General features: G+C 38.2%; 5 protein-coding genes and 1 non-coding gene across 6 annotated transcripts in view; 3 read left to right on the top strand and 3 right to left on the bottom strand.

The window, feature by feature from the left end:
- Positions 1 to 775, bottom strand: part of LOC138910085 (uncharacterized) — a 1,461-nt gene extending 686 nt beyond the window's left edge. Inside the window, exons 1-2 of the mRNA XM_070201307.1 lie at positions 438 to 775; positions 44 to 320 (exon numbers count right to left, since the gene is read on the bottom strand). Of these exons, the coding sequence (XP_070057408.1) occupies positions 44 to 320; positions 438 to 775 (615 nt within the window). The remainder of the gene's footprint in view (positions 1 to 43; positions 321 to 437) is intronic.
- A 348-nt stretch (positions 776 to 1,123) lies between these two features.
- LOC117281505 (small nucleolar RNA R71) lies at positions 1,124 to 1,228 on the top strand. The gene has a single exon (XR_004512135.1). It is a non-coding gene; the product is annotated as a small nucleolar RNA R71 (small nucleolar RNA).
- Positions 1,229 to 6,386: 5,158 nt separating this feature from the next.
- On the top strand, positions 6,387 to 7,340 carry LOC138910084 (uncharacterized). Its single transcript, XM_070201306.1, has 2 exons — positions 6,387 to 6,598; positions 6,743 to 7,340. The coding sequence occupies exons 1-2, from the start codon at positions 6,387 to 6,389 to the stop codon at positions 7,338 to 7,340; spliced, it is 810 nt and encodes a 269-aa protein (XP_070057407.1).
- A 2,746-nt stretch (positions 7,341 to 10,086) lies between these two features.
- LOC104116351 (uncharacterized) lies at positions 10,087 to 15,989 on the top strand. Its single transcript, XM_009627188.4, has 6 exons — positions 10,087 to 10,321; positions 10,432 to 10,561; positions 11,226 to 11,426; positions 11,520 to 11,687; positions 14,461 to 14,947; positions 15,700 to 15,989. Exons 1-5 carry the CDS (start codon positions 10,188 to 10,190, stop codon positions 14,944 to 14,946), a joined length of 1,119 nt encoding a protein of 372 aa, XP_009625483.1. The 5' UTR covers positions 10,087 to 10,187; the 3' UTR covers position 14,947; positions 15,700 to 15,989.
- On the bottom strand, positions 15,698 to 19,797 carry LOC104116350 (mitogen-activated protein kinase kinase kinase 3-like). Its single transcript, XM_009627187.3, has 10 exons — positions 19,383 to 19,797; positions 18,990 to 19,250; positions 18,121 to 18,199; positions 17,954 to 18,016; positions 17,685 to 17,845; positions 17,521 to 17,596; positions 17,350 to 17,409; positions 17,148 to 17,252; positions 16,610 to 16,835; positions 15,698 to 16,527 (listed from the first exon to the last, which is right to left on the bottom strand). Exons 1-9 carry the CDS (start codon positions 19,736 to 19,738, stop codon positions 16,674 to 16,676), a joined length of 1,323 nt encoding a protein of 440 aa, XP_009625482.1. The 5' UTR covers positions 19,739 to 19,797; the 3' UTR covers positions 15,698 to 16,527; positions 16,610 to 16,673.
- A 41,450-nt stretch (positions 19,798 to 61,247) lies between these two features.
- LOC138910083 (uncharacterized) lies at positions 61,248 to 62,217 on the bottom strand. The gene is made up of 5 exons (XM_070201305.1): positions 62,185 to 62,217; positions 62,075 to 62,092; positions 61,769 to 62,026; positions 61,550 to 61,700; positions 61,248 to 61,456 (listed from the first exon to the last, which is right to left on the bottom strand). Exons 1-5 carry the CDS (start codon positions 62,215 to 62,217, stop codon positions 61,248 to 61,250), a joined length of 669 nt encoding a protein of 222 aa, XP_070057406.1.
- Between the last annotated feature and the right edge of the window lie 4,674 nt (positions 62,218 to 66,891).

The raw sequence follows: 66,891 nt of genomic DNA, 5'->3' as shown, positions 1-66,891 counted from the left end.
TAAGTGCAACTATTTCAAACTCTGTATGTCTTCGCTTGTTTGCCACAATATCTCTAAGATACCTTGCATAATTAGGCAGTTCCTGCAAAATTTCCACCAAAGGTAAATTCACACGCATTTGGCACAAAATATCTAAGAATTTCTTGTACTTGACATCATCTTTTTGCTTCTGCAATTGTGGAAACAGAGGCGGTGGCCTTGTCACAATTATTGGTTCTAATCCTTTATTCTCTTTCTTATTCTCCTCAATTGTCTTGGGAACTAATTCTCCTTCAAGACTAGCCGTATACTTTTTTTTCTTTGGAACTTCTTCTAACACTCTTCCATTTCATAAGGTAACCGCATTGACTTGAGCTTTAGGATTAGGCTCGGTATCACTAGGAAGAGCCCCAACTAGTAGAGTATTTTGGGCACTAGCAAGTTGTCCCATTTGTCACTCCAAATTTCTCATCGTTACTGCTTGGGCCTGCTGGTCAGCCATCACTTTATTCATTATTTTGGCTGTTTGGGCCTGCTGGTCAGCCATCAATTTCTTCATCATTTCCCCAAGGTGACTTGTCGAGTTTGCATGTTGTTCAGCTTGAGGTGGTCTATATTGTTGTTGAGGTGCTTGTGGCCTGTACTGATTCTGAGCACCTTGGTTTTCACCCCAAGAGAAGTTTGGGTGGTTCCTCCAGTTAGGATTGTAAGTGTCCCCGTACTGATTTGCCTTGCCTCGATTTGCATTACGCATAAAATATACAGACTCCTGATTTGCTGGGCATAGATTGCTCATGTGACATTCTCCACAGACTTCACAAAATATATGGACCTATTGCACTGGCTGAGCTTGTTGCTTGTTAATAACCAAGGTCATCTGATTGACTTGGTTGGTCAATGTGAAAATCTGCGCTGATAATGCAGAGACCACAACTAACTCAAGAACCCTTGCAGATTTTTGCACTGTGTGTCTGCCTATCTCTTATTGCCAATCAGGATTGCTTTTGGAGAATTTGTTCAATAACACATATATCTCATCAAAGCTTTTCTCCAACACTTGACCTCCAACTGCAGCATCTACCATAATCTTTGTCTCAGGATGTAGCCCTTCTATGAAAGTGTGAGCTAACACTTGGCTTGTCTGATTGTGATGAGGATAGTCTCTGAGAAGCCCCTTGAACCTCTCCCAAGCTGAGTATAAAGACTCCCCAACTTTCTGTTTGAAGGCGACTATCTCACTTCTCATCTTTCTAGTTTTGCCTAAAGGGAAGAACCTTGCCAAAACTTTCCTTGCCAGATCATTCCATGATGTAATAGAATAAGCTGGTTCTGCCTTCAACCATCGCTTTGCTTCGCCCAACAAAGAGAACGGGAAAAATGTGAGCCTCACATAGTCTGGAGTGACCCAGTTAGTGATATAAGTATCACTAATCTCCAAAAAATTCAGGATATGCTGTTGTGGATCCTCGTGTGGAAGACCCATAAACTGCCCATTCGCATGAAGTAGCTGGATCATGCTCTGTTTCAGCTCAAAGTGCCCAGTGATTCTGGGCTTCACAATGCTGGAGGGGACATTAGCAATGCTGGGCATCACCACCTCCAGAACAACCATATGTTGCTCATCTGCCATGTTCACAGGAAATTGAACAAGTGTCTGAAGATTATTTCTGTCCTTTACTTCCCTCAACCTCCTATGAAATGTTCTCTCAGGTTCGGGGTCAAAGCCTTGAAGTCTGTCCTGGCTTCTGACCCTTCACATTCAATCAAGTTTCCTAAGAGCAGAGCAACAATCAAGTAATGTTAGACTTGGCAAAATAAACAATTAAAGCAAAAACTAGAGAGTAATCAATATTTAAGTCCCCGACAACGGCGCCAAAAACTTGTTGCTCCCAAACGCACACGCAAGTATACATGGCCGTACAAGTAATAAAATGATAAGTCGAGTGTCGAACCCACAAAGACTTGTATCAACTACCTACTATATTCACCAAGATTGTATTCAGTCGAGCCAATTCGAGTTCAAGAGTTTAATTATACTAAATTATAATTCTAAGTAGTAACTAAATTATCAAGCAACAAAATGATTGTTGTGTATTCAGTAGAGACAAATATTTCAGAGTTGTGATCGGTTCACCAATCCTATTATATTCTATTTAACTCTTTATTTCATACCATACACTCATGGTTGCTAATTAATCGAACAATTACTCTCGCAGCCTTCTCCCGAAGTACTACTTGCCTATTCAAAATAGATTAACGCCTATATTCCTATGAAATCAATATATTAAGAACATATTAAGATTACGATATTTAATTAAGCATGGTGACTAGGTATATTCCTATCCTAGCCACAAATCCCCCCCCCCCCTCTCAGAGTTAAGATCGTGCTTTTATACGCGTTGGTTAGGTCTAGGGCCGAAATAACCTTGTCTCGGGCAAACTTGGATAAAATCACGTCGCCAACGTCCAACCCAGTTCCCTACGTTGGCCCTGGTGCTGGCTTATGAAACTTTCTGCCAAGGGCACCACTGGTGGCATAGAGCGCTGCCTGTGGCGTCGAAAACCCAACTTTTCCCTTTTTCATCCGTTTTGGCTCTAATGTCGCCACCAATTGCTTTCGGATGATTCCTATATATAAAAACACCCCGAATTAATATAAATCAACATATTTTACATCCTAAATCCACGAAACACGAGTGAAACATGAGGCGGTATACATATAAATATATATACTTTAAGCTAAATATCACTTGACCTCTCCGGATCTAAGAAATCTATTGTGAAGGAAGATGATGATATTTCAAGCGATGGATCCTCCCCATCGCCCGCAACAATCATGCAAGCCATGGTGACAAACACTTTATTTGTAGAGGAGCAATTGGAAAACTTGAAGGAAGCGATCGCTAGCTTGACCAAGTGCATACAAAATCAAGATACTAGAATTGACAAGCTAACAGACAGGGTAGGAATATTGATGGAAGAAGAATCCACCCATGCACCTGTCAAGCTCCCAAAGTCCTAGAGAGTGATTCTCCCCCAAGACAAGTAGCATCCGCTAAGCCTATCCCTGTCTCATCTGAAGGGATAATTTCAATCGATCAACTGAAAGAGTTTATTGAAGGAACTATTAAAAATAAGTATGAAGTTGCGGCCAAGTCCTCTCTTACATTCGCAAAGCCGTATACTGCAGAGATCAATATGTTGAAGATGCCTGCTAGCTATCAACCTATAAAGTTTCAACAGTTTGATGGCAAAGGCAATCCAAAGCAACACGTGGCACACTTAGTTGAGACATGCAAAAATCATAGGACATAAGGAGATTACCTTGTCAAGAAGTTTGTACGCTTGCTAAAAGAAAATACTTTTGATTGGTATACAAACCTCGAGGTGGGATCTATTGATAGCTGGGATCAACTAGAGCAAGAGTTCCTTAATCGCCTTTATAGCACAAGGCACACTGTGAGTATGGTGGAACTTATGAATACTCGGCAACAGAAGGGTGAACCAGTTATCGACTTTATCAATCACTGGAGGAATGCAATCCTCAATTTCAAAGACAAGCTTAGTGAAGCTTCTGGCATAAATATGTGCATTCAATGCATGCATTGGGGACTGCGCTACATCTTGCAAGGTATAAAGCCTAGCACATTTGAAGAACTTGCGACTCGTGCCCATGACATGGAGTTAAGCATGGCCTCCGCTGAAAAAGAAAGGTTGCCCATCTATGAGCCTTGCAAAGGGAACGACAAGCAAGAAGTCAGGAAATGGACCAAGTTTGTACCCAAGTCTGAAAGCAAAGAAGTTGTGAATGTCAACACATCACTTGTGAAGTTCACAACGAAGGTGAGCAAGAAGAAAAATATGAAATCCACTTCTTATCAAGATAAGCCAAGTAGAAAGTTGACTCTAAAAGAAAATCAAGAGAAAGAGTACCCATTTCTGGATTCTGATGTGCTAGCAATTTTTGAAGAACTCCTCGAGTTAAAGCTCATTGAGCTCCCGGAGATGAAGCGGCCAAATGAAGCTGGGAAAACTGATGACCCAAATTATTGTCGGTATCATCGACTTGTGAGTCATCACCTTGAGAAATTATTTTTCTTTAAGGACAAAGTTATGGACTTGGCCCATGAAAAGAAGATCGTGCTTGAAGAGGAGAAGGCAGGTGCGAACCTAGTCTCTATCACCTTTGGCTCATTCAATCTAGATGAGCTATACAGTTTAAAAGAAATCAAAGATAAAGAATTACTGGAGAATAACAAAGTCGAAGTATATCAACATGATGATGATTGAGGTTGGACATTGGTGACTCGTCGTAGGCGCCACAAAAGGAGCCCACGAAAAGAATCAATAGAACAACCAGCAAGGAAAATAATGGTAAAAAGACCAAAGAGACGGACTCCAGTTAAGCATTTGAATAAAGCAAAAGTGGAGGTGTACCACCCTCAAAAGCCACGGCATCCAGTGACCTTGGAGGAGTTCTTACCAAGTTGGTTCCGCACGAAGATTTCCCATGATGGTATCGATGCCTCTTGTTGTCATGCTGACAAAGGGAAAGAAAAAAGTGATGACATATCATTGGCACCATCTATGGAAAATCTCATAGAGTCCATTCCTCAAGAAGTTAATGCTTGTGAGGAAAAAGTTACGTTCACGAATGAAGATCTTCTACTCGGTGACACTCCTCAAATCGTCCACTCCTCAAGAAAGTGTGGGTTCTTCGTATCATGTTACTGCACAAGGCAAGTATGGTGCTTCATCTCTAATGAAGGATGTTGATAAATTGGAGGATGTTTCACTGCGTTATCACATATCCTTCAACGAAGGGGACCCTAAAGAAGATGAAGATGCAAAAGACGCTCCGCCTGAACTTAAAGAAGGAGTGAAGACAACAATTGATGCCTTAAAAAAAGTTAACCTTGGCACTAATGAAGAACCAAGGCCCACTTACCTAAGTGCTTTACTAGCAGTCTATGAAGAAAGCACTTATATCAAGTTACTCAAGGAGTTCAAGGATGTCTTTTATTGGAGTTACAAAGAGATGCCTGTCTTGAACCCTAAAGTAGTAGTCTATCACCTTGCAGTCAAGAATGACGCTCATCCTGTTAAGCAAGCCCAAAGGCGCTTTAGGCCGGATTTGGTTCCCTTGATTGAAAGTGAAGTTAACAAACTCATTGAAGTTGGCTTCATTCGTGAAGTTAAATACCCAACATTGGTTTCAAGTATTGTTCACGTGAGAAAGAAGAATGGCCAAATTTAAGTGTATGTTGACTTTAGGGATCTCAACAATATATGCCTTAAGGATGAATTTTCGCTTCCTATTCCAGAGCTTATGATTGATTCCACCACTGGGTACGAGGCAATGTCATTCATGGATGATTCTTCGGGATATAACCAAATTCGCATGGCGCCAAAAGATGAAAAGCTTACTACATTCCATACCCCAAAGGGTATTTATTGGTACAAGGTAATGCCTTTTGTCTTGACGAACGCTGGTGCTACTTATCAAAGAGTTATGCGGAATATTTTTGATAACCTTCTCCACAAAGAATGTTGAATGATATGTTAAAGACTTGGTGGTAAAATTAAGAAAGATGAGTGACCACTTGAAAGACTTGAGAATGGTGTATGAGTTGCTTCAGAAGTACCAACTTAGGATGAATCCATTGAAATATGCCTTTGAAGTTACTTCTGAAAAGTTCCTGGGTTTCATTGTCCGACATCGAAGGATCGAAATTGATCAAGCCAAAATGGATGTCATTTTGAAAATGCCTGAGCCTCGGGATATTCATGAATTAAAAAGTCTGCAATGAAGGCTAGCATACCTTAGGAGATTCATCTCAAGACTAGTTGGGAGGTGCCAATTATTCAGTCGCCTCATGAACAAAGGCATTCCTTTCAAGTGGGACCAAGCTTGTAGCAATGTCTTTGAAAGTATTAAAACTTACTTGATGAAGCCTCTATTTTTGACAGCCCATATACCTGGAAAGCCGTTGATACTATATATTTCATCACAAGAAAGGTATGTTTGAGCGTTGTTGACCCAAGATAATAGTGAAGGGAAAGAAGACTCCTTTTACTACTTGAGCAGGATGATGACACCAAATGAGCTGAATTATTCGCCAATCGAAAAGTTATGTTTGGCGCTAGTCTTCTCAATCCAAAAGTTAAAACACTACTTTCAAGCTCATGTCGTTCGTCTCATTTCTAAAGCAAATCCCATCAAGTTCGTGATGTCAAAACCTGTACTTAGTGATCGACTAGCAAGGTGGTACCTCCAGTTTCAACAATTTGAGATTGTGTGCATCCCTAAAAAGGTTATAAAAGGACAAGCGTTAGCGGACTTCTTGGCAGATCACCCTATGCCTGATGATTGAGAGCTAACTAACGAACTACCTGATGAAGAAGCAATGGTCATTGGAGTTCACCCTCCATGGAAGATGTACTTTAATGGTGTTGTACATCGCGGGGGAGCTGGTGCTGGCGTAATATTTGTCACTTCTCAATGTGAGGTTCTGCCCTATTCTTTTACGTTGACACAACTGTGCTCCAACAATGTTGTTGAGTATCTAGCATTAATTTTTGGACTTGAAATGGCTGTCGAAATAAAGCAGTTGCAATTGTAAGTATTTGGCAACTCTCAATTAGTGATCAACCAGCTTTTGGATAGCTACGAGGTCAAGAAACCTGAAATACACCTATATCATGATTATGCTAAAAATTAAATGGGGTGGGTCGGTGATGTGACTATTCAACATGTGCCTAGGAAAGAAAACAAGAAGGCTGATGTTTTAGCTGCCCTAGCTTCATCGTTAACCCTGCCTGATCAAGCGCAAGTTTCTTTATTACAAAAATGGGTAGTGTCGCTGCCAAATGAGGGTGAAAGTGAAGAAAATGAACTCGAGCATCTTGTCGCTGTTTCCGAAGCTGAAAAGGAAGAATTACGACAACCCATTATCGATTACTTGAGCTACAGGATACTTTCAGAAAATATGAGGAGAAGGACTGAAATTCGCCATCGTGCACCTCGCTTCCTTTACTACAAAGATACTCTATACAGAAGATCTTTTGAGAGAGTACTTTTGCGATGCTTAGGGGAAGATGAAGCACTCCAAGCTTTGCAAGAAGCACATTTTCGGGTATGTGGATCACAACAGTCTGGACCAAAGCTCCATTTCCATATAAAAAGGATGGGATACTATTGGTCGACAATGGTAAAAGATATATTTGACAATGCTCAAAGATGCAAGGCTTGCCAATTCCATGCAAAATTTATTCATCAGCCTCTCGAAGTGTTGCACCCGACTGTTGCATCCTGGCCATTTGCGTACGAAGACCCATTATTACTTCTCATAAACCTGTAGGGAAGTTCACCTCAAAATGGGATGGGCCATATATCGTACAAGAAACTTACTCAAGTGGGGATTACAAGCTCGTTGATACAGATGGCATAAGAATTGGCCCTATCAATGGCAAGTTTTTGAAGAAGTATTATCCTTGAAGTTGCAACGCTCCTTGACGCACGAGCCTAAACTGCATGCTCATACACTCCTTGCCCGCATGAGTCTAAACTGTGTACGGCCCACCACCCAAAAAATAAGAGTCTGCTAGGTTGAAAACCTCGAAAGAGGCGGCCTAGGCAAAAGTTAGGACACAAAAAAAAAAACTCACCCATTCTGAACTACGGTATGACTTGATCCTCTTCACCGAGGTACGTAGGCAGCTTGGAGTTTCATTCTAAGTTCAGTCGCATAAGTTCAAAAGATACATAGTGTCCCAATCGTTGTTCGATTGAACTATGATGGAATGTAATCCATTCAATCAACACTTGAAAATCAGGCTAAGATACCATTCTTGTATTGAACTTTGGATCCCATTTGATTTAAAGGGGGCAAATCTCTATGGTAAATTAGTATCTTAATTGGAATGATTATAGTCTTTTAGGAGGCTACTAAGTATTTGCATTGAAGCCCAAAGATTCGTTATGTCTTCATGTTTGCCAAACCTTCAAGGTTGTTTGTCTAAAAATCTGCCGTCTCCCCTAAGAAAAAAAGGGGAAGGAAAGAGAGGCATCAGAAGGGAATACAAGTATAAGAAGGAGGATTACCTGGCACGCAGTTTCAAATTCAGTGAGACTTGACCCCAAGATATTTGGTGAGAATGAAGCTCTTGAATTTCAATTTCTGGCAACTAAAACGTCTTGCGATCTCGAGGCTTCCATACCAAGACATAAAAGTTTTGGCAAAGTCGCGCTAATTTGGAATTGTTGGCATATCAGAAACTAAAGTTAAATTCAAAATATTATCTGAAACTATCCTTAAGGCATTAAATTTTATATTTTGGATATGTTTTATATTTTTAAGTTTAGTTTCCAAGAAATTAAATAGTTCTTGATTTCAACGTTCCTACATTAAGAGACAAAAGTTTTGGTAAAGTCGCGCAAATCTGAAATCGTCAATATGTCAGAATTTAATGTTGATTTCAAAGTATTATCTAAACTATCCTTAAGGAATTAAAATTTATATTTTGGATATGTTTTAGATTTTGAAGTTTAGTTTCCAAGAAATCAAATGGTTCGTGATTTCGACGTTCCTACATCAAGATACAAAAGTTTTGGTGAAGTCACGCTAATATGAAATCGTCGGCGTGTCAGAATTTAATATTGATTTTGAAATATTATTTGAGAGCTCGTGGATCAAACGCCTCAAATTTCTCTACAAGTTTCAAGTTTCAAGTTTCAAGCTTCAAGCAATCAAGCTCAAGTTCAAGAAATCAAGTTCAAGCTCAAGAACGAAGAACAATTCAAAGTTCAAGGAGTACAAGTTCAAATCAAAGTTCGTACTAGTTGAATTCAAAATCATCGTTCGTGACAACAAATATAGATTCAAGATCAAGCTCAAAGGCCCTTGAATTTATTTACTATTGGAAAGAAGAACGAGAGGAATCATATAGATTGTAATGCTCAAATTATTTGAAATAAAATACTATAATTGTTGCAATAGTTTTTGGTCTCGATTATTTTTTTGACGCAAATTTATTGTCTACACTAATAATGACCGAATAGCTGAGAATATATTTTTTGGCAAGAATGCAATAACACATTATGCAAGAAAAATGATTTTGGGTAAAATTTAAACTTGTACATTGACTAATTTGTCTATAACAAGAAAATTTTAAATTTAATAATTGGGCCCGGATGCACCACATGCCAAACGTAACTAGTACATGAATAGTAGAAATGGCGTGGGATAGCCATTTTTTAACATGATATTTAGTTTTTATCCAATATTTTTAATGTTGAGCAAAAATAGCCACTACTCTATTAAAATTAATACGAAAAGACGTTGTTACCCTTTATTCATGAGTGCTGTGTAAATATTAAGGACATGACATCCTTAACATTTACACTGCACACATGAAGTTAATGACGCCATGTCCTTAACATTTACACTGCACATATGAAGTTAAGGACATGATGTCCTAAAGTTTAACAACGGAAGGTGCAAATACATGACACTTTGTCCTTAATATTTACACAACATTCATGAGTTAAGGACACCATGTCCTTAATATTTACATAACACTCATAAAGTTAAGGACACTATGTCCTTAATATTTACACTGCACACATGAAATTAAGGACACCATATTCTTAACATTTACACTGCACATATGAAGTTAATGATACGAGGTCCTAAAGTTTAACAAGAGAAGGTGCAAATACAAGTTAAAGACATTATGTCCTTAACATTTTCACTGCACACATGAAGTTAAGGACACCATGTACTTAACATTACATTACACATATGAAGTTAAGGATATGATATCCTAAAGTTTAACAACTGAAGGTACAAATACAGGACACCTTGTCCTTAATATTTATACAACATTCATGAAGTTAAAGGACACCCCATGCCCTTAATATTTTACACAACACCTATGTATAGCATAAGAGTGTTTTCGTCCAGACGGATAAAGATTTATTAAGTATTGACTAAAGAGTAAATATATTTTAAGTAGTGACTAAAGAGGGAAGACATCTCTAATTAGTTACTAATTGTGCAATGACACCTACATGAATATGTGCAAATTGGGGGATTAACTTGAAAGAAAACTCTTCTCCTTTCCGCGGCCGTTTTTGCCCTTTTCCGAAACAAAGCCTCGACGAACTTACCAGAAGCACAGACGAAATAGAAGCAAATACGATAGAGATGTCGAAAACACTGGTACAGCCGATAGGCCAAAAGCGACTTACGAATGTCGCCGTTGTGCGTCTCAAGAAGCACGGTAACCGGTTCGAAATCGCCTGTTATAAGAATAAAGTCCTCTCGTGGCGTTCTGGCGTGTAAGTTTTCTTTTTTCCTCTTTCTTTTTATGACCTTGTAATTAAAGTTTGTATGTTTAGAAACAAAATAGAATTATTAGTTTGAAATTGGAAGTTTATTTGTGGTGTAGAGAGAAAGACTTGGATGAAGTGTTGCAGTCACAAACTGTATACTCAAATGTGTCAAAGGGTGTACTTGCTAAGTCTAAAGATTTGATTGCTGCTTTTGGAACTGATGATCAGTCCAAAATCTGCCTGGAGGTTTGTATTTTTCCATCTTTTGTTTCCTAACATATAATGAAGGTAGTGGGTTTAATCATGCCTAACATGTAAATTGCTTAAATAACTTGCACTAAATAGCATGCTTATTTTCCCTAGAACACTGAAAGTATTTATTCATGTAAACTGATTGGTATGTCACAAACTTCAGAACTTGCGACCAGTGGCGGAGCCAGAACTTTCACTAAGGAGAGTCAAAATATAAAGAAGTAACTTTCACTAAGGAGAGTCAAAATATAAAGAAGTAAATAAGCCAAGGGGATTCAACATATAGCATGTATCAATAAAAAATCTTTGGACCTATCTAGGCTGTAATTTCCAGCAAAGGGGTCAATTGACTCCCCTTGGACAAGGGTAGCTCCGCCGCTCCTTGTGATTTGTCGGATATAGAAAGGGCCCTTCCTATGGTTTAATCATTTAAACTGTTCTTACACATTACATTAGATACATCACTCAAGCAGTTATGGATTATCCATTAAGTTGTTTGAGCATATCTAGTAACGTGAGCTGCTTAAATAAGTGCCACTAAATAGCATTTCATATTTCACCCTACTCTCCACCCCTCTTGAACTCTTTGTTTTTCGCTTGGGGATAGCTGAGAAAGATTCGATGGTTATATATGTAGAAAATGTTTCCTATGTTGTAGATTTTGGACAAAGGAGAGCTGCAAGTTGCAGGAAAGGAGAGGGAATCACAGTTTTCAAGTCAGTTCAGGGATATTGCTACTATAGTTATGCAGAAGACAATCAATCCTGAAACTCAGCGTCCATATACAATTAGCATGATTGAGCGGCTGATGCATGAAATCCATTTTGCTGTTGATCCAAATAGCAGCTCAAAGAAACAGGTAACAGCTATACTTATTCTTGCTAGGATTTCAAACTCGTTATTTTAGTTGTTTAGGTTTAATATCCTGCAAATTGTTTATTAACTTCTGCAGGCACTAGAGGTCATCCGGGAGCTTCAAAAGCACTACCCCATTAAACGGGCTCCCATGAGGCTGAGGATACATGTACCGGAACAGAGGAGCCCTTCCGTGTTGGACAAGCTGAAGGAATGGAATGCCTCCATTGTGTCAAGAGAAGAATTTGGAAGTCAGCACTCCATAGTAAGTGACATCTACATTTGACGCCTCATACTGTACTAATTATTCTTGGATGTTATCTTTATCCAAATGCTCTCCTACCTTCAGAATATTAAAGAAATTGAACAATAAATAATACTTGCACCGAAATATTTCATTCTAAATATATCTGTCCTGGAGCTAAGACTAGTGATTTCTATAGAATTTGAGATCCCATCTCTTTCTGTTGGAAATACAGGCATCTGATATCCCAAGTGCACATTCTTTTAATCCTATGAGCTTGACAGGAATCTGATATACCTCAGAAGTAAATGCATCTACTTCCCTTATGCTTTGTGTGATTTTAAATAATTTATAATCAATCAACTGTGGTAGCATTGATGAGTCATCTCCATCCACTTAATTCAAATTCACCTTTGAAAGTGAGATCAATTAGAAGGAACAGCTGAGCACAAAAAATACATTAGGGATTCGAAGAGAGAGAGATCTGAAAGCTCGAGGTAAGAAAAAAAACACGTATCAGATTTAATCCATTTCTCATGCCCTTTTGTGTCTCATTCTCTTGACTTCCGGTTATATGTATTTGTGGGTGTCAACGATGTTGTATGAGATCTTTTAGGTTGTTCATGTTATCAGTTATCATCCTGTTTCTTCTTACCATTCTCAAAAAAAGGTTATCATCCTGTTTCATTACTTCAGATTCTCGGTCCTTGAATGATGTGGTCAACTTCACATTTTGAATAGATTCATGTTTGGGGGGGGGGGGGGGGACTTCTATTGGCAGAAAAGGATGGATTTTCTATCTCTAGTTTATATGGTTTGATAACTTATGGTTTATTAACTGTCAGCTGTTAAATCATTTAATAATTGCTTTTGTTGCAGCATAATACTCATGTGGTTGATTCTTTTTAACATGTGTTAGTGATACTTGGTAGACATAAATATTAGGTTCTGTTCTTTCTTATAGATCAAAGATGAATGTTGAATGTCTTTCATTAACAGTTGGTTTACAAAGGCTAAAGCTTATTGAAACTTGTCAACGGCTTAGAATATCTTAGGAATTGTTCAGTCAGGTCTGTGCATAGTCGTTTGTGGTAATAATTAGTTGCAATATCGTTAATCTATTCAGGACCTTGGTTGTTAGAGTTACATTTCCGGATGAACATTTTGTTATTCTTTTATGGTGAAGCCGTGAAGGCCATTGATCCAAGTTGACTTTAAAAGCCAGTTTCATTAAATATGACCTAAACAGTGAGTATGAGGGTGTTTGAATTGGCTTAAAAGCTGGTCAAACCAGCTTAAAAGCACTTTTTGGCTTATTTTTGTGTTTGGCAGACACCACAAGTGCTTTTAAGCCAAGACCATCCAAAATAAACCAAAAGGCGTGAGTAGGATATTCCCAACTTATGGCTTTGTAGCTTTAAAGCTATTTTGGTTTGACCAAGTAGATCACCTTATTATCCCTTACATGTTATTGTATTCTCCTAAGTATTCTTCTCTCACTAAAAGCCCTAACCTCATTTTCTTTCTTTTCCTTCTGCCATTTCTGGTTGTTACATCCTACGAGCCACAGCAGGTAACTTTTCTGGTTTACAGTTGTGTCTTTGCCTGCGCAAGCATCCTGTGAAAAAAATGTGTTGCTACCAATGTAATATAACCGAGTTAGCCGAATAGTAGGTTAAAGATCAGCTCTTGAATGCAATCAGAAATGCTTGTTATAGTGGGGTCAAAGTTATCACATTGCATTGAATTTTTACACTCACTATGAATAGGCATTTTGATGTGTTATAGCACTATCACCTTTGATGGCGAACCCAAACTAGTGTAAGGCCATACCATCCATATTTTTGTTTCTCATGATTGCCAATGAAAATTACGATATTGAATGATTGTATTTTTTAAATATATTCTACTAGTTGTTTCTTTGCTCCTTTTAATATTTCTTTCTTCTTTCTCTTCTTCAAACACTAATGTTTCTTTTCTTTTTCTTCTGCTTAGTATGCAAGTTCTTTTCATCTGCTACTTTTGTTAGTCTTCTCTTTTTCTACTTTGTTACTCTTTTTGGAAAGGATTTTCTACTTTGTTATTATGGTTCTAAACCAATTAAATACAAATTTGAATGTTGCAAATGATTTTTTTATGTTGATTAATCGAAAATAAAAATGTTTTTTGCATTGAAGTTACCTCTTTGGGGCCTTGTTGCGATTACATTCTATTAATGTGTAATTGAGTTCTTGAGTTAGTATTAGAGTTATTGTAGTTTTAATAGATTGTGTGCTCAGCTTTTCGCTTTTCAGTTGAAGCCCCATGTGCCTCGTCGTTTCATTAGGCTTTTCTCTTGGAAAAAACACTGCTCCCTGTATTCTTGCTTATCAATAGAAGCAGGAGGCGTCAAGAGTAGTTGTTAGGTCTCACTTTTTCTTCCTTTATTATTCCTCTCCTTTGAACCCAACTTGAGCTTCATTCATGAAAATACCATTTCATTTATTCTAAAGCTTAATGAACTTGAGCAAGCACAGTTTCTGCCATCTGTACAAGTCGAATGGTGTCATCCATTAATAAGAAGTGGAGGAACCTTTTGAATCCTGGTTTCACCAAACTAATGAGTGATGAGAATATGAATGCTTTGAGGTGGGCAAACTAATTTTGCATGGTATGCTTAGGTCAAAACTGCAGTTTAATATCTTTGACTGAGTGGACAAGCTTGCTCTCATGCGCTCTTAACTAGCACAGTTGCATTTGTTTGTTTCGTGGTAATTAACTACCATTAACTACCCGTCTACTTGTTGTGTTTCAGATTTGTGAGATTGAGCCTAGTCTTTTCCGGGACTGTGATGCCTTGATCAGGAATTTACAGGGGAGGTTGGAAATTCTTGCAGTCAATGTACATGTGGAAGGAGATACCTTTGTTGATCAGTACGATGATCACGAGGACGAGCCATCGAGTTTACGGAAGGATTCTACAGGTTCAGTCCTTCAGCTGAGTGAGAAAATGCAAAAGCAGACCATTTCTTCAGAAAGTGGCAATTCTAGGGGAGAAGAAAAACTGAACAAACCTGCCAAAACTGGGAGTTCCGAGGGCGAAGTAAAACTGAACAAGTGCACTACTTGCAACACTGTTGTAGGAGATTCAAAAGAATACAGAGAGCATTTTAAGAGTGACTGGCATAAGCATAATCTTAGGCGAAAAACTAGGCAACTCCCTCCACTTACAGTGGAAGAATGTATGGCAGACCTGGAACTTGGAGACTCGAAGGCTGATCTTAAAGAATATTCTTTTTAAGGTTGGTACAATTTTCCTTAGCGACAACCTGCATTTGATATGATTGAAGACATATATTCTACCTAGAAACTTGGAAGGAAAAATAATTTAGAGAAATGCTGGTAAAGAAAATTTACCAATGAGTCTGATTGTTTTGAATTTTATTATATTTAACAATTGATAAAAGGTGAAAAAAGACTATCTATATCTCTCTCTTGTCTCTGCTCCTCTTTGTGTGCACAAAATGCCTTTATGTTGATGCCTCCCAGTAATCTTGAGTAATGTGTTTTTGAATCTGGTGTCTATACTGGTACTGAAAATATCTAATGATATATCTGATGTTGCGGAGAAGGCATAGGCATCATTCCATGATCTCCAATCATAACAGAGGGCTGTTTTATTCAGACTAGCCATTAATCTATCTTCTACATTGATGTGCTACATGTAGGCTGCTGCAGTGGACAGAATACTACAATGTTAGAGCTGAGGCTTAATGACCAGATTATGGTCTAAATCATATTGATAATGGTTCCTCAAGCTAGAATTTATCTTTCTGCTAAGAGGATTCCTTATGCAGAATGACTCTTGGTTGTTGTAATGTAACACGGTAGATAATAGTGCATAAATGGTCCCCATTATCTGCATTAAGTTGAGCCATAGTAAATTGTAAGCTTATATTTCAGTACATATTTTGATCTTCTTGTCCCCCTTCCCCCCTTTTTTCATTTTTCCAACAATATAATTACTAAAAGTTACACTGTTGATTTTCCGCAGGTTTTGATGCAACTGTTGCTAATGGTCAGGACTGATACTGCACAAGTGAGGCATGTTGTGTTATGCATTGATAGTGGCCGAATTTTTGTTAAGAAATCTGTGAGGTATTTTGTTTGGCTAACAGGTATATTGTGGTGCTTTATTGTACATGAACTGGTTTTCGTTTTGACCAGTAATTGTTGGATTGAACTAAGCTTGTACAATGATTATTGTTAATACCATCTGGTATATCCTAGCTAGTGAACTAAGCTTGTACAATTCTTGATAATGATCGAGTTTAGATTGCTATACGTCTAAAATGAGAATTTTATTGTCATCCATGATTGAATTGAGTGGAACTGAGCAAGTGATGCCACCACGAGGGTGAATTTATCTCAACTGATGCTCTGGCGGGGATATACATCTTTCACCCACTTCTCCAAACCGAACCAAAGGGTTGCCGTTTTGACCAAAGATCCATGGTGGTTGGAGCGAATTGGATGATCCGACCGAGGGGTGCACCTGGCGCTTTTCTTTTGTTGATATGAATATCAAGGTTTTTTGACTTGGCCTGTTCCTGTCACTTACGCGACTGGCGCTTCAAAAGGCACTCTCTTTTCCGCTTTTTGGGTCGTATGTGGTGGGAAGATATCTCCTGTTTAAATTTGACACCAGCGACTAGCTCATATTGTTATGTCTTGGCTTAGTTCTTGAGGCTCATTTCTCCAATCGATTTCCTTCCCATCTTGCTATAGTTTGAATAGCAACTCTTGTTCATTATCGTCTTGCTCAACCTGTCTTCAAGATCCAAGCGAGCAACTTGTTCAGTCGTGTAATGGTGTCTGTAACCTGCAACACGTTCGCAAACATTACCAATCCTGTCCTACTTTCTTACGTTCAAAAATACAGAACCAAGAAGTTCCAGTCATACCGTTAAATTGGCTGATTAGTGATGGATTCTCATTAAGATGGGGTGTGACCTACTATTCTCACCACTACTGCTGAACAAATGGATGATGTAGCAGCTGAGCAGCTGTCAGCCGGCGACTTGGGTTCTTCTGCAGGCAAAGTTTCAGAAAATTCTTTGCATTATCTGAGAGGTTTCTGGGAATTTCAGGACTGTCTTTACCATGTGCCAGTTTGAATAATGCAGCTGCCTGTTAATCCCACATAAGACATATCAGTCTCAACTGATACAGTAAAAGATTTGCACAATCCAGTTATATCATGATCCATAATATTATCCTTTCAGACAACCCCGATATTTGAGCAGAAATTCTCTAAAAGAGAAACGGAACTGTTAAAAATGAAAGTTGAGATACAATTCTCATTGTTTTGGTTGCGAAACAACTAGAAATGACGTGTGTATTCCCCTTATCCAACTAGCCAAAAAATTAAGTTCAGATTTTTGTCAGTCTTTGCATTCTCTTTGGGTAGTTTCATTTTAGGAGTAAGGGAATATGTCATACTTCATATTGGCCCCATGGAGGTTTAGCTGTTGCCATTTCAAGAACAGTACAACCTAGGCTCCAAATATCTACAGCAACACTGGAACATCCTGCATCCTGTACTACCTGATATAATATTTGGAAACAAGAAAGGTTTCAGGAAATAAGAAACAGAGAAAAAGATGTTGGAATAAACCATTTAACAAATTCTTGAGAAAATTACCTCTGGAGCCATCCAATTTGAATTTCCTTTGAAAGAAGTCATCAAAGAACATGTGTTTATCTGAGATTGGAAAACCAAATATAAACATGAATTAATATATCCTTTTTATAGAATGGAAATCAACTAAAAATCGTTACGCTTTTGGTTCATATATTGCTGCTGGATACATACATGTTTAGCCATTCCAAAGTCTGCAAGCTTGATTTCACCTTTAGCATTTACTAGTATGTTTGCTCCTTTAATATCTCTGCCAAGTAACAAAAACGGAGAATATATTGATCTTGACAGAACAAAAATTCTTCTGATAATATCAACTAGCTATATATAACTTTTACCTGTGTGCGATGTTTCTCTCGTGTAAGAAGATTAATCCAGAGAGAATTTTTCGAGTGTAGCTGCTGATAATTTGTTCTTCAAAAGGACCATATTCTTGAAGTAGTTTGAGAATTGATCCTCCAGGAACATACTCCAAGTAGAGAGACAATTTGTCTCCTCTCTGTAACAAGATTGTCAATTATCACTTGGTTTATTTTTACTTCATTATAATATGAAAAAAACCATTTGCTTTTGCTTCTTCAAAGAAAAAACACAAAAGGGGTCATACCAATTCACTTCCATAGTATTGTACAATGTTTGGATGGGAGAATTGACTGAGCAATGTGATCTCCTGTTTAACCAAGAAATTACTAGCTTATTATCAGTCATTCAGATTTGATAAAAAAACATGAAAGACCACCTAAAATTGCTTGTGTGAGTATAAAATATACAGACCTGAGTCAGCCGTTCTTTTGATGTTATGTCATTGGAGACGGTTCTTACTTCCTTTATAGCACACATTTGTCCATTATCACTGTTGCAGAAACAAAGTTACAGCTATTAGTGAGGTCTCACTTTCTTTGATATTTCTTTTGTTTCTTTCTTTTCTTAGCTCTTGTTATTTATTAATCCCTCCATTTCAATTTACGTGAACCTATTTTCTTTTTAGTCCGCGCAAAAAAGAATGACCTCTTTCCCTATTTGGAAACAATTTACCTTTATGCAATGATTTATAGCCACACAAAATATATGTGCCTCATTTTACACCACAAATTCAAAAGTCTTCTATCTTTTCTTAAACTCCGTGCCCAATCAAATGGGTTCACATAAATTGAAACAGAGGGAATACTTATTATCTTTGAGAAATGGACCACTTTCGGACAGACCTCTGAATTATGGTTTATGACAACAACCGGCATAAGTTACGGAAGGAAAATGACCAATAGAACAATTGTGGACAGTAAAGGGCAGCCCGGTACAGACGAGGCAGTAACATTATCTTTGATGAGTCCGGGCCGATGAGACAAGAGCTATTCTACTAAATTGGTACTACCAATAAAGAACATAAACATGAAAATATTTAAATCATATACCTTGGCATCGTATAGATTTTTACACGATTAACATAATTTAACTTATTATAACAATTTAATTAATTTTATTAGGGTACAATTAAAAATTATCATAAAGATATATTGTTTAGTTACCTTATTAGCGACCATATTGAATAAATATTATTGGCTATTATTTACACTATCAAGGATAGAACTTCAATTCAGAAAGATCAAAGATGTAAAATAGGATGAGTGGAAGTCATGAGATACCTATTAAATCCAGCATAGACATGCCCAAATATTCCTCTTCCTAACAACCTTCCTTTCTTCCATTTGGACTCGAGAGCTTGCCCTACTGATTTAGCAGAAGAATTTGGTGGAGGAGGAAGAGGAAGAGGATGGCGCGGATGATTACAACTTTCTTGTTTTCCATTTGGAGAATCCAAAATCTTTCCCCATAACAATGGATATGTTGGCGAGGTAGACTTTGAACTCTCATTTGAAGTTCTTGTCCAATCATTGTACTTATTCCTGTGCAGTGTTTTATAACATGTTAAAACATCCTGTTCCCTAAACCATGAAATGAAAGAAGGAAAAAGAAGAAGAAAGATAATTTACCCTTTTACAGAAAAAGGCAATAATAAGAGGAAAGATTCAACAAACCTGAATGGACTAAATGACAAGTGATCTTGAGCTTGTTCTTCTTCATCATCATTGAACTGATCAGATGAAGTAGAGGAAGATCCACTACTTGATCTTGTAGAGAAATGAGGTGAATCCAATGGCAAAGGCAAAGGAAGAGGATGAGGTTTCTTTTCATTTGTGTATGTGTAGGAATGGGAAACAGAAGATAAGGAAGAGTAACCATTAATAGCTGCAAAAGTTGTTGGAGATTTTTGGGGTATCAAGATGGATTCATCAAAGCTTTTTGGCTTCTTTTCTCTATTCTTGTAATTTCTTGGAGGAGTTTCTACTTCTTTGGGTTTCTGCAGTTTGTGTCTTTCAAACCAAGAAGCCATTCGTTTTTCTGTTGGAATAAACAGTGTCAAGTGTGTATCAAAACTTGTGACACTTGGAATTTTTTGCTCAAGTTTTGAAATGTTTGGGTATATAAGAGCATGCTAAGACGTGTACTATACAAGCGTGTGTTCGTTTACTAGTAGGGAGCCTATCCCATGAGGGGCCCACACCCCCTTCCAGAACAAGAGAAAGAAGGGGAAGGGGGTAAGATATCATAGCTTAATTTGTAGGTTGCATGAATAGTTGGAGACGGCTGCACCCAAGGATGTACTATATCCGATAAAAATTATGAGAGATCAAGGTTCAATTTTTGTAGAGGTAAAATAATGTAGGATAATTTTTTCTCATCTACTTAAGTCTAGGTAGCTAGAGTTACCTAATCTCTATACTGATAAAAAGTACTCCGTCCGTTCCAATTTATGTGAACCTGTTTGATTGGGTACGGAGTTTAAGAAAAAAATGAAAAACTTTTAGAATTTATGGTCCTAAACAAGTCAAAAAGAGGCTAGAGTATTTGTGTGGTTATAAAAGTTCTCATTAAGGGTAGAATTGTAAGTTTAAGCTAAATTGTTTTCAAATTCAGAAAGGGGTTATATTCTTTTTGAAACGGACCAAAAATAAAATAGGTTCACATAAACTGAAACGAAGAAAATAATAAGTATCCAGTAGAATAGTTAAGATGTGTACAAACAAATCCAGACATTTAATTATAGGAAAACAATAAATAGTTGGGGCCGGCTGCAATGTTAGTAAAGATAGTTGAAGTTGACGCCAATTGTGGATTGGGAGAGGGATTGAGGGGTTGGGGCATAGAGAAAGGACAAATACTTGCCCCACAAGTTTGGTTGGAATGGAGGTGAATATTTTTGTGTCTACTCTTTGAATATCTCACCAACTTAACAGAGAAAAAAGAAGATAGTTCACTGATTATTACAAATATTTTTCTCGGGGTGAAATAAGGTGAAAGGAATAGGAAGGGAAGCTTCACTCGAGTCCATATCGTCATTAAATACGTCCTGTCCCTAGTATAATCTCCCATATTTCATATCTTAGTATTAGAAATTTTCTGTGCTTGACTAACGAGGTTACAGCCCGAGATATCACCTGAATTTTATATTTTATACCGGAAATATGATTCAGTTGTGGTTTACGCATATTATGTTTAGTTTTCTTATTCTGATTACTTTATAATAATTTTGTTAACTCATTATCATTAATGTAAAAAATATAATTGGACTATTTTGCCTTATTAATTTATACTCATTTGTTTACTATAATTTGTATACCTTTTTAAATTTTATAGTAGAAGAGTCACTGTTAGAGCATCAAATAACTTAATGACAATGTTAGGATCGGTTACCCGGGTAGTGCGGAATTTAGCCAAACAACGGTATAATGACAATAACAAAGACAATGAAAGTTGATAATAACGGCAATTAAAGAATATAAAGAAAACACAAATTTAACGTGGTTCGGTCAAGGTGACCTACGTCCACAAGCGGAGAGGAGCAATTTTACTATACCAATAAGAATACAAAAGAGAGTACAAAATTAGAGTAAATACTCTAATTAATCCCAAATTCCCCAAGAGAATAACCTCACAAGATCACTCCAAAGAAAGGGTTCACACAAGTGTTTCCCAATACTCACTCTCTTACAAAATACTCTATAATGAAATAAAGGAGGAGAAGGAAAGACAAGAGTGAAAAGCTCTTGAATTGGTGTGTTTTCAAATGAGGAGAAACTCCTCTATTTATAGCAAGAAATCCTTGGCCTAATAATGGATATTATGTCATGGCAAATGTCATGATCCATAAATTTGTTATAATGGATATTATGTCATGGCAAATGTCATGAACCACAAATTTGTTATAATGGATATTATGTCATGGCAAATGTCATAAAAAATTTGGCCATATTACAAATCTCCACCTTGGCCTAATTTCGGCTTATATATAGTAAATTTGCTCCACCTTCTCCGCAAAAACCCCAATGGGCAAAATCATTCTTCATAAATGTCAATCAAGTTCAGGCAAAGCTTGAACTTGGACACTGGAAGAGGTTTTGTGAACATGTCAGCAGGATTGTCTCTAGTGTTGATCTTCTGAACAGAGACTTTTCTTTCAGCAATGGTTTCTCGGATGAAATGATACTTTATATCAATGTGCTTCGTCCTCTCATGATACATTTGATCTTTAGTCAAGTGAATGGCACTTTGACTATCACAGAAAATGGTAATACCACTTTGGTGTAAACTGAGTTCCGCAAATAAACCCTTCAACCATAAAGCTTCTTTGATCGCCTCAGTCACTGCCATATATTCTGCTTCGGTAGTAGATAAAGCTACTACATGTTGTAATGTAGCTTTCCAACTAATAGCGCAACCACTGATGCAAAATATATAGCCTCTTAGTGATCTTCTTTTATCAAGATCACCTGCATAATCTGAGTCTACAAAACCAACCAAAGTGTTAGTATTTCTCCCAAACTCCAAACATGTGTTTGAAGTATCTCGCAAGTATCTGAGAATTCATTTCACAGCATGCCAATGTGCTTTACCAGAGCAAGCCATATACCGGCTTACCACGCTCATTGCTTGTGAAATGTCTGGACGTGTACAAACCATTGCATACATAATACTGCCGACTGCACTGGAATAAGGAACCTGTGCCATGTACCTCTCTTCTTCCTCTGACTGCGGGAACTGAGCAGCTGATAACTTAAAATGAGCAGCAAGAGGGGTACTAACTGGTTTAGCATCTTTCATGCCAAACCTCTCCAAAACTTTCTCCAAGTACTTCTTCTGAGTCAGAAATAGCCTGTTGGCTTTTCGATCTCTTTTGATCTCCATGCCAAAGATTTTCTTAGCTGCTCCCAAATCTTTCATCTCAAATTCACTTTTCAGCTGACTTTTCAAATTGTGAATTTCTGTTAAATCCTTAGCAGCAATGAGCATGCCATCAACATATAATAATAGGTACACAAATGAACCATCATTTAACTTCCGGAAGTAAACACAACTATCATACATGCTCCTCGAATAACCATGACCCAACATAAAAGAATCAAACCTTTTATACCATTGCCTTGGAGACTGCTTTAATCCGTACAAGGATTTCTTCAACAAGCAAACATGATCTTCTTTTCCTTGAATTTCAAATCCTTCGGGTTGATGCATGTATATTTGTTCCTCAAGTTCGCCATGTAAGAAAGCTGTCTTAACATCAAGTTGTTCTAATTCCAAATTATACATGGCAACGAAGGCAAGCAAGACACGAATAGAGCTATGTTTAACAACAGGTGAGAAAGTATCATTAAAATCAACTCCTTGTATCTGACTATAGCCCTTTGCAACTAATCGTGCCTTATACCTCTCATCTTCAACCCCTGGAATGCCATCCTTTTTCTTGAAGACCCATTTGCAACCAACAATTCTTTTTCCTGATGGCAGCTTCACAAGAGACCAAGTACCATTTTTGTGGAGAGACTCAATTTCTTCATTCATTGCAATCAACCACTTGGCTGAGTCAGCACCAGAAACTGCTTCTGAATATTTTGATGGTTCTCCAATTTCTTCAGTTTCCTGTGCAACTGAAAAAGCAAATGCAACATAATTTCCAAACCTTAATGGTTGTTTACATTCTCTTCTTGGTCTATGTTTGGCTATAGAATACTCCTCTTCTTCTGGTTCAACTTCAGGAGTCTCAACTTCAAGAATTTCCGCTTCTGTCTCAACTTCAGGAGTTTCAACTGTATTTTGCTCCAAAGTTGATGAGCTTGGCTCAGAAGGAATGCCAACCTCAATCTCCACCGGGTTCTGTGTACACTTTCCTTTATCTGTATCACAAGAACTAGAAGATTTTTTTCTAGAATATAACATAGAGGATTCATCAAAGGTTATATCTCTGCTAATTATAAATTTTGGTGCCATGGGATCAGGATACCATAGTCGGTATCCTTTCACCCCAGATGCATACCCAAGGAAAATGCACTTTTTAGCCCTTGGCTCTAATTTTCCATCATTTACATGCATGTATGCAGGGCAACCAAATATCTTTAAATTAGAATAATTAGCAGGAGTACCTGACCACACTTCCTCTGGAGTCTTAAAGTTCAAAGGTGCAGAAGGAGCTTGGTTGACAATATAACAAGCTGTAGAGATAGCTTCTGCCCAAAAGGCGTTTGTCAACCCAGCATTTGAAATCATGCAACGAGCCCTTCCAAAAGAGTTCTATTCATCCTTTCTGCCACACCATTTTGCTGAGGTGTCATTCTCACAGTACGATGTCGAGCAATTCCTTCATTCTTGCAAAATTCGTTGAATTCATCATTACAAAATTCCAAGCCATTATCTGTTCTAAGCCGCTTAACCTATTTTCCTGTTTGCTTCTCAATCAAAATTTTTCATTGTTTGAAATTTAAGAAAATATCACTTTTATTTTTTAGGAAATAAACCCAAACTTTCCTTGAATAATCATCAATGAAAGTTAACATATACCTGGCACCACCTTTTGATTGGGTACGTGAAGGACCCCAAAGATCTGAATGAATGTAATCCAAAGTACCTTTTGTTCTATGAATCGATGGAGATTTGAAGCTAACTCTTTTCTGTTTCCCGAACACACAATGTTAAGAGAACTCCATATTTCTGGTACTTTGGCTACATAAGAGACCTCTTTTGCTGAGGATGGAAAGACCTTTTTCACTCATATGCCCCAATCGCATATGCCATAATTCGGTGATGTCAGAATCTGATTTATCTGATATTGAAACTGCAGCAGCACCTGTAACAGTATATCCCAAAAGAGTATACAACGTACCAGATCTGCGTGCTTTCATGATCACAAGAGCACCATGAGAAATTTTCAGAACTCCACCTTCACCTGTGTACTTGCACCCAAGAGATTCTAGAGTGCCCAAAGAGATGAGATTTTTCTTCAAGTCAGGAATATGTCTAACATCGGTGAGAGTTCTCACCACACCATCGTGCATTTTGATTCGGATTGTACCTTTTCCAATAACTTTGCAGGCAACATTGTTGCCCATCAAGACAACTCTACCTCCAATAGATTTATATGTGGTAAATAAATCCCGAATGGGACACATATGGTAAGAATAACTCGAATCTAAAATCTACTCATTGTTAGATTTGAAACTATTTTTAGTTGCTAAAAAAATAGTTCCCTCAGCCTCATCAGCAGCTACACTTGCTTCGGCAGTGTCAGTATTTTTGTGCTCATTTTTCTTTTCTGTATGCTTTTCTTTGTTTTTCAATTTAAAGCATTCAGAAATAATGTGACCTTTCTTATGACAATATTTGCACATGACATTTCTGTATCTGGATTTTGACCTTGATTTAGGTTTCTCACTACTTGAATCTTTCTTATTGGATCTACCTCTTATGAATAAGCCTTCCCCTTGGTTCCCACTAGTTTTTCCAGTAATATCTCTATCTATTTGTTCTTTTGATTTCAAAATAGATTTGATATCTTTATAAGAGATATTATCCTTTCCATAAAGCATAGTATCTCTTATATGTTTAAACGACTGGGGTAAGAAAACAAGCAATAACACAGCTTGATCCTCATCTTTGATTTCAGCATCTATGTTACTTAAATCCATAAAAAGAGAATCAAAAGTATCAAGATGAGTAAGTATAGAGGTACCTTCAGCCATACGAAAAGTGTAGAGTTTTTGCTTTAGGTAAAGCCTGTTTTCTACTGTTCTTTTCATATATAAGGTTTTAAGCTTTTCCTATATGCCTTTGGCTGAGCTTTCTGCTGCAACTTCACGCAAAATCTCATTTGAAAGATTTAAAATAATACTTGCTTTTGTCTTTTTGTCTATGACGGCAAACTCCTCGTCCGTCATTTTATCCGGCATCTTCTCCTTTTCTTGCAGTGCCAAATCTAAGCCATCCTGAATTAGGATAGCTTCCATCTTTAATTGCCACATTTCGAAGTTTGCACTTCGGTCAAATTTCTCAACATAAGACTTTGTTAGAGTCATTTTGGCTATTTAAACTAACCCGGTTAGATCTGGCTTTGATACCAATTTGTTAGGATCGGTTACCCGGGTAGTGCGGAATTTAGCCAAATAACGGTATAATGACAATAATAAAGACAATGAAAGTTGATAATAACGGTAATTAAAGAATATAAAGAAGATATAAATTTAACGTGGTTCGGTCAAGGTGACCTACGTCCACAAGCGGAGAGGAGCAATTTTACTATACCAATAAGAGTACAAAAGAGAGTACAAAATTAGAGTAAATACTCTAATTAATCCCAAATTTCCCAAGAGAATAACCTCACAAGATCACTCCAAAGAAAGGGTTCACACAAGTGTTTCCCAACACTCACTCTCTTACAAAATACTCTATAATGAAATAAAGGAGGAGAAAGAAAGACAAGAGTGAAAAGCTCTTGAATTGGTGTGTTTTCAAATGAGGAGAAACTCCTCTATTTATAGCAAGAAATCCTTGGCCTAATAATGTATATTATGTCATGGCAAATGTCATGAACCACAAATTTGTTATAATGGATATTATGTCATGGCAAATGTCATGAAGAATTTGGCCATATTATAGACAAACACAAAAATCTACGAGCTCGATATATTTCCCATGGCTTCGAGTTGTTACAAAGAAATTAAAATATGTAGATAAACGTAATTTCATATACCACAAGGAAGAGTAATGTTACAAAGAGAAACATGGGGGAGGTCTTTAAATTAATATATATTTAATACGTTTTATTAAGTTAAATAGCTATTTTGGTGTGTCATGTCATATTCCAGATGCAAAATATAAAAATTCAGGTGATATTTACTTTTTAGTTAGGTTGGCCAAAGTTGGATGGTTTTTATGTGACAAAAAATAGAAAATTAATTTTTTGTGTTATAAACTCAAAGTTGAATGACTTTTGCGTGACAAAAAATAAAAAAGTTATATTACAAACTCAAAGTTGAATGACCACCGATGAAATTTATTCCTTTTTTTTTTGGTAATTATAAATTTTATTACTAGGAAAAATATTTACAATGTGTACAGAAACAGCTGGACATTAGCCCCAACTTTAGTACACTTCATCTATAGCCAGTTACAAAGAGATAGAACAAAGTTGCGTGCTAGGCTGTGTCTTCCTACAACTTAGCTAGGGTAGTAATCAAGCATCTTCAACTGTCTTGCCAATCTCATCCTCTTTCCACCTCTGCAATGTATGTCTTGAATGATCCGTCTCACCACAGTTGCTGCTGGTTTGCTTCTTTATTGGAAGATTTTGATATTCTTTTCTAGACAAATATAATAAACATTTCCTGCAAGAGCCATTCTGTATATATCCACTTGTACATTGTTGCCATAGGCATGTATTTGCACCCACTCAATTTCTTCCTGCCATCCCATAGCATGTCTTTTAATTCCCTGCCACTGGAGAATCTGTTGCCAATTCTGAGAGGGCATTTGACATTTAAAGAACAGGTGTTTCACATCCTCATTAGCATTAATCACACAAAGGACAGGTCGTGCCATAGTCCATGCCCCATTTTTACAATCTAGTCCTTGTGTATAGTCTATTATGTATTACAAGGTAGAGGATACACAACCATTTGGGGATGTCCTGATTGTTGCACATTCTGGATGGTTAATCTTGTACTCTCCAGATATTATTTAGCCATTATGATCTTCTGAATAAGCCATGATAGTAATTTTCCAGATTTCGTTACCCTTGCTATAGTAGATATGCACCCATTGAATCCAAAACTTATAATTCTTCTTGCATAAGTTCCAATAATGCTTGAGTATGACAACTATATTCCATGTGTAGATATTTGTTATGTTGAGACCACCAACTGAATTTGTCGAGCAATGTTTGTCCCAAGCTATTAGTACCTTCTTTGAGCATTCATTATTTCCATTCCATAGAAATCTCCTACATACTTGTTCAATCCTTTGAATCACCTTCTTGGGTAGAATGAATATTTGGGACCAAAATTATTGGATGGCTGTGAGTATACTTTTGATCAACTGCAACATACCTACATAAGAAAGGAATTTGGCAGTCCAAGAGTTTACTTTCCCTATCATCTTTTCTATCAGTGGTTGACATTGCTTTATTGACAGCCTTTTTAGCTCAGTGGGACTCCCAGTTACCTAAAGGGGAGAGAGCCAACAGAGAAGCCTAGCTCCTAAATTATTTCCTGCTGTACCTCATCTAGCACACCCCCAAAATAAATAACACTTTTTACTTGATTGGACACCAAGCCAGATGCCAAGAAAAATTGTTGAAAGCAATCATATAATAGCCTAGAAGAGACTATATCTCCTCTACAGAACAACAATAAGTTGTCTGCAAATCTCAACTGTATTATATTCAACTTGACACATCTAGGGTGAAAGTTAAAGTATGAATTATTTTTCAAAGTTTTCAGAGTCTACTAAGGTACTCCATGGCTATAACTGTAACACCCCGAAAAATTTCGAAGTGTTTCAAGTCTATTAAGAAGATTAACGTGTGCTAATTATATTAATTTGGATATGAACGAGGACTAATGATATAAACTATATCAATTGATTATGGTAATATGTGTACAAGGTGTATTAATAATGGTTTATGGTCTAAGAAGAGCCCTAAGGCTAAGTCAAGTTGGAAACTATATGATGGGCTAAAGTTTCAAATGAGTTTGCACAAGACCTGAATTCAAACAAGAAAAAATCCCAATATATGATTATTTATATAGTTCATGACCTATCAAATTAAAGATATATGAGTCTAATTTTCAATTCTTCAAACCATTCGTCATTTGGACATTTCTACAAGAAGTTATGATCCTTTTACTGAAGGGTAGCACATCAGCCACGCAGCTGTGCGTAACTGATTCTAGGAAGTTTGTCAAAGGAAGGGGAGGAAGTGAGCGTAGTTATGCTGGAGGTGTGGGTAGCTACGTATGTCATCAAAATTATAAAAGTGGCTATTTCTCGGAGAGAGAAAAAGATAAAATTTTGGACAAGGGTTTGGGGTTCTAGAGAGAAGAAGGAACTCTCCCATCATGAATACACTTCAAGGTAAGTTTGTTTGGTATAAGAATGATTACATAACATAATTTAATATAAAACTAACATTATTATTGTTGAAAATCCATTGGAAATGGGTTGAATTTTCAAGAACCAAAAAAAGAAAAGTGAGATTCTTCCATCAAGAGGTAATTCCTTTACTTGAGCTTCACATATATGATATATTGGAGTATGGATAGCATGTTTATGAAGTTTATTTGAAGTTATAATGAAGTATTATATAAACCCTAAGGGTAGGTCTTGAAAATAATATTTTGAATGAAGAAGAAGATGGATAGTGGTGGGTTACTATAAATGAAATTGTTTTGAGTTTTTTAATGATGCCGGTAGACTTGATAACCTAATTGAAGGAAAAATCTCCATTTGGCTAAGAAATAACACTAGTTCATGAATTGAATGTTCTTGAACCTAGAGTTTTATTGGAGAAGATAATGAGTAATGACTTGGTAATGTTGAGTAGATAATATTGTATAATTAATGACTCCGAATGAGTATTTAATGATAAGAATGAAACTGAATAGGTTAATTGATGGAGCTATTGGATAATTTGGAATGGTTGAAGGCTTGTTAGTGAATTGTGAAGCCTAAATAGATATTTATGAATATTTTCGTGTTTGTTTTGATGTAGTTGGGATATCTAATGGTAGATATTGAATTGTTGGCGTTATTTGGTCATTTTAATCAATTGAAGCGGCGTTGTATTATTTGGAGCTTGAAGGTTGAGGTAAGTTGATTATGAGTTACTGACCACGCCCAACTATGCCTTATAAAAAGGACTAAGCGGTCATTGTAAATATAATCCGGTTTACAAGTCTGGAGTCGAATCCCACAGGGACTTAACGTACTAATCACACCTTTTAGTCAATAAGAATCCAAATAATCAACTTACAACAAGATTGAATAATGACTTGAGTGTTTACTAACAATTAACAAGGTAATTAAAAACTATAATTTTATCACTAACAAAGCAACTGCTGTAGACAAGATTAGGAAGATCTAGAGTTAAGATTTTTCCTCTTATCGGAATCCTCCCTGCTACGTCTGCTACAAATTCGCCTAGATACTTTCTACCGATCGTGAGCACTTTAGGTGTCGTAGTTCTCTTCCGAGCAAATACAACAATTTACTAACTTATTCTTCCGAACTATGCTAGCTAGCACTCGTTTACCGCTGACTACAATCGCGCCAAGATTTCATTATTCCTAAACCCACCTTTAAACCCTCCGTATTGATCTCTCATACACTTTAGGAGTGATGTTGTTCAACAACTACCTAAATGTGTACCCTTTTTCGAGTAATACAAACTAAATAGGCATAGCCGATTGAGGGCCGTTCAATCCACCACAATAATCCCATAGTTGAACAAGTAGAGAAAATTTCAATGGCAAATTTATATTAAACACAACAAAGATTCATCCTCCAAGAGGTTCCATCAAATCCTAGAATAAAGAGTTTAGCTACTCATAATTGTTTCCACAATCACAACATAAGAATTCATCATCAATGATAAAAATAGGGAGAAAGAAAGATAAAAACTCGTTTTCGAATCTTCCGTCTTGCTCCTTGCCTGTTCTTGCCTTCAAAGTTCTTCAAAAAAACCAAGGTACCCTCTTTTTGGGCGAGCTAGGTTTCATATAGGTCAAGGACAGTCGCCTCTGAAATTATAATTTTAGCCCTGGACTAATTTTTCTCGGAAAGGCATGCGCGACTGCGCACTTTGGCCAGTTTCTGTCTGACTTGCGCAGCCCAGTGCGCGGCCGCGCACTTGGGCAATTTTCTGCACTCTTCTTCGTTCTTCTTTTTAAGTGTGCTAACCTCCTTCGATCCTCAAACGGATTCCCAAATTATTCCATAAGCCTTTAGTTGGCCTTCAATGCTCCATATTAGCTCCAAAATGCTCTTCAACCTCATCATAGCCCGGAATTGCTCCTGCAAGGCATAACATTCTCAATCAGAGCAATTTATTATCATTTAACGCTCAAATATTAATAAAGTGCAACCTATTTAGAATGCAAATAGTGGCCAAACTAAATAGTTATAGCCTACTATCAATACCCCACACTTAAACCATTGCTCGTCCCCGAGCAATCAAACTACACTCTACATAGATACAACTTCACTAAGCGACTTTCCTAACTCATCACACCAAGAATATTTCACATAGATTAAGCACAATAGTGTATCATCTTCACCTCAAGAATTGACTCACAAGCACCACGCATTATTCCCAACTTACTCACTTATTCTAACACAGAGTTCAAGAATTACCTTTCCTTCATGAATCAAGTGCCCCCTCACAACAACAGAGAATCGTTCCACAATTAATAAAATTCACGAACAATGAGGAACTTCAAGATAGACAGAATTCACTCACTCTCAGAAACGATATTCATGTGCCACAAAAGATGCTCCATAGGCTTGACCGTAGTGTACTACTCTACTAATTGAGTTCATTCAGTCAAGGATAAAGTAGGACTTTTAACTCGTTGTAATGTAGCTGCGGGACGGGTAGGATACATTTGTATAAAGGAGTGACTATACCTCCCTAAGTACTTTAATACATACACTTTAGCAGTCAGAACCCCACACTTATGTCAAACCATACTCCACCTTCAAATCAATATACATTAACTCACAATTATTTAAGCACACTTACATCAAGAGCCACCACTTATCAGGGAATATATATATATATATATATATATATATATATATATATATATATATTCTTTTTCAATTCAAGTGACTCTTACTTTTTCAAAACAATGCACCTTTTTCTTTATTTCATTAGTTCCACTCAAGAGCTAACCCAACCACCCCACACTTTAACTTTTACCAAATTCATAACTATTCAAGTGCTCATGTGAGGTTTAAAGGTTCAAATAGATGACTAATTCAAACAAAGTGGTAAGGCTTGTAATGTGGTTGCAAAAAAAATAGGATTGCGGATCAAAGGGGTTAACTACGATACATAACAATTATGTGGATAAAATATACATATCTAGCTCAACAAAGAAACGCCTATATCACTTCCAAGACTGAACAAAACTACTATTTCGCTTTTCCAACACAAAAGGCAAGTTCTAGGCATCACATGCAATGCACAGAATACAACAAACCTCACACACACATGGCACATGACTCACTCAAGATTAAATCATCAAAACACTCTAGTCAAAGTACTTAAGCCAAGTTAAGAACATACAATTTAAGACACTTCTACAAGAGTCAACAACTGAGCATAAGCGTCACATTAAAGCACTCGCTATCTTCAAGGCATAACGAAGTTAAGAGACCCTGTTTCCATTTCAGCCCATAGCCCACGGGTTCCTACTTCTAAAAAAAAATAAATTAAAACTAACTACACCCGGTTCAAACGAAACCCTTGAAAAGAACCACGGCCCAAAGAAAAATCAAGGGGGAATTGATACACTACCAACAAAAGAAAATCTTTTTATCCTTTTTTTTAATAAATTTTTTCTTGACTTTAATCCCTCAAGAAACCCGTCGAATGATATCCATCGTCGGAAAAATCGAAACTTTTGAGTTTAACTAACCAAAGAAACTAACACTAATCTATATTACTATATATATACAACATAAATACAAGATATCCCCCACCCACACTTTAAATGGCGGCATGTCCCCATGTCACACAAAGAAAAAACAATATAAGGTAAAGGAAACTTCCCTGATAGAGTCAATCCTGGTCGGAGACAGTGCCAGGATTGAGATGGCAAGCCCTGCCAAGTGCACGTAGACATGCCATGACCCTCATCTCATATTTTGCATTTTGGGTTGCAAGAGAATCCACTCTATCTCTCACGTCCGTAACAGACGAACGCAACCCTGCCATTTCCTACTCTAAGGCCGTCATTATCATGTCCCATATGACAACCGATGTTCTCTCAACAACCTTCTCGTGCGGGGGAGAAGCAACCACAACCTCATCTTGCCCTTCATTACCCTCATTTGGAGCATTAGACTCATCGCTATTTGCCTCAACGGGTGTAGCATGATCCTTCCCAATTACCACTTTATCAGCCCAGAACTTCTGTTCTTTTTTTACTTTCCTATCCAAGTTCTTGTTTTCCGATACACGTGCTGCACGACATAATCTAGTGATTAAGGAAGGAAATAAGAACCCATACCTCTTCACTGGACAACGAATGAACATTTCATCGTGAATAACCTTAGCCATATCAAAATCGTGGCCATTGATAAAGCACTAGATCAATGTAGCATGGGGACCATTCACCTCAGTGGTGTTAGAAGAAGGCAGCAGGCAGCTATTGATGATATAGAGCCAATACTTCCCTTCAAAGGTGAGTGATGCCGAATGAAAATTCCACCCCTGCTTAATCCACACTACTTCCTTGTTGGGTACACATATTGTTCTAAAGAACAAATTCCATGAGGTTAGTTCTCTGCTATAGGTGTCATAATAGTCCTCCGCTTCAGGATTTATCCCAAACACCCGCAACCGGTAAGCCCTCCTAATGGCCTTGATGGATGCATCCACACTCTTCTGTCGTAACGTGCAGACATGGTTCACATGTTCCGGGCAGTTTGCGTAAAACTCCCACACAATCATTAAATTGGCTTTATCAGGTTCTTCAAAGAATATACCTAGCTTGCGCCGAACCAATTAACGATACATATTGGGACAATCATTTTGGAGGGACCCCATATCAATTCCCCTCGCTGGTATGGGTTTCTTGGGAGCCTTATGACCAAACCCCTGGGCCGCGCTGGATACGTACTTGGTACTATCATACTGGGGCGTATTGGTCGAGGCCCACGACCGGGATGAGCCTGCGTGACCACTAGAAGAGCCACCCGTGGTTTTTCATTTCTTGGAGGGCGTCATACTACCTGAAACAAATACCACTATCAGTAAAAGGCACGATGTGTGAACCAAGAGTGGTTACTCAGACTTCACCAGCACTCTTGGTCACAAAATTACATTCTCGAACTCACTGTGGTATTTATACAAACACTTGATGCGCAAGTTCACCCAAACTCCCCAAACACCCAATTATAACCCCAATTCAACCACAAATATACCAAAGTCTAATCCAAACCAACAAGGTGAAATTCTACTATCACCTCACATACAAACAAGTATACTAGCAATACAAAGAAGAGAAAATAACAACAATGAATTCTACTACAATACAAAGAAAAGAAAAGAAAAGAAAAAAAAAGAAAAAACAAACTAAATTAAGAGGGAAACAGAAACATGACACTTACCTGAGAGAACTTGTGAGGATTTGGATTGGGAAGTGATGGAATAGGAGATATGAGGGGAAGGGTGTAGGGTTTTGATTTTAAAATTAGGGAGAAGGGAAAAGTTGGGCGTTTTGTTTCTTGTGTTTAGAGGGGGGGGGGGGGTCGTGTATATTAAAAGAAAAACAAATAAAGAAGAAAGAAAAGAAAAAAATAAAATAAAATAAACCAATTAAATACCCTACACACGGCGCCTAGTGCGCGGCCGCGCACGTGTGGAAGTGAAGGTCCAAAGATGCATGGTCAGTGTGCGGCCACTCATGTGTGACAGAAGGTCCAAAAATACGCGGCAGTATGCACGGTTAGTACGCGGCCACATACGTTTGAAGTATCAACTTCTCAACTTATGCCATTTTTAGCCCCTCTTCAAATTGATTTCTTCACCCGAATCATTCAAGCTGACACACATTCATCCTTGCACATTGATAAACCTGTCAATACTTCCACAATTCAAAATCAAACACAAAAATTAACAAAAACACAAAAAATATTGGGTTGCCTCCCAAGTAGCGCTTTATTTAACGTCGCGGCACGACGAATTACAATAAACCCATGGGTTGCCTCCCAAGAAGCGTCTGATTTAACGTCGCGACATAACTCGGGTTATCCCTTATCAGGGATCTTTTAAGTATACGATCAAGATCATTTTGTCTTCCTCAACCATGCCCTGGTAATGTTTTAGCCTTTGTCCATTAACTTTGAACTTGCTAGAGCCATCTTCCGATGTAATCTCGACGGCTCCAGTTGGATGCGTCTCTACCACACAAAATGGTCCCGACCATCTTGACTTCAACTTGCCTGGAAACAACCTCAATCTTGAATTGTACAACAATACCATATCTTCAGGTTTAAAGTTCCACTCAATAATATTTTTGTCGTGCATCATATTCATTCTCTCCTTATATAGTCTTGCGCTCTCAAAAGCCTCGTAGCGAAACTCATCAAGCACGTGCAACTCAGTGACTCTACTTGTACCCGCCTCTTCTATGTCGAGATTCAACTGCCTCAATGCCCACAAGGCTCTATGCTCCAACTCCACTGGTAAGTGACACGCCTTCCCAATCACTAATTTGCGACATGCCAATTAGAGTTTTGAAAGCGGTACGATATGCCCAGAGTGCATCATCTAACTTTTTCGCCCAATCTGTTCGTGTAGCATTCACAGTCTTTGTCAAAATGCTCTTTATCTCTCTGTTCGAAACTTCCACTTATCCACTCGTTTGGGGATGATATAGGGTGGCAACCTTATGGAGTACACCATACTTTTCTAACAACTTGGCGAAGGAGCGATTACAGAAGTGAGTGCCTCCATCACTGATTATTGCCCTTGGGGTGCCAAATCGGGTGAATATATTCTTTCTCAAAAAACCAATTACCCCTTTGCATCATTTGTAGGGAGGGTTGCAGCCTCCACCCATTTGACACGTAGTCTACCGCTATGAGTATGTACTTGTTGCCATATGAGCTGATGAAAGTCCCCATGAAATCGATTCCCCATACATCAAACACTTCTACCTCCTGAATTGGGTTCATAGGCATCTCATGTCGGCGGGAAATATTCCCGGTTCGTTGGCATTCATCACAACCCTTCACCCATAAGTGTGCATATTTGAACAATGTTGGCCAGTAGAAGCCCGACTACAACACTTCACATCTGTCTTTACTCCCCCGAAATGGCCACCATATGGTGACGCGTGGCAAGCCTACAAAATAAAAGATTGGTCTATCTCGGGGATACATCTCCGGATCATGTTATCAACACAAATCCTGAACAGATAAGGCTCATCCTAATAATACATGCGACAATCATGAAAGAACTTTTTCTTTTGGACAGAGGAAAGGTCATAGGGGACAATACCGCTCGCCAGGTAGTTTGCAATGTCTGCATACCATGACGCCTCCTCAATTGCCACTGCTAGTAATTGTTCATCCGGAAATATCTCAGTTATATCTTTTACCTCTAATTTCTTTTCATCTCCCTCCAACCTTGAAAGGTGGTATGCCACTTGGTTCTCTGCCTCTTTCCTATCGCGGATCTCTAAATCAAATTCTTGTAGCAAAAGAACCCAACAGATCAAGCGTGGCTTTGACTCCTTCTTTGCTACCAGGTACCTAAGTGCTGCATGGTCAGTATAAATAATCACTTTTGAACCAATCAAATAAGACATGAATTTGTCGAATGCAAACACCACAACCAACATCTCTTTCTCAGTTACGATATAATTGAGTTGTGTACCGCTTAGCGTTCTTCTTGCATAGTAAATTGGGTGCACCAGTTTGTCCTTTCGCTGCCCTAGAACTGCTCCTATAGCATAGTCACTCGCATCACACATGAGCTCGAATGATTGCTCCCAGTTGGGTGCAACGATGATTGGTGCAATCACCAGTCTCTTCTTCAGTTCCTCAAATACTAACCTGCAGTCATCAGAAAACACAAAGGAGTGATCCTTTTCAAGGAGTTTACATAATGGGTTAGCAATTTTAGAGAAATCCTTTATAAATTGCCTGTAGAAATCGGCGTGCCCAAGGAAACTTCTTACTTCCTTGACCGAAGTAGGCGATGGAAGCTTCTAAATCACGTCAACCTTAGCATGGTCGACCTCAATACCCTTACTTGACACTCGATGTCCCAACACTATACCTTTTTGTACCATAAAATGGCACTTCTCCCAGTTCAGCACTAAATTTGTCTCCACACACCTTTTCAACACTCTTCTTAAATTGTGAAGACAGTCTTTGAATGAATCCTCCACCACTGAGAAATCATCCATAAAGACTTCCATAATATCTTCAACCATATCAGTGAAAATGGCTAACATACATCTCTGAAAGGTGGCCGGTGCATTGCATAGGCCAAACGGCATCCTCCGAAAGGAAAAGATGCCATACAGATAAGTAAATGACGTTTTTTCTCTATCCTCAGGGGTTATTGAAATCTTATTGTACCCCAAATATCCATCCAAAAAGCAGAAGTGAGACCTCCCTGCCAATCTATCCAACATTTGGTCAATGAATGGCAGGGGAAAATGGTCTTTCTGGGTGGCCGTGTTCAGTTTTCTGTAATCCGTGCAAATTCGCCAACCCATGACTGTACGAGTTGAGATCAACTCATTATTCTCATTTTGCACTACAATCATTCCACCCTTCTTTGGCAGACACTGAACTGGGCTGACCTAGTTACTATCATAGATGGGAAAGATGATTCTCGCATCTAACCACTTGATCACTTCTTTCTTCACCACTTCTTTTATGTTAGGGTTCTTCCTTTTTTGATGTTCTCTAGAAGATTTGTGCCCATCTTCCAGTAGAATCTTATGCATACAAAATGCCGAGCTGATCCTCTTAATATTTGTAATGGTCCAGCCAATTATAGTCTTGCATTCCATTAATACCTGCAAAAGTTGTTCTGCCTGCACATCTAACAAACTGGATGAGATAATAACAGGTAAAATGGATTTAGGTCCCAAGAAGGCATACCTGAGGTGAGACGGTAATGGTTTTAGCTCCAACTGTGGTGGCTCCTGAATTGATGGCTTAGCTGGAGGAGTTTTTCTTTCTTCTAAGTGTAAGGGATCGAATTCGAGCTCTCTTTTCCAGTACCCTCGCCCTTCACGGGCCAAAATGTACTCCGCCAAGTCCTCACCATCCATTTCTTCTAACTTCATGAGGCAGGCTGCTAGAGGGTCTTTTGCGTTCAGAGTCTCATCTCCCTCCTCCAAAATCACATCCACAGCCTCTATCAGAGAGCAGTTAGCAAACTCACTGGGTCGCCTTATAGATTTCTACACATTGGATGTTATCTCTTCATCGTTCAGTCTCATCTTTAGCTCCCTAGTTTCACAATCAATTAGAGCCCTCCCAGTGGCCAAGAATGGCCTTTCCAAAATTATGGGAATTTCCTCGTTAACCCGGCAGTCCAGAATGACAAAATCTATCAGAAACACGAACTTTCCAACCTGCACCAGCACATCATCAATTATACCTAAGGGCCTCTGCACCGTTCAGTCGGCTAGCTGTAGTAACATGGATGTGGTTCTTGCTCTTCCAATGCCTAACCTTTTATAAATAGCCAAGGGCATCAGGTTTATGCTCGCCCCCAAATCACAAAGTGCCTTAGCAAAAGCATAGTTGCCTATTATGCATGGGATTGTGAAACTCCCTGGGTCAGACAACTTCTTAGCTATGAGTCTCGTCATAACCGCGCTATATGTCTGAGTCAGAGTAACCGTGGCCAAGTCTTGAAAGTCAAACTTACAAGACATCAAGTCCTTCATCATTTTAGCATAACCAGGCATTTCCTTCAAGGCGTCAATCACTGTAATATTCACCTGGATTTTCTTCAACATCTCCATGAATTTCTTATACTGCTCATCTTTCAGATATTTGGCCAATATCTAGGGGAAGGGTGCTAGATGCCGCTTCTTTCTTGTGATTTGAGTTTGAACCTGCTCGGGCTCTGTTTTTACTGACTTCTCTTTCACTAGCTCAGTTTTCTTCGCAGCCTATTTTTCTTTGCTAGATTCAGTTGGTGGATGTTGTATCGTCACCTCTGTTAACCCTATAATCATCTACCTCAAATGGTACTGGCACAAGTGTTTCAGTTGGTCGGCTTTCGCGAGCAATTTCTTGCTCTAGATCAAGATCTCTACCATTTCTTAAACTCACCGCCATAAGCTGCTTCGGGCCCTGCTCTTTTGGATTGACATGCGTGTCTATGGGCAACGTCCCTTGAGGGTGATTATTCAGAGCCATGGACAACTGCCCTAATTGAATCTCAATGCCTTTTATCGCCGAGTCATGTGCTTCGACCTTCTCTTGCATTTTTCCATTGGACCCAATCGGTTGTTGCATCATTCCTTTAATTTCGGACAACCCATCATCTTGTCTCACTATCTGTTGCTGTTGAGGCTGTTGATAAGCTAGCTGCTGATTTTGCTGATTGTAGCCCTGTTGCCTTCGATAAGGCACAACTTGACCCTGTGGTCTCATTGCTCCAGGGTTGTTATCATTATTATACTAGTGCCTTGCTGGTCTATATTGATGATTCTGCTACCCCCAATTCTGACCACCTTGTCGCTATCCTCCATAGTTGGCCACATAGTTCATATTCTCCTGATAGTTCTGGTTGTTACCTTTCACACTCCACGAGCGTACATATGGTTTGTTGATGCATGGTGTACATAAACCCCCATTATTCATGTCAACTATGTGTACCTGCTGCTTCTGGCCTGATTCATCTATAATTTTGGTGAGGATACTCATTTGCGTCATCAGAGTGGCCATATTTTCAACTATGGAGTTGTTTGGATCCAAAGCCACTGAGTGAATAACATGAGTGATTGTAGAGTCTCTTGTCATCCATCCTGAGTTCTGAGCCATTTTATCGAGTAAAATCTTGCATTCTCTGAATGATTTGCTCAAAAATGCTCCTCCTGCTGAAACATCAACATTTGCCTTCAAGCTGTCTGCCAATCCCATGTAGAACCTTTGCCCTAACATCTGATCTGGAATGCCATGATGAGGACACTTAACTAGCATACCTTTGAGCCTCTCCCATGTTTCTTGTAGTGTCTATGTTGGTCTCTGCCTGAAGCACAATATCTCATCAACTTGTTTGCCAGTCTTATTAGGTGGGTAGAACTTGTTCAAAAATTGCTTAACTATTTCCTCCCAAGTAGTGATGGAATTTATAGGGAGTGAATTGAGCCAAGTCTGAGCCTCTCCTGTCACTGAGAATGGAAACAACAACAACCTTATTTCTTCCGGTGTCACATTTGGTTGCCTTTGCGTGACACATATCGAGAGGAAATTTTTCAGATGCTGCTGAGGATCTTCAATGTAAGACCCTGAGAACAGTCCCTTGTTATGCAACAAATGTAGCATGTTGTTCGTGATTTGGAATGACTCTGCTTGTATATGAGGGACTGCAATTGCGGTTGCCAGATTTTTGGCGGTGAGTTGTGCCCAATCATACAGGGCTGCTTCTGGTACAAGAAGTATACAATCTGATTGTTTGGTTCATTCGCATTGTTTCTGTTGTTGTTTGGATTTTCAATTCCGTCATCCATTTTAGATTCGATTTATTCTGTTGAATCCTGTTACTATTTGTCTTTCTTGTTCACATGATTCAATGCCTTGAAAGCTTTCTCAGGATCTGATAATGCGTCGAACAATTCACCAGTTCTTGAGGAGTTTCTAGGCATGCACCTGTAACACCCAAGACTACAAACGTTAGAAATTCAATGTTTTTAGTTTAAGATGAAGAAAATTGACTACATTAAGAATTCTGGCACTTCTTTTTGCTGCAATTAATAACACCGTTAAATCCCTGGCAACCGCATCAAAATTTGACCACGCCCAACTATTCCTTATAAAAAGGACTAAGCGGTCGTTGCAAATATAATCCAGTTTACAAGTCCGGAGTCGAATCCCACATGGACCTAACGTACTAATCACAGCTTTTAGTTCAGCAAGAATCCAAATAATCAACTTCCAACAAGATTGAATAATGACTTGAGTGTTTACTAATAATTAACAAGGTAATTAAAAACTATAATTTTATTACTAACAAAGCAAATGATGTAGACAAGATTAAGAAGATCTAGAGTTACGATTTTTCCTCTTTTCGGAATCCTTCCTTCTACGTCTGCTACAAATTCGCCTAGATACTCACTACCGATCGTGAGCACTTTAGGTGTCGTAGTTCTCTTCCGAGAAAATACAACAATTTACTAAACGTATTCTTCCGAACTACGCTAGCTAGCACTCATTTACCGCTCACTACAATCGCACCAAGGTTTTGTTATTCCTAAACCCACCTTTAAACCCTCCGTATTGATCCCTCATATACGTTAGGAGTGATGTTGTTCAACAACTACCTAAACGTGTAACCTTTTCCGAGTAATACAAACTAAATAGGCATAGCCGATTGAGGGCCCTTCAATCAACCACAATAACCACGTAGTTGAACAAGTAGAGAAAATTTCAATAGCAAATTTATATTAAACACAACAAAGATTTATCCTCCAAGAGGTTCCATCAAACCCTAGAATAAAGAGTTTAGCTCCTCATAATTGTTTCCACAATCACAACATAAGAATTCATCATCAATGATAAAAAAGGGAGAAAGAAAGATAAAAACTCATTTTTGAATCTTCCGTCTTGCTCTTTGCCTGTTCTTTCCTTCAAAGTTCTTCAAAAAAATCAAGATACCCTCTTTTTGGGCGAGCTGAGTTTCATATAGGTCAAGGACAGTTGCCTCTGAAATTATAATTTTAGCCCTGGACTAATTTTTCTCGGAAGGACGTGCGCGGCCGCGCACCTGGGCAGGTGACCGCGCATCTGGCTGTGCACTTTGGCCAGTTTCTGCCTGACTTGCGCGACCCAGTGCGCGGCCGCGCACCTGGGCAATTTTCTACACTCTTCTTCGTTCTTCTTTTTAAGTGAGCTAACCTTCTTCGATCCCTAAACGGATTCCCAATTTATTCCATAAGCCTTTACTTGACCTTCAATGCTCCATATTAGCTCCAAAATGCTCCTCAACCTCATCATAGCCCGTAATTGCTCCTTCAAGGCATAAAATTCTCAATTAGAGCAATTTATTATCATTTAACACTCAAACATCAATAAAGTGCAGCCCATTTAGAATGCAAATAGTGGCCAAACTAAATAGTTATAGCCTGCTGTGAACACCTAATTTTTGACTGCACCCAAATTCTATACTATTTTAGTGTAAATATTTCTTTTAGGTCTAATTTTAATATTTTAAACTTTTATCTTACTCTTAATAGGTTTTACTAAAAAGAAAACTACAAAATATAACCACATTCTTAGAGTATAAATTTTATTTCTAAAATAAAAAAATAAAAAAAATTCAAATATATATATATTTGGTTTCTATTTTAATAAGTAAGCTATGGAATTTTTCTTAGTATCACTTAAAGTACATGTAAATATTTAATTTTCCTATCTTACATGAAATGTTGGTTAATCTTCTTATCTTTATAAATTAATTTATCTTTTAAAATAAAATATTAAACAAAAGTAAACTAAATAAAACAAACGTAAAAATTTGATTTAATAAAGATAAACAATCCCATAATCCCCATTTTTAGTCTAACTAACCCCATGATCTACTCTCACCCTACACCCCTCACTTCTCACGTAACCCCTCACATCCTCACCACATCCCACGATCTCCATCATCTGCACACACACACAATAGATATAAAACACAATCCCATTATAGAAGGGGGGAGGGCAGAAGAAAGAAAAATAAGATTGAGAGCAAAGTAAAAAAAGTGCAATCGGACAGCAAAAATCAGAACTAAAAAAAGGCATTGTTCTTTTATAAAAAGATTCATTTGGAAAACTGTGTAGTTGAAGTTATTTAGTTTGAAGACGGAGTTCGGGATTTCGTTCGCGGTTCCGAGTTCGAGGTTGTCAGAGTTCTGTTCCTTAGCTTCAGTTCCGATTCTCTGTTTTGGAAAGGCATCTCCTCTACTGTACGAGACGATTTATTTGGAATTTTCTTATCTATCTATATTTGAAAGGTTTCATCGCTTAAGGTCCGTTTCTTTCTCTCTTTCATTACCCTTTTTCATTTCTCTACGATTCGAGTATTTTACTTATTATGTGTGCCTGCTTTGAGTTTATAATATCATTAATTTGTAGTTGGTTTTATGAGATATTGGCATTATTTATTTATTAAAGAAAGCATAAGGTTTTGTTGTATATATGTAAAATCTTTGGAGGGAACAGAACTTTGGTGGAGTTGTTGAAAAGGCAAGTATATTTGTTTTAAGCTTTCTGCCATTTTTTTTGGTATTGAGAAATTCTATCGGAAGTGTTAACTTTATCAAATAGATCACATTAAAGACCCATTTTTGTTTTGATGCATATCTATTTTAAATATTTTGGATATGATGCACGTTAATCTTTTGATCTTTTGAGTTTAATCATGTAGTTACTACAATTATAGAATTGGCATAAATAAGTTTGTCACCTTTATTTGTTAAAAGTTTTTTTTAAGCAAGAACATGTTTTTATTTTTACCCAAAAGAATAATAGTGCTTCTACTTTGGTAAGTTTCTTCATTAATTTGGCGGTTTAGTTTTATAGAGAAGCTAGTTCGATAAATAATTTAGTCATGAATCTTTTACTGTTCGTTGTTGATCTAACATAATTTAGAGGAGGAAAAATCCATGTTAAAGTGACTTAAGACACTAATACTTTTGTTCAAAGGAAGATAGGATCATGGAATTTTTCTGATTTTTAAAATTTGAAAATTCGGGCTTTAGGAGTTCTTTGTCAAGATGCGTTTGTTCTAAATTTTCACATTTCCCTATTCTACTAGTATTTTACTTTACTTTTCATCTTCTTTAAATGGTTTGGGTGTTATGTGCTGGATGCCTTATTCTGTTTTTTTAAAAAAATGAATATTCATAGAAAATGCTTCAGGCGCGACTTAATCTATCATCGTAATTGTGTACACGTTCGCGTGACATAATTACGATTTTCAAAATAAATCAAGGTACGCGTTCGCGCGACTTTGGGCAGGCTTTTCTTAAATAATTAAATATTGTGAATTGTGTACATGTACGCGTGACATGATTCTTGACGTGCCAACCAAAAAGAGTACACATACGCGTGACTCATTTCGAGACAATTTCATAATTACAAATAATCAAGCAATTAAAAGCGGTAAAAAGGTAAATGTACATAGGTTCTAAAATAAGTAATTAAATAATTTAATTTAGTCATGTATGATTAAAGCGACTGTGCTAAAACCACGAAATTCGAGAGTGCCTAACACCTTCTCTCGGGTTAACAGAATTTCTTACCCGGTCTTCTGTGTTCGCGGACAGTAAAACATAGTCAAATTTCCTCGATTTGAGATTTAAAATAAACCGGTGACTTGGGACACCAGAAATTATCCCAAGTGGCGACTCTGAATCTAATAAATAATCTCATTTCGATTAATGTCACTTAAATTGGAAAAACTCCTTTGGCACCATTCCCCCGGGAAAAAGGAGGTGTGACAGCTCTGGCGACTCTGCTGGGGACAAGAACCCAGAACTTTTGGTTCAGGGTTTAGAATTTGAGCTTGTAATGTGATTTATACCTGGCCTTATTGATTGTATGATATTTGTGGGCCTAATGTGCTAATTGTTGCTTATTTACCGCTTTGATACTATTTGAACTGTATTAAATTGTCTTCTTACGCCTCCCTTCTGAGTCTTCTGAATTTATGGTGTACACGTGCGCGTGGCCCACTTTTCTGTTAGAAGTCATACCAATTAGAACGAGGATGGGTCAGTAACTAGGCCGGGTAGACTTTCGTGCTCCCGGTACGTTACCCCCACCTCAGCTCGAGCTGTCCGCTTGGGTAAGCCAGGTCTAAAACACTCCCCTTAAGATTTAAACCTAGAATAACATAGCCTCATGCCGGATCCCTAGTAGGAACGTTTGTTTGCATCATGTGCATTTGACTTTGGGGACTCAACACAGGGGTTGGGTCCGTCTAGGACGGGTGTACCCGAAATTACAAGACCATCCTGATGCATCTTATGTGCTACTTGTGCATTATGTTTGATTTGGTTTGTGCATGTTGACCGGTTTCTAAAATAAAATAAAAATATAAAAATATTGAGGGAAAACCAGAAAGAAGAAAATATGAGGGAGAAAATTTACCCAATTTTCGAAAATTTCAGTATTTACCCCAAAAATAAAAGCCTGAATTTTTCAAAAAAAAAAAGTGTCATCCTATTCCTGAAATATCTACGAACTACGCGGGTCGGATTCTCACCGGATGTGAGATACGTAGACAAATCTCATCGGTTTCGGCCCCCAATTTTCAAAAAATCCAAAAATATTTTTCCTTTTCTTAATTCCTTCTTAGAATTTTTCCCTTAGAAAATTAAAAACAAATCATTAAATCCAAAAATATTTTCTTTTTTTCCGAAGTCTTTCATTCGAAAAAAAAAAAATAATAATAAAAAAACAAAAACAAAATAAAATTACAAATCAAAATCCAAAAATATGTTGTTTCCTTCTTTAGAAGTCTTTCTTCCAAAATTCAAAGAAAAATCAATCAAAATCCAAAAAATATTTTCTTTCTCCTTTAAGAAGTCTTCTTTTCAAAAGTTTCTAAAGAAAAAAAAAGAGCTAGTTTATGTACTTTGTTCCCGGTATTCGCGAACTACGCAAGATCTGATTCATGTGGCGTCATGATACGTAGGCAATCCCCATCGAATTCGATCATTGCCATCAAATAGACTGAGTAAAAAAAAAGAGAAGAAAGAAAAATAAAGAAATGAGTGACAAAAATAACAAAGAAGAACAAAGAGCAAAAAATAACCCTCGCCAAAAAAAAGCAAGAGTGAAAGAAACACAAAAGAGAAATCTTTGTCCAATTTGAAAAAGAAAACCGCGGAAAGTTTTCGTGAATGTTGTCAAATGGCTCAAGCAAGCCGCCAGAGTAAAACCTCCAATGGATGAAGCAGAAATGGTTACGGTCTTCCTACAGGCCGAAAAGGCGGACTACTTCCAGAACATGATGTCCGTTATGGGTAATCCGTTCGCCGAGGCTATCAAAATTGGGGAGATGGTAGAAAGTGGTTTAAAAAGGGCCAAATATTGAGTCATGATGCCTTAAGGCCACATCACAGACCGTTCAGAACGGTTCTGGCAGTTTGTTGAACAGAAACATGAGAGAAGAGGGAGCCATGATGGCTTTGAGATCGAAGGGGGCCCGCAGGTCATTCAACCAATCATATATGCTTCCTAAGGTCCCACAATAATATTATCCCCATCAAGATGTTGCTTATGCTGTGGCACTGCCTCTCAATGCGGTGATCACCGTGCAACCTTACACGAGGCCACAACATTATACACAAAACCGAGCTCCACCTCCCAGAAATGCCCGTCCCTACCAAGCTCCATATAATCCCCAACCAAATGTTCCCCAATACAATCCTCGCCCAAGAGAGCTCCTTGGAAGGAATTAGTTCACCCCTATCAGTGAATCATATTCAAGTTTGTTTCAAAAGCTAATCGGGCTAGGTCTGCTGCAGTCAGTGGCCCCGAATCGGCCAAATCTCGAGACCCCCTCGCACCAAGCTGATGCTAGATGTGAATACCACTCTGTAGCAGTAGGACATGATACAAAGGACTGTTGGACCCTCAAAAGGGAAATTAAGGAATTTGATCCGGCTCTGAAAGCCATTGTATCCATTGCCGCAATAGAAAATAAACCTAAAAATGGGCGCCAAACATGAAACTTTCCCTATCGGACCGGAGTCTCGGTAGTCGGTCTTGCTGTCTTTTCTGTATTTCGGGTTATTTTAGGGTGTAATCCGAATGTTTTTACTCTATTGTCTTACTTTCTGATGTAAACCCTTCTATATTTAAAAAAACAAAAACAAAATTCAAATAAATGAAATTAATATTTCATCACCCATGAATGTCGTTTTTCTTACTCTTGTCACTTTTCTTACTTTCTTTCTAGTTATGTTAAATGCAGATTTTAATAACATGACATGCTTGCGGACTTCATGCCCAGATCCTAAAATGCTGTTAGACCTTGAAATAATGAATCAAGAAGTAGAATGTGCTGAAGATAAGGTTTGTAAGAAAATAACCAAAGAATTAGGACAACAAGCCTAAACCAAGTCCAAACGAAAACCACCCTTACTTTATTGGTTTATGGAACTGAAGTCGTGGTATCACTAGAAGTTAAAATTTTCTCTTTTCGGATCATTGTTGAAACTGAGTTCGAGGATAAATATTGGGTCAAGACCCGATTGAAGCAATTGATTTTAGTTTATGAAAAGCGATTGACTGCAGTTTGCCACAGACAGTTGTACCAACAAAGAATAACCCGTTCCTACAACAAGAAAGTGCGGACCAAGAAATTTGAAGTAGGGTAACTCGTTCTGAGGCATATTCTTCCACATCACGAGGAAGCTTAAGGAAAATTTGTCCCGAATTGAAAGGTCCATATATTGTAACAAGAGTGCTGCCAAAAGGGAGTACTGTATTTGGGAGACATTGAAGGAAATGTTCCCGATATAACTGTCAATACAGACATGGTCAAAAGGTAATATGTATGACCCTTTACACAGTTTTAATTCTCTCTGATTGGGATGACGAAGGCTTAATTCTCACTACCCAAATACTATTAATCCTTTGCTAACCCTTTGAGCCAGATACTTTTTCCTTGGCCACCCTCTTTGGAACCTTGTATGTAATGAGAAAGGAAAAGAAAAAGAAAAGAAAAAAAAAAGAAAAAAAGAAAAGAAGCAAAAGAAAACAAAATAGAAAAAAAAAAAAATCAAAACAAGTTTAAGTCCATTGAACAACGTCTTACCTGATTCCAAAAGGTTACATAGGAAACCTCACTCTGGGGTTCGGTCACACCAAAACAAAAATTCATATTTCCCTAAAAGTAAAAACTGGGGCAGATGTTACAATGGTTCGACGATCATTTCGCCCGAAAGGTTCCAAAGTTGTAATTCAATCCAAATTATTTTTACCCAAATCCTTTCAAGCCATTTCGATCAATTGGCGAGAATGTTCAAGAATTGGAGGATACGATTACTTGGATCGGATGCAACCAAATGAGAGAAATAAAATGAGAGAGTCCTATTGGTGAAAACCCTCATGTTCACTGTAGGGCAATGGTGAGTAGAGAAAATAAAAATGAGAGAGTCTTGTTAGTGAAAACCCGCAAAGGGCACTATAAGGCGACGTCGAGAAGAGAAATGAGAGAGATCGGCTAGTGAAAACCCGTAAAGGGCACTGTTGATCGAAAAGAGGAACTACACAGCCATGGAATCAACACAGTCGTGGGCAAGATTTTTCTGTTTCAAGTTAAAAGTTGTGATGAGTTTCTAAGAGTCGGACAGTTTACACAGATCAGGCATCCAGTCCAAAAGACATGTCATGTTCATTGAAGTCCGCATGTACTCCCAGATAAGTCCGTCTTTCTGTTCCCTAAAAGGGACACCTCTTGCTTTAAACTCATTCTCTATTCCATTGTTTATTTTTCTTTTAATCCCTTTCGATCTAACTTTGTTTAAAAAATAAGGCAAAGAAAAGACGGTAAGACCAATTTACAAGGTTCTCATTTGAAGTGAGCTGATATATTCAAAATGCGCCTAGCCTCGGCAAGGACATCAAGTCGACCCCGACTGACCATGATTGGCCGATTCTTTGAAATGGAAAACATTGAAAGAAGCCAAAAGCAAAATGCCAACAAAGGCAAAATAAAGTTGAAATAGGTTAAGTCCCACACGACCAACCGTTATGGCAAAGTTTGGAAATGCCAAAGGTTCTCTGGGTCAGAGATGCAGTTGGTATTCAGGAAATAATCAGTTGCAGTTGAAAAGGAAATGTGCCGAGATCAAGAGATCGAAATAATCAAGGCCACAAACCTATCTCCATTGTAAAACTAACAAATCTTTCTTTATTTAGAACAGGAACATAATAATTTAAGAAACAGTTCGTGAAAAGATGAACACCATCAAGTGAAGTTCTCAAATCCTTAATTTTCTTCCAATATGCATGTAAATATGTTATTTTTAGTTTCATTATAGGGAATCAATACCCTATCTTCAATACATGGTACTACATCCCCTGGTTGCATTACTTTCTGCCTACATAGGGTACGGAATTCCCTAGTAGAATCTTAGAGAGACAAGAGCCTCATCTTATTGCCAACACAGGGTACTACATCCCCTGGCTGCATTACTTTCTGCCTACATAGGGTACAACATTTCCTAATAGCATCCCAGAGTGCTAAGAGCCTCACCTTATTATCAACACAGGGTACTACATCCCTTGGCTGCATTACTTGTTGCCAACATAGGGTACGACATTCTCTACTAGCATCTCAGAGCGCCACGAGCCTCATTTTATTGCCAACATAGGGTACGACATTCCCTAGTAGCATCCTAGAGTTCCACGAGCCTTATATTATTGCTAACACAGGGTACTACATCCCCTGGCTGCATTACTTTCTGCCAACATAGGGTACGACATTCCCTAGTAGCATCTCAGAGCCACAAGACTCATTTTATTGCCAACATAGGGTACGATATTCTCTAGTAGCATCTCAGAGCTCCACGAGCCTCATTTTATTGCCAACATAGGGTACGACATTCCCTAGTAGCATCCCAGAGTGCCACGAGCCTCGTCTTATTTCCAACACATGGTACTACATCCCCTGGTCACATTATTTTCTACCTACATAGGGTACGACATTCCCCAGTAGTATCTTAAAGAGCCAAAAGCCTCACCTTATTGCCAATACAGGGTACTACATCCCCTGGTTGCATTTCTTATTGCAAACGTAGGGTATGACTTCCTTAGTAGCATCCTAGAGTGCCACGAGCCTCATTTTATCGCCAAAACAGAGTACTACATCCCCTGGTTGCCTTCCATCTTATTAATATAGGGTATGACATCCCCTATTATAAAAAAATATCTTTTTCAATTCATTATTCTGCAATAGCAAAGATAGTTTAATCTATTTTCAATAACACACAAAAATTTCCTAGTGCAAACTGGGGCAGAAAAACTTGTTCGTTTTGTTTGTTTTTCATGGCTTGCAGGTTTTTATGTAAAGTACAGATTGGATGTGCAAGAAAAGACTCTAGCTCTCGCCAGAGAAAGTGGAACGTTTGATCTCAATACCAGCCGCAACCAGCTTTGACGTAATACATGCGGAGACATAGGATTTTAACATCCATCTTTTTATCACCTGATCAAAAAGCAGGCCTGTGAGAATATTTCATAGTCTTTTTAATTGAGAGCATCAAGTTTCAGTCTAAAGTCAATGGGGGAAGCAGGTCAAGAATCAAGACAAGATTCCAGATGACATTTAGATAGAAATTTTGTAACTCCTAGATTTCAAGAGTATGTAATTTTCTTTTCATTTGATGTAATAGTAGGAACCGCGGATCGGAACCTCGACTGAACTTCGCTCGACTCTCCATCTAAGCATAATCTATCAGTCATTTTTCACTTGAACTACACGTGACCTGATTCCCTTATAACCCGGGATATGTAGGCTGCCTACAACCAAGGCTCGGTCGCACTTTTTCTTTTATCTTCTTTTCCTTTTTAAATAATAGTGAAGTCAAAAATCAGTCACCTTGTTCATTTTCTTTGCTTGAAAACTCTTCATATTTCTAAGCAAAGAGGGGCATGCTGTGAACACCTAATTTTTGACTGCACCCAAATTCTATACTATTTTAGTGTAAATATTTCTTTTAGGTCTAATTTTAATATTTTAAACTTTTATCTTACTCTTAATAGGTTTTACTAAAAAGAAAACTACAAAATATAACCACATTCTTAGAGTATAAATTTTATTTCTAAAATAAAAAAATAAAAAAAAATTCAAATATATATATATTTGGTTTCTATTTTAATAAGTAAGCTATGGAATTTTTCTTAGTATCACTTAAAGTACATGTAAATATTTAATTTTCCTATCTTACATGAAATGTTGGTTAATCTTCTTATCTTTATAAATTAATTTATCTTTTAAAATAAAATATTAAACAAAAGTAAACTAAATAAAACAAACGTAAAAATTTGATTTAATAAAGATAAACAATCCCATAATCCCCATTTTTAGTCTAACTAACCCCATGATCTACTCTCACCCTACACCCCTCACTTCTCACGTAACCCCTCACATCCTCACCACATCCCACGATCTCCATCATCTGCACACACACACAATAGATATAAAACACAATCCCATTATAGAAGGGGGGAGGGCAGAAGAAAGAAAAATAAGATTGAGAGCAAAGTAAAAAGAGTGCGATCGGACAGCAAAAATCAGAACTAAAAAAAGGCATTGTTCTTTTATAAAAAGATTCATTTGGAAAACTGTGTAGTTGAAGTTATATAGTTTGAAGACGGAGTTCGGGATTTCGTTCGCGGTTCCGAGTTCGAGGTTGTCAGAGTTCTGTTCCTTAGCTTCAGTTTCGATTCTCTGTTTTGGAAATGCATCTCCTCTACTGTACGAGACGATTTATTTGGAATTTTCTTATCTATCTATATTTGAAAGGTTTCATCGCTTAAGGTCCGTTTCTTTCTCTCTTTTATTACCCTTTTCCATTTCTCTACGATTCGAGTATTTTACTTTTTATGTGTGCCTGCTTTGAGTTTATAATATCATTAATTTGTAGTTGGTTTTATGAGATATTGGCATTATTTATTTATTAAAGAAAGCATAAGGTTTTGTTGTATATATGTAAAATCTTTGGAGGGAACAGAACTTTGGTGGAGTTGTTGAAAAGGCAAGTATATTTGTTTTAAGCTTTCTGCCATTTTTTTTGGTATTGAGAAATTCTATCGGAAGTCTTAACTTTATCAAATAGATCACATTAAAGACCCATTTTTGTTTTTATGCATATCTATTTTAAATATTTTGGATATGATGCACGTTAATCTTTTGATCTTTTGAGTTTAATCATGTAGTTACTACAATTATAGAATTGGCATAAATAAGTTTGTCACCTTTATTTGTTAAAAGTTTTTTTTTAAGCAAGAACATGTTTTTATTTTTACCCAAAAGAATAATAGTGCTTCTACTTTGGTAAGTTTCTTCATTAATTTGGCGGTTTAGTTTTATAGAGAAGCTAGTTCGATAAATAATTTAGTCATGAATCTTTCACTGTTCGTTGTTGATCTAACATAATTTAGAGGAGGAAAAATCCATATTAAAGTGACTTAAGACACTAATACTTTTGTTCAAAGGAAGATAGGATCATGGAATTTTTCTGATTTTTAAAATTTGAAAATTCGGGCTTTAGGAGTTCTTTGTCAAGATGCGTTTGTTCTAAATTTTCACATTTCCCTATTCTACTAGTATTTTACTTTACTTTTCATCTTCTTTAAATGGTTTGGGTGTTATGTGCTGGATGCCTTATTCTGTTTTTTTAAAAAAATGAATATTCATAGAAAATGCTTCAGGCGCGACTTAATCTATCATCGTAATTGTGTACACGTTCGCGTGACATAATTACGATTTTCAAAATAAATCAAGGTACGCGTTCGCGTGACTTTGGCCAGGCTTTTCTTAAATAATTAAATATTGTGAATTGTGTACATGTACGCGTGACATGATTCTTGACGTGCCAACCAAAAAGAGTACACATACGCGTGACTCATTTCGAGACAATTTCATAATTACAAATAATCAAGCAATTAAAAGCGGTAAAAAGGTAAATGTACATAGGTTCTAAAATAAGTAATTAAATAATTTAATTTAGTCATATATGATTAAAGCGACCGTGCTAAAACTACGGAATTCGAGAGTGCCTAACACCTTCTCTCGGGTTAATAGAATTCCTTACCCGGTCTTCTGTGTTCGCGGACCGTAAAACATAGTCAAATTTCCTCGATTTGGGATTTAAAATAAACCGGTGACTTGGGACACCAGAAATTATCCCAAGTGGTGACTCTGAATCTAATAAATAATCTCATTTCGATTAATGTCACTTAAATTGGAAAAACTCCTTTGGCACCATTCCCCCGGGAAAAAGGAGGTGTGACACCTACTATCAGTTACTCTTCTCGAGGGATTCTCTCTAAAAGCATATTTTGAGTTACTACGTGATATTATTTATAAATGTGCATCTGTAATTGTGGGGACAAGAGGGAAGGATGTCACAATGTGTTTCTAAGTTTGTTATTTTTGAAGTGTCATATAATTTTATATAAAAATCTTATTTTCAGAACTTGTTTGCAAGATGACATTTAAGAAAAGCGTTATAAGTTATATTAAAACTTATGTGTTGATAAGAGTATAAACTATTTGAGTGCTAAAGATATATTTTCATGAAAACATATGTGTTTTGACTTTGAACAATGGAGTAGCACTTGGTGTATCTTTAAAAGATTGATGTTAAATTGCTAAAGGCATTAACTTGAAAAATATTATTCATTTAATTTTGTTCAAATGATTTGGATTGGCTATGAAAATCATGATTTGATAAAAATAGATCCTTTGAGGCTATTAGGCTATGAATCTATTTTTGATATTCAAATGTTTTAGGAGTTACTAGTGGAGACTATCGAGATTGGTTTGAATGTTGAGTTCGTTACCATGGAACTACACGTGCCAGTGTAAGGACACACTCCAAGGTTAAGCCGAGGCATGTGGGATAAAGTACCCCATTGAGAGAGCAAATGAGCATTACTTAAAGTAATGTGGTTAAGTCAACTTGTATAGTACTACGGGAAGCCTCCCAGACAAGTAGGGTCAAATACTTGTTGCTAGGTTGATCAACTCGTGGTTGTTTATTATATCCGTGTCGGAATAGTACTCCCGGTAAAAGATAAAGAAGACTTTCTTATATTTAGGCCTAAAGTGCTGAAAGTAATTTCAATGACTTAATGAAATTGAAATAGCTTTGTATGATTTTTATTAAAATTTTTGGATTGATATAAAAGTTCTAAGAATTTATATCATGATTTATATTTCACTTGTCTTTTCATTTGAAATGATAAAAATCATGATTTATATGATGGTTTATCACTTTATATCAAATATTGGTTGCATAGTTTTGGTAAAATCTTATCCCCGGAACTTGACTTAGAGAGAGTCTATGACACTTATTGAGTATCGTTGTGGTGTACTCAACCCTCAGAGGCCCCTCTTCAGGGCTACACTTACTTTACATGTTTTAGAATGAGGGTTATGATACGTGGCATGCAGACAAGACTATGATGACTCTCTTCCTAAAGTATATGGTGAGGAACCACTCCTATTTTGTGGTAGCTATCGTGTTGTCTTTTTATTTTATGTTAGTCGGGCACTGACCCAAATATTGAGTTCTATTCTTGGTATAGATGCTCCATAGATAGTTGTGATGAGTTTTAGTAATGAGATGGTACACGACATATATAAAAAGATAATTATTGCATTTGATCTTATTATTATTATGAAAGGCGTCATGTGTGATCTTATATATATATATGTATGATTTTCAAAGAACTTGCGCAATTAAATTAATTTTCATATTGTATTTGGGTGCATCATATGGTTTGATTCGCGCGGGTCGGGTAATGTGCTGGGTGCCAGTTACATGATTTTGGATAGTGACAATAACAAACAATAATGATGATAAGGGATCACTAAGTCTCACCCCTCTTTTTGCAGCAGAAACGACAGTTGGTTGACGATTGATGACTATAGAGTATGAGATAGTCGAGACACATATCATGATCCACGTGACAAATATTTCTAGGAAATTCAGAGCATTCAAGATTTGTTCAAGAAAGACCCATTCTATAGTTGTAGTCTTTTTGCATGACTATTTTGATCATGAATCTAGGTGATACCTCTTTCCTCCCATATCCTTTCACTAGTTCATGGCTAAGGATAATATTGTCAGCTATGACTCTGCCATGTACAAATACAACATGACTCCCATAAATGAGACTATCCATAACCCCCTGTAATCTATTAGTAAGCATTTTGGATATGATTTTATAGATTGTAGAGCAGCAAGAGATAGGTCTATACTGTTTTACCGGGGAAGGGTTTTTAACTTTAGGTACCAGGGTGATAGATGTGCAATTTATTGGGTGGTATAGCTTCACGGTGTCAAAGAAGTTCAGAACAACCTCAGTTACCTCATCTCCAATTGTGGACCATGCCTTGTTGGAGAAGAGTAAGTTAAAGCCATCTATCCCTGGGGCTTTATGATCATCAATCCCATGTTGAGCCTTCCAAACTTCTACCCTAGTGAATGGCTTGATAAGTTGCATTTGTTGTGTTCTAGATAGCATAAGGCCCCTCCTTATAACATCTAATCGGATAGCAAGTAATGTGGAGTTTGTAGCACCAAGTAGGTTTTTATATAAACCTAGGATCTCCTCCTCTATCCCCTTTTCGAACTGAATAATGTCACATGTTGCTGTAACAAGTGATTTTATGTAGTTCTAAGCTCTCATATTCTTGATGCTAGCAAAGAAATAAGCTGAGTTTGATTTCTCAAATTTAAGCCACTGTACTCTGGACTTTTGTTTGTATATGCTCTCCTCTATTAGGTCACATTTTTCCAGTTGAGATCTTAGATCTTTCTCTACTTCAAAATTATGAGGATCCTGATCATATGTTCTCATGTTGTTGTGGTAGCTGGAGGTCATTATTGATGCTATTAATTTTATCATATATCCCAGTGCACTCCTTTGTGTTTAAAGATTTTCTTGCTTGTTTGATGGTTTTCAACTTGAGCCAGACTCTTTTTAAAGGTAGTGCATTGTTAGTGGTCTTCCAGTTCTCTTCTAATATCTTTCCAAAGTTAGGATGATCAGGCAGACAGTTCAAAAATCTGAATGGTCTTGGTACTCTCCTCTGTTGCCTCCCAAGCTCAATACTCAGTAGAGAATGGTCAGAAAAGTACGGGTCTAGTACATGAACAGGTGTAGGAGGCACATAGTTCGTCCACTCTCTATTGACTAAGGCCCTGTCAATTTTGCTGAAGACATGACTGTTAGTCTACGTAAAAGGTCTACCTATTGCCTGCAGCTCAGTCATTCCAACATCTTCCATAAAATCTCTAAAGTCTCTTATTTCATGGTCTTGGACCATATTACCATGCACTCGGTCCTCAACCTTAAGAATAGTAGTGAAGTATCCCATTACAAGCCAAAGCTCTTATTATCTAGTCTCTATTTCTCTGAGCTTACTCCATTATTTCCTTCTATCATGTAGTGTATGCAAATCATAGTCATCCGTGATACGAAAGGTTAAGGCAGAGTTATTAAAGCTAATTATAGCTTGGATGTACTGAGTATGGATACTTAGCTTTGTGACCTCAGCAATCTTGGGATCATATAGCTAGATCATTCCTCTATTGTTTGGAGAAGAATTTGAGAGCCACTCACATGTAAGTGCAATTTTATTAACCACCTGGCCTACTTTACATTCCTGAACTCTATGTTTTATAATAGCTATAATACTAACTTTATTTTCTTTAATGAACTCTCTTATCTTCTTTTGCTTATACACCTTGTTTATTCCCTTCACATTCCAAGTGATGATTTTCATCTTAGCAATGTGGGGAATTGGTTTGGGTCATCCATATCACCTTGAATACTTTGTCCTCTTTCAATATGCTTAGTTTGCTGGTTTATCAGGTTTTGGATTACTCCTCTTGGGTGACTTTGAGCTGGTGGATCATTAGCCATTCTTGTTAGTGAGCTGAATCCATTATTTGTGTCGACCATTCCTTCTTTGGTGCCACCATTTTTGGCTGACCTGGTGGCTGATTTTGCTTTCACCACTGTCCATCCTTCTGTTTGTGCTTCATTTGGAACAACCTGATCTTTGTCATTGTTTTCTTTTCCAATAGTTGGCTGGGCATTACCACTTACCATCTGTGCTTGAGTACCCTGTATATCAGCTATCTTCAGAACATGGTCGCTCCTTCTCCATACTTGCACAAGCTTTGGGTTCTTCCCTTTCTGAGGTTGCATATGTTACTTCTGCATATTCACAGCCTTACAATTATGTCCTATTTTCAAGCATGTAGCACAATATTTAGGTTCCCAGTCATACGCCACTTCCTGTTCAAACACACCACCCTTAGGGTCTTGCACTATGATGCATTTAGGTAGTGGTATTGTGACATTCATTTCAATGAGTACTATAGAAGATGGCATGCATTCAATATTTGTAGTACATTCATAAGTGTATAAAGGAGTGCCTAGTCCACTGCTGATTTTTCTCAATGACTTCCTTCCCCAACAGCTTAGAGGTATGTTTGAGAATTTGACCCATATTGGATAGTTTTAAGGATTTCATTTTGGAAGTTGAAATCTGCAGACCACTCCTTCATTATCACACGCATGTTGTTAATTGTGTCCAGTCCTAAATACAGTACCTCGTTCCTCTCCTCCATGCTCTTGAATCGAATGATGAAGTAGTCACCGTTGTGATAGTATATTTGGGCTTTCCTACAAGTTTCCAATGTGTTGTGAGAAATCTCTCCACTGCTCCTATTGATGGGGAATCTCCAATGGCATATAAGATAATAGCCAATTTCCATTTCTCTCTTTCCTCTTATATGTCCTCCTGATCAAGTTTAACAATTGTTTTCCCTTCCTGTATGAGGAGCTATATACCTTAGATTCATGTCTTTTAATTCCAATTTGTTCCCTGTCACAATATTGGCCCAGGTTTGTGTACGGCTGTTCTTGCTAGGTAGGTCAAATTTCCTTTGTACCCTATGTGCCTCTGCATTTTCATTTCCATTTACCTTGTTTCTTCTTGGCTCCATTGGTGTAGTAAAGTTTTCCTGAATTTTAATAGGTTTAACACCAGATGTACCCACTGCCATTGCTGGTAGTAACGCCATTATCAACCATGTCGTATGTGCTTGGGCTAGTGATATTACTTGTTGATTTCCCCTTCCCAATATTTGGCGTGTCCACAAGCCCCTATTTACCCAATTGACTAGCACTGTCCACCGGTGTTTGTTTCTCTATAACTCTATGGGAATTTCCCCCAATTGGTAATTTTTCATTTCCAAATCCCACCTTCAATTCCTCGAGTAGCTTGAGATCTGTCAGCTGAACTTTGTTTGCCTGCTTCCGCGAACGTTCTCGCCATCCCATTCTTCTAAGAAGCGTACGTTAGTAGAATCACCTAAACGAGCGTCGAGAGAGAAAAACTGAAATTTACTCCTTAAAAAGGCATTATGGTGTTCAAGCTTCCGTTATGCGTGGTATCGAGTAGAGCGCGACCATATTGCGTTTGATGTATGCGTCCTTAACTTGCACCTATTGGCGGAAGCATAATTTTTACCAAGAGAATTCAAAAATAAATATTAACCACGCGAAAAAACTAAGAGGATTCAACATCCATCCATCTATCTATCTATCTATCTATCTATCTATCTATCTCTCTCTCTCTCTCTCTCTATATATATATATATATATATATATATAACATTATATACAAATTATAATTTTCGACGAAGGGGGTTCAGTCAAACCCCGTTCCGCTCACCTAGAGCTCCACCCCTGCTTGTACCCAGAGGTTGTTTACGCGGTTTGAATCCTTGATCTCTGAGTACACGATGACAACTTTTACTATTACATCAGATTCCCTTTCATTTGAGTGTCACCACTTTTAAGTTTTCTTTTTCAATAAATTATACATACGGAAAGGAGAAAGAGAAATAGGGACGGGATTATAAGGTGGAGAATTCAACCATCACCAACAAGGTGAGAATTTTCGATTTTCAACCAACTGTACTATTAAAATTCTCCCACTTACTCTATACTTTTATGCACCATCTCTTCAAATATGCTTGCCTGTATTGTCGTTTGAGCAATTTTTGGAATTCCAGAAAATGTTTATACAAAGAGAATATATATTTGAATAAAAGTTTTTGGAAGATTTGTGAGTTAACATGTGGAGAAAGAGAAAGATCTTTCTCTTTGATAACCTCCTGATACCACTTCTAGGAAAATAAAATAAAAATTTGGAAAAACATTTTGAGATGTTTTTTTTTTTTTTAAATTTTAAACTTTTTTTGAAATATCTTTTGCGAGATTTAAAAAAATCATGGACAGATGCCTCCAATTTCTTCACACTATTGGTAGTGAATATTTATATAGCCGTGCGAATCCTGAAGTCATATTTTATATAAGACATATTGGATCATTGTGTGAACATTACAATTTAACAAAGTTGACTTATTAATCTAATATCGTATAAAAATATAAGAAAATGCCTATGATTTTCAAACTATATACTTGTTTATTCGTAAAACGGTACAGTTAAATTTGTTACGTGATTTATAGACAAGAAGATTGATTTGATCTAAAAAATGATAAAGAGATAGGATTAAAATTAAGATTTAACGACTGAAATTAAAGAAGATAACAAGCATCGCTTCGAACACAGCGTCTCCGAGAGCAGAAGTGAAAATAATGACAAAGTGAAAAGAAAGTTGTTGAATTGAGAGCAAAGATAGTAAAGTAAACTTTCTTTGCGCAGAATATTTCATGTCCTTACAATGGCTGTTGCTCCGCTATTTATAGCTCTACCTAGGGAAACAAGATCCTAAGATCAACCTCCTTTTAACAACAACAACAACAACTCAGTAAAATCTCACTAATGGGGTCTGGGGAGGGTAGTGTGTACGCAGACCTTACCCCTACCCCAAAGGAGTAGAGAGGCTGTTTCCGAAAGACCCTCGGCTGAAGAAAACAAAAAGACAAAAGGAGATAATATTAGTATCACCACAACAATCATAGGAAAAATAGGAACACCATGAAATGCAGAAGAAAGATGCAAAGCAAAAGCGATAGCTAGTAAATAAGACATGCACTGAAAAGCGAAATAGTAAAACACAATATTGTCACTAGCTATCTTAGACAAAAACCCTACCTGGCTAGTCCTAAAATGGTATGAAGTAAGTCAGGACTCAACTACATCCTAACCTACAACTCTAATACTCGACCTCCACATCTTCCTATCAAGTGTCATGTCCTCGAAAATCTGGTGCCTCGCCATATCCTGTCTGATCACCTCTCCCCAATACTTCTTAGGCCGCCCTCTATCTCTTCTCGTGCCCTCCACAACTAGCCGCTCACACCTCTGTAACGGAGTATCTGGACTTCTCCTTTGAACATGTCCGAACCATCTAAGCCCCGCTTCCCGCATCTTGTCATCAATGGGAGCCACGTGCACCTTCTCTCGAATAACATCATTCCTAATCTTATCTATCCTAGTGTGCCCGCACATTCACCTCAACATCCTCATTTTTATTACTTTCATCTTCTGGATATGTGAGTTCTTAACTGGCCAACACTCAGGCCCATACAACATGGCCGGTCTAACCACCACTTTATAGAATTTACCTTTGAGTATTGGTGGCACTCTCTTGTCACACAGGACTCCAGATGCTAACCTCCACTTCATCCATCCTACCCCAATACGGTGTGTGACATCCTCGTTGATCTCCCCTCCCCCTTGGATAACCGAACCAAGGTACTTGAAGCTGCCTCTACTCGGGATGACCTGTGATTCAAGCATCACATCCACGCCCACTTCCCCTGGCTCAACGCTGAATTTACACTCTAGGTATTCCGTCTTCGTCCTGCTCAACTTGAAACCCTTAGACTCAAGAGCCTGTCTCCAAACCTCTAGCCTCTCATTAATACCGGCTTGCGACTCATCAATCAGAACTATGTCATCAGCAAATAGCATGCACCATGGCACCTCCCCTTGAATATGGTATGTTAACGCATCGATCACCAGGGCGAATAAGAACGGACTGAGCACAGAACCTTGGTGTAACCCCATTACAACCAGAAAATGCTCAGAATCGCCTCCTACTGTCCTAACCCGAGTCTTAGCCCCATCATACATGTCCTTAATCGCCATAATGTACGGAACCGAGACACCTTTTGCCTCCAGGCATCTCCCGCGAACTTCTCTAGGAACCTTGTCATACACTTTCTCTAGGTCAATAAAGACCATGTGCGCAGATCCTTCTTCCTCTCTCTGTACAGTTCCACCAACCTCCTAACAAGGTGTATAGCTTATGTAGTCGAACGACTCGGCATGAACTAGAACTGGTTGTCGGATACAGACACTGTCATCCTCACCCTTACTTCAACCACCCTCTCCCACACTTTCATGGTATGACTCAGTAATTTGATACCCATATAATTGTTACAACTCTGGATATCACCTTTGTTCTTATACAATGGGACCATCGTACTCCACCTCCACTCATCCGGCATCCTCTTCGCCTTAAAAATAACATTAAACAACCTAGTCAACCACTCCAAACCTGCTCTCCCCACACACTTCCAAAATTCCACCGGAATCTAGTCTGGCCCGGTCGCTCTGCCTCTACTCATCTTACGCATAGCTCCCATGACCTCATCAACCTCGATACGCCTGCAGTACCCAAAGTCACGGTGACTCTCAAAATGCTCCAATTCGCCTAGCACAATATCCTGATCCCCTTCTTCATTCAGAAGTTTATGAAAGTAAGTCTGCCATCTCCTCTTAATCTGGGCATCTTCCATTAATACTCTACCATCTTCGTCCTTAATGTATCTCACTTGGTCCAAATCTCGAGCCTTCCTCTCTCTCAACTTGGCCAGCCGGAATAACTTCTTCTCCCCGCCTTTTTTCCCATTTCCTCGTACATACGACCATAAGAGACAGTCTTAGCCTCTGTGACCGCCAACTTATCCTCCTTCCTAGCTGTCTTATACCTCTCCATGCATGCTTTCCTCTCCTCCTCATCTGTGCTCCCCACTAACTTCAGGTATGCCGCCTTCTTAGCTTCCACTTTACCTTAAACCACTTTATTTCACCACCAGTCTCCTTTGTGCCCACCAGAGACTCCCGTCGAGACTCCTAACATCTCTCTCGCAGCCTCCCTAATACAATCTGCTGTCGCTGACCACAAAGTGCTCGCGTCACCACTGCTCCTCCAAGCTCCCATAGCCGATAACCACCCCTCCAACTCTTGGGCTTTATCCTTAGTTAAGGCTCCCCACCTGATTCTCGAACTTTCTCGAGTAGACCTTTTCCTCCTCTTAACATAATACCAACGTACATCACCAAGAGCCTATGTTGCGTCACGAGTATCTCACCCGGAATCACCTTGCAATCCTTGCACAATCCTCTGTCACCTCTCCTGAGGAGGAGATAGTCAATCTGAGTCTTCGCCACCGCATTTTGAAAAGTAACCAAATGCCTCTCCCTCTTTGGAAAGATAGAATTCGAAATCACCAACCCAAAAGCCTTAGCGAAGTCCAACAATGATGTACCTCCTCCGTTCCTCTCCCCAAAACCGAAGCCTCCATGCACTTCGCCATAACCACCTGCAGTCGACCCAATATGCCCATTGAAATCAACCTCCTTTTAAATGATAATAAAAGAGTCATTGATGAATATATAACGACAGACCTTGAATGCAAATATTCTCTGTAACAGCCACTCATTTAATATTAGCGAATATTCTCTCATTGAATGTTATCTTATGGCAAACTTTAAACTTCTATCATCGACTGTGTTACCTTCGGAATTAATCCGGTACCGTCCACACCCATTGTATACTATATTAGTTGTTTCCTGGCTCGTCCCTTGCCTATCTTCAGTTACATATGTCATATTACCATTCGACCATCTTCTATCAACTAATTTTACCTCATACAGATAGTCCCCCCAACTTTTCGGTGATGTAACTTAGTGTTATCGGGAAGTAGGTGAAGATTACTTTCTTGGTGGGAAATTTCTTGAACAGTATTTGACGTTTGAAAGGACACACATTTTCTCACATTTAATACCCCGAACACGTGTTTCCCCGCAATTCAACAAATATTTTCGCTGATTATCGAGGTAGTCATGACCACAATTTTTGCCGTCTACAACTTCGCTGCTACTCATCATTTTTACTTCTTCACTTTTACAAGTTTCATAGGTCTTTCTTCTACTCTGAATTTGCTTAGAAACCTTTCATAACCTTCAACTTTCTCAGCAAGAACTTTTATTTTACAAACCTCTTACCACCATGTCTTCATATACTGTTCCTTCGGTAATACTGGTCTTTTCTTCGGTGGAAGTCCGAAAAAAATAAAAACAAGGAGGTTGACGTTGAGTCTGATCCTCCAACTGTTAGCACCATCATACCTCATCATCTCAACACTGCAAATGACCTTCAAGAAAAATCTCCTTCTGTAACTTCTCAAGGCTACCGGTTTTGGTCAGTTCGTAGATATCCCTCCTCCATTCGCCCTTCTAGATCCCAACTGCAAAGGAGGACTACAACTTCCCCATTATTGAAATCCTCTCCCCAGATATGGTAGAGCGAGTTACCTATTCCAAGGAGGGGTTCACGTATGTTCCTACGTATATCTTTACCTTGGGTCCATTCTCTTTGGGGTCGAGTGAAGGGATCGACCCAATAACTATAAAGTTTTTCCACTAATATTAGGTCTGCATATCACAAGTAGGCCCATCTATATGGCAGACAATAGCCTGCCTTCGTTAATTGCGCACTGAGATAGGGGAAACCCTAACTCTTTCACATATAATGAACCTTTATTCTCCCAAGATTTTTCATAGGAGAGTAATAAATTTCAGCAAGTATGGTCACCACACTCTTGCTAACTGTATTTTTGCCTAATACATGCTTCCGAAGGGCTCCGTCATTTGCCCCAAAGTCGATTCCTTAGATGACCCCGAGGAATCCAGGAAGGTGTTGCAAAATGCCCTTTCCCAAAACAGAGCTCGTGGATCTGCCCGAGCCTCTGATGAGGGTGCCTCCTCTCGGAGTTCCCAACCTGAGAATAAGAAGCCGAAGAGCAGATGCTTCTCCTCGGCTGGGAATCAGGAGAAGAGGGCGAATAAAACACTAACCGAGCTGACCACAGTACCTACAGTGGTCCTCGATGACGAAGGAGAAGCCAGTGATGAAGAGGCTTCTCTTCAAAGGAGAAAAGGATCTTCATCAGCTTAACCGGATGCTCAACCGGGGGAGCTCCAAAACCCATCATCAAATGAAGTTGAGGCACTTTGGGGTGAGATGGGCTTGGTCGAGAACGCTGATTCACGTTTCCTTTCCCCTATCATTGTCTTCGGCCAAAGGAGTTCGAACCCCGAGCTCTTTCCGCCTTCATCCACTGAGCAAGAAACAATCACCATCCCTTCTGCCACAACCATTTCTTCTCCTTCTTCGCCAATAACTTCACGCCCACCGAGACTAGCTGCTCCTTCGCTACCAACACCAACTGCATCTCCTCCACCGGCATCAGCTGATCGATAAAGGAATATTTCTCCTCCTCGGTCTACTAACCACGAGAACTTGGGGAGTACCTATGCTATGCCTTCTCAGGATCCCAAGGAAGGTGAAGCACCACTCTCTCAATCTCAAAGGAGTTCCATGTCCTCTCCAGGCCGGTGGAGCTTGCCTATTACATGAAGCCGCTGGCTTCAGCGAAGGATTAGAAGAAATTGGGCTCCCTTTCCGGGGAATGTTTGATAAGCAATAGCATGCACAATGCGGCGCAGGTATCATACTAGTTTCCTTCTATCTTCTTTTCTACTTACATGTTGCAATGTTAATCATAACTTCAACCTTCTCTTTATAGGCCAACCTTCTTGCTTCTGAAGGCTTGTAAAGGTAGATCCTTGATAAACAAGGACTTGCTTCCGAGCGAGATCAACCTTTAGCTGAAAGGAACCAGCTTGCCGTGCGCCTCCTAGTGTTGGAGGTAAAAGTTGCAGAGATGGGCAAGTTCGAGGCTCGATTATAGCAGAGCGAGTGAGATAGAATGGCCTACAACCAAGAAGCTTCCCAATTACATGAAACGCTTCAAGAAGCTAAGGCTAAGTGGGCCGAATTTCACGATGCTACCATCGCCGCTGCCGAGCGTGAGTCTTTCTTCGAGGAGCAAATCAATAATTTGAAGGCCAACTTATGCTCCAAACCCGAGGAGGCAAACACTATCGAGGAGAAAAAGGCCGAAATGAAAGAAAGGCTCAAGAGGGACATGGAGAAAACTGACTCCACTCAAGTACAAACGTTGAGCTTGATTCTCGCCTCAACGCCATGAAAACAAAAGAGAATGGCTTCAGGACGAAATTGACAAACTCCGAGCAAAACTCCAAGATCAAGATTATTCTTTCGTCTTTGAGAAGACTTATGCCATGTATCACATGAACAGGAAGACCTTGGAGGAGGCCAAAGTTGGCATCGCCGATATTGATGATTGTATTGCCAAGGCCCGAGAACTGGAGTTAACTGCTCACGAAAATCTTCATACTCGACCCACTGCAATTGACTCCTTGAATACTAGTTCCGAGTATTCTTGGAATTAAAGGGGAGACCGAAGAAGATGAAGACCCTAAACCATTAGTGGATCCTCCTTCCTCTACTAGGGGAAATATAAATCCTTCTCTTCCTTCGGGTACTGGCAGCAATGATGTATAATTTTTCTCTTTTCTCTTTTTGTTTTTATTTTTTTAATTGTATATTTTGTAATTATGCAAAACTTTTCATTGAGTTTGGCACTTTATAAATAAATAAAGAATTTTTCTCTTAAGTGTTGTGCAAAAATATCCCTTTTATGTTTAGTTGATTAAAGCTTCAGGTATATTTTTTCATCCAATAGCTTTTGATTTTGGGTATAAACCCTTCCAGAACCTACCCTTTACTACGAGGGTTTCATAAGAGAGGGATATTATGTTTACGGTGGTCTTGAATAGGACATCTCCTATTCATTTCGGTACAAGGATTTGAAGTTTCTGTTTACTTATAAATGATAAAATTAACTCATCATTTGGACTAGAAATAAGATAAAGATAAAATGACTTTGTTTTATTCCCTCTATTTTTACAAGTACATATTTGTTTGCTTAAATAAATAAAATTTCCAGTACATATGGCTAACTTGTACTACTTATTGCTATGGGGCTGATCATGGAGTCCTTGTCCTGATGAAATACTGTCCCGGTTCTCGCAGTCCCCGATTTTTGTGGCACTCCTGGTGCCGTATCAGACATTATTACCACCAGTGTTTGAATGCGAGGCATGCGAATTCGAACACTGGAAGTCTTGTATGCAGATTGCTACTTCACCAGTGGAAACAACTTGTGAACGATTAAATAATTCTTTTTCACTACGGGAAGGAAAGGCTTGCCATTGAGCCAATAATTGTTTAACCATCCACATAGCCGTTTACTATCAATGTAAAACTTTTAGTGCCTTGATATTTAAAGGTCTTGCCTTTGCCGATGACGCTTCATTCGTAGTATGCTTTCTGTCACTGCCTTGTTAAAAACATTGCCAGAAAAACCCGATTGGGACAAAAATTGGTCGAAACGAAAAAGAGTGCATCACATACTTTCAGTATTGGCAGGAACCATCAGTAATAATACCTTTTTAGGTGAGTCACGTTCCAACTGTTGGGTAATTTCACTCCATCTTGATTTTTCAACTCATACGATCCTTTACCGGTGATAGCTGGAACCTGGTAAGGACCTTCCCATGTTGGTCCCAGCTTTTCGGCATTGATTTCCCGAGTGCTCTGAGTCACCTTTCTCAAAACCAAATCTCCTACCTTGAAATAACGGAGATTGACCCTGCGATTATAATACATTTCCATCATTTGCTTTTGAGCTACCATCCTCACGTATGCTAAGTCACGGTGTCCATCGAGCAAGTCTAGCTTCACCAACAATGCTTCATTGTTTGCTTCTTCATTCATTCAGGAAAACTTTAAAGTCGGCTCCCCCACTTCCATTGGTATCAGAACCTCTGCGCCCTACATGAGAGAGAAAGGTGTTTCTCCTGTGCTCGACTTCGCCATTGTCCGATATTCCCATAGCACTCCCGATAGCTCATCAAGCCACTTGCCCTTATCATCTTCTAACTTCTTCCTAAGGTTCTGAATAATTACCTTGTTGGCCGATTCCGCCTGTTCGTTAGCACTTGGGTGGTACAGTGAGGATGTAACTCTCTTGATTTTTAATCCTTCCAAAAACTTTAAGACTTTTGAACCCATGAATTGCGGCCTATTGTCACAAGAGATTTCCTTTGGTATTCTAAATCGGCAGACTATGTGGTCCCATATGAAGTCGACCACTTCGCGTTTGACGATCTTTTGGTAAGGACCTGCTTCAACCCATTTAGTGAAGTAATCAATTAAAACTAAAAGAAACCTTACCTTTACAGGATCCGGTGGTAGAGGACCAACTATGTCCTTCCCCCATTTCATGAATGGC

This window comes from Nicotiana tomentosiformis, chromosome 4 (assembly GCF_000390325.3).
Source record: "Nicotiana tomentosiformis chromosome 4, ASM39032v3, whole genome shotgun sequence".
Classification (NCBI taxonomy): domain Eukaryota; kingdom Viridiplantae; phylum Streptophyta; class Magnoliopsida; order Solanales; family Solanaceae; genus Nicotiana; species Nicotiana tomentosiformis.
Note: the sequence above shows the minus strand (reverse complement) of the source record. Positions and strands in the feature narration are given on the sequence as shown.

Coding starts and splice junctions, on each gene's coding strand:
- LOC138910084 (XM_070201306.1), top strand. CDS start 6,387: ATGGTCATTGGAGTTCACCCTCCATGGAAGATGTACTTTAATGGTGTT. Junction 6,599..6,742: donor GAAATAAAGCAGTTGCAATT/GTAAGTATTTGG, acceptor ACATGTGCCTAG/GAAAGAAAACAAGAAGGCTG.
- LOC104116351 (XM_009627188.4), top strand. CDS start 10,188: ATGTCGAAAACACTGGTACAGCCGATAGGCCAAAAGCGACTTACGAAT. Junction 10,562..11,225: donor AGTCCAAAATCTGCCTGGAG/GTTTGTATTTTT, acceptor CCTATGTTGTAG/ATTTTGGACAAAGGAGAGCT. Junction 11,427..11,519: donor ATAGCAGCTCAAAGAAACAG/GTAACAGCTATA, acceptor TAACTTCTGCAG/GCACTAGAGGTCATCCGGGA.
- LOC104116350 (XM_009627187.3), bottom strand. CDS start 19,738: ATGGCTTCTTGGTTTGAAAGACACAAACTGCAGAAACCCAAAGAAGTA. Junction 18,200..18,989: donor GTCTATGCTGGATTTAATAG/GTATCTCATGAC, acceptor TTTCTGCAACAG/TGATAATGGACAAATGTGTG. Junction 17,846..17,953: donor AATACTATGGAAGTGAATTG/GTATGACCCCTT, acceptor ATCTTGTTACAG/AGAGGAGACAAATTGTCTCT.
- LOC138910083 (XM_070201305.1), bottom strand. CDS start 62,217: ATGGGTGTGGACGGTACCGGATTAATTCCGAAG. Junction 61,701..61,768: donor GATTGTGCAAGGATTGCAAG/GTGATTCCGGGT, acceptor TATTATGTTAAG/AGGAGGAAAAGGTCTACTCG. Junction 61,457..61,549: donor GTGGTCAGCGACAGCAGATT/GTATTAGGGAGG, acceptor AAGTGGTTTAAG/GTAAAGTGGAAGCTAAGAAG.